Source organism: Salmo trutta, chromosome 18 (assembly GCF_901001165.1).
Source record: "Salmo trutta chromosome 18, fSalTru1.1, whole genome shotgun sequence".
NCBI classification, from domain to species: domain Eukaryota; kingdom Metazoa; phylum Chordata; class Actinopteri; order Salmoniformes; family Salmonidae; genus Salmo; species Salmo trutta.
This window is the reverse complement of record NC_042974.1, coordinates 56,340,183-56,412,271: the sequence shown is the minus strand read 5'-3', so window position 1 is coordinate 56,412,271 and position 72,089 is coordinate 56,340,183.

Genomic DNA, 72,089 nt, shown 5'->3' with positions numbered 1-72,089 from the left:
TGGTTGACCAAACTGCTGGGTTGTTTGGTTGACCAAAATGCTGGGTTGTTTGGTTGACCAAACTGCTGGGTTGTTTGGTTGACCAAAATGCTGGGTTGTTTGGTTGACCAAACTGCTGGGTTGTTTGGTTGACTAAACTGCTGGGTTGTTTGGTTGACTAAACTGCTGGGTTGTTTGGTTGACTAAACTGCTGAGTTGTTTGGTTGACCAAACTGCTGGGTTGTTTGGTTGACCAAACTGCTGGGTTGTTTGGTTGACTAAACTGCTGGGTTGTTTGGTTGACCAAACTGCTGCGTTGTTTGGTTGACCAAACTGCTGGGTTGTTTGGTTGACCAAAATGCTGGGTTGTTTGGTTGACCAAACTGCTGGGTTGTTTGGTTGACCAAAATGCTGGGTTGTTTGGTTGACCAAACTGCTGAGTTGTTTGGTTGACTAAACTGCTGGGTTGTTTGGTTGACTAAACTGCTGGGTTGTTTGGTTGACTAAACTGCTGGGTTGTTTGGTTGACCAAACTGCTGGGTTGTTTGGTTGACCAAACTGCTGGGTTGTTTGGTTGACCAAACTGCTGGGTTGTTTGGTTGACCAAACTGCTGGGTTGTTTGGTTGACCAAACTGCTGGGTTGTTTGGTTGACTAAACTGCTGGGTTGTTTGGTTGACTAAACTGCTGGGTTGTTTGGTTGACTAAACTGCTGGGTTGTTTGGTTGACCAAACTGCTGGGTTGTTTGGTTGACCAAACTGCTGGGTTGTTTGGTTGACCAAACTGCTGGTTGTTTGGTTGACTAAACTGCTGGGTTGTTTGGTTGACTAAACTGCTGGGTTGTTTGGTTGACTAAACTGCTGGGTTGTTTGGTTGACTAAACTGCTGGGTTGTTTGGTTGACTAAACTGCTGGGTTGTTTGGTTGACTAAACTGCTGGGTTGTTTGGTTGACTAAACTGCTGGGTTGTTTGGTTGACCAAACTGCTGGGTTGTTTGGTTGACCAAACTGCTGAGTTGTTTGGTTGACCAAACTGCTGGGTTGTTTGGTTGACTAAACTGCTGGGTTGTTTGGTTGACCAAACTGCTGGGTTGTTTGGTTGACCAAAATGCTGGGTTGTTTGGTTGACCAAAATGCTGGGTTGTTTGGTTGACCAAACTGCTGGGTTGTTTGGTTGACCAAAATGCTGGGTTGTTTGGTTGACTAAACTGCTGGGTTGTTTGGTTGACCAAAATGCTGGGTTGTTTGGTTGACTAAACTGCTGGGTTGTTTGGTTGACCAAAATGCTGGGTTGTTTGGTTGACCAAACTGCTGGGTTGTTTGGTTGACCAAAATGCTGGGTTGTTTGGTTGACCAAACTGCTGGGTTGTTTGGTTGACCAAACTGCTGGGTTGTTTGGTTGACCAAAATGCTGGGTTGTTTGGTTGACCAAACTGCTGGGTTGTTTGGTTGACCAAAATGCTGGGTTGTTTGGTTGACCAAACTGCTGGGTTGTTTGGTTGACCAAAATGCTGGGTTGTTTGGTTGACCAAAATGCTGGGTTGTTTGGTTGACCAAAATGCTGGGTTGTTTGGTTGACTAAACTGCTGGGTTGCAGGCTGTTGGGTTTTTTTCTTTAAAAAGAGCAAGATTGGGTTGTTGATGCTGGGTTGTTGAGATATGAACAAGTGGGTCATCTTCGACTCTTCACGACATCCTGTTCATGGCCCTTGTAATGTTTCCTGTCAGGAATAATAATTAAAACGGGATATTGGTGACATAAATAAGTTACAGTAGGTAGAACAGCATATTTCCATTTCAATATCCCTTTGCCTATTTCATAACCAGATTCCAAGGAGCGTGTTAAGCTTGTAGAGGTCCTCTATTCTTTGAGAGTGAGCAGGCCTGCGTCCCAAATGGCACCCTATTCATTATGTAGTGCTCTACTTTTGACCAGTGCCCATAGTGTGTGTTTGTGTGTGCGTTTGCGTGAGCGTGTGTGTGTGGGTCTCGGTCTACCCATTATTCAGGGACAAGGTGGGGAAGTGAGGTAGGATAAGACACAATATACTGGGGGGCCAACCCTCCTCCTCCCCTGACCTTACTCTAAAATGGCTTTTCCACTACTCTCATAACATGCATCCCAAATGGCACCCTATTCCCTTTATAGTGCACTACTTTTGACCAGAGCCCTATGGGCCACAGTCAAAATAGGGAATAGAGTGGCATTTGGGACTATAAAAGCCATTGTGCTGCATTTTAAAAGAATAATAGAATGGCTATTGCCTCCTTGTTCTCCCTCCAAGAAACCATTTCATCTTTGTAATTCCATCCGTGGCGACTGGGGCCACTTTGAAGGTGACTGCTGTGACTTCAATTCACAGCAACTTTTCTTTTCACATTGCCTCTCCAATACACCTATAGGATGAATAAAATGCTGCGTTAAACAATTGTGTCTGGTTGCGGGCTGTGAGGAGAGTGAACTGTGACGTACAGTCTCAAATGGCCTATATGGTGCAGGGTTCTGGTCAAAGGTAGTTCACTACATAGGGAATAGGGTGCCATTTAGCCACATAGTCCCTTTACCCCTGCCTACATGTACATATTACCTCAATTACCTCGACTAACCCGTACCCCTGCACATTGAATCGGTACCAGTACCCCTTGTATATAGCCTCTTAGTTGTTATTTTATTGTGTTACTATATTTTCTTTCGTTTATTTAGCACATTTTTCTTACTTACTTTAAAAAAAACGCTGCATTAATGGCTCGTAAGTAAGAATTTCACGGTAAGATCTACCTACACCTGTTGTATTCGGCACATGTGACATATAAAATGATAGTGTATTTTTGGCCCATGAAGGTCTCAGCAGGGACGCTTAGAGGATCTGTCTCCTATCGCTGTTCTTCAGTCTTTCTCTATAACTCTCTCTCTCTCCCTTTCTCTCTTTCTCTCTTTCTTTGGATTTCTCTGTACACACTGTGTAATCTCTGCTATGTAGATTTATTTTCTTCCTGCCCACGGCATGGCGAAGACCTAGGGATTACAAACCAAAAGCAAATTGTCCTTGATTGGCTCCCATTAGATTATGTGTTAAAAACAAACACTCACATTGGGGCTTTGGCCCAGAGGCAGAGCAATAGCGATAAGGACAATGCCAGTCTGTAGAGAGAGAAACACATTTTAGTCAGTAATTACTGAAACACAGAGAGAGACGTCACATCACAGGGCTTTGTTCAGTTTACCCAAGCTCTTAGAGTGGAATGATCTGAGACAAAGCTGGATTCACTACTGGAATGAAAGTAGTGGCTTTGGGACTTATCCACGCCATGGTTCGGCTCACTGACAACGCCTGCCTGGTTGACAGTTCTATCAGATACAGGAGGGGGTTTCATAGAAATAGAATTACTAGATTAGACATTTTACTGGGTGAAAGCACAGCTGTTATGGGACTTTGCCACACCTCACTGAGTATATAAGGCCCATCTGGGAGACAGTATCTCCAGGTACAGGTGAGGGATTCATAGAAATAGAATTAATAGGCCAGCCCACAACAGGACTCATTAGCTATGCATAGTCACTTTACCCCTACCTATATGTACAAATTACCTTGACTAACCTGTACCCCCGCACTCTGACTTGGTACCGGTACCCCCTGTATATAGCCTCGGTATTGTAACTTTTATTTTATTTTTTACTTTAGTTTATTTAGTAAATATTTTCTTAACTATATTTCTTGAACTGCATTTGTATTTTGTATTTGTATTTATTAATGATCCCCATTAGTTCTTTCAAAGGCAGCACCTACTCTTCCTGGGGGTCCAGCAAAATTAAGGCTGTTTATACAATTTAAAAACATTACAATCCATTCAGACTGTGTGCCCTCAGGCCGCTACTCCACCACTACCACATATATACAGTACAAAATCCATGTGTATGTGTGTGTATAGTGCATTGTTGGTTAAGGGAACCTTTTTGGGATAGGGGGCAGTATTTTCATGTTCGGATGAAAAGCGTGCCCAAAGTAAACTGCCTGCTACTCAGGCCCAGAAGCTAGGATATGCATATAATTGGTAGATGTGGATAGAAAACACTCTAAAGTTTCTAAAACTGTTAAAATAATGTCTGTGAGTATAACATAATTTATTTGGCAGGCGAAACCCCGAGGACAAACCATCCAGGAAAATTATTTTTTGAGTTCACTGTGTTTTCAATTAGATTTCTATGGCAACCTAGATTTCTGTGGCACTTGGTTGCAGTTCCTATTGCTTCCACTAGATGTCAACAGTCTTTAGAAATTGGTTGATGTTTTTCTTTAGAGAAATGAAGAAGTACAGCTATTCAGAACGAGGGTCCAGCCTAGTGTACTCTTTTGTTTGGGGCACGTGACCTGAAGCTCGCTCCACTTTCATTTTAGCCAGAATTGAACACAGTGTATTCCGTCTTAAGTTTTATCGATTATTTACATTTTAAAATATCTAAAGTTGGATTAGGAAAGTTGTTTGAAATGTTTGAACAAAGTTTACAGGTAACTTATTAGATATTTTGTAGTCATGTTGGGCGAGCTGGAACCGGTGTTTTTCTGGATCAAACGCGCCAAATAAATTGACATTTTGGAGATATAACGATGGAATTAATCGAACAAAAGGACCATTTGTGATGTTTATGGGACATATTGGAGTGCCAACAGAAGAAGCTCTTCAAAGGTAAGGCATGAATTATATCGTTATTTCTGAGTTTTGTGTCGCGCCTGGCGGGTTGAAATATGATTGTCATGTGTTTTTTTGATGGGGTGCTGTCCTCAGATAATCGTATGGTTTGCTTTCGCTGTAAAGCCTTTTTGAATTATGACACGGTGGCTAGATTAACAAGAAGTTAAGCTTTAATTTGGTGTATTGCACTTGTGAATGTATGAAAGTTAAATATTTCAATTTATTTTTATTTTTTTTCGCGCTCTGCAATTTCATCGGATGTTGTGGAAACCCTAGCCGTAACAGGTTTAAGGGCTTGTAAGTAAACATTTCACCGTAAGGTGAAAGAAAAATCAAACTAAAACATATTCAAAGATGACAAAAAATGTAATGTGATACAATTTTGTATCACTTATTTTCAATTTAAATCCATACCTGTTGTATGCGGCGCATGTGACAAATACAATTTGATTTGATTTGATTCTGATAAGGCTGGGTGGGATCTGTTGACACATTGGTCAAGAATTGCTGTATACATCTATCAAGCACTCGAATTGTATAAGTGAAAAAACACGGCCAATTTGTGGCTACATGTTCTGCACAGTCCCTCAGGCCTCAGGACTGTCCCTCAGGCCTCAGGACTGTCCCTCAGGCCTCAGGACTGTCCCAAAGGACTCAGGATAGTCCCAAAGGACTCAATACAGTCCCTTAGAACTCAGGACAGTCCCAATGGACTCAGGACAGTCCCAAAGGACTCCAGACTCAGGACAGTCCCTCAGGACTCAAGACTCTGGACAGTCCCTCAGGACTCAGGACAGTCCCTCAGGATACAGGACAGTCCCTCTGTACTCAGGACTCAGGACAGTCCTTCTGGACTCAGGACTGTCCCTCTGCACTCAGGACAGTCCCACAGGACAGTCCCTCAGGACACAGGACAGTCCCACAGGACAGTCCCTTAGGACACAGGACAGTCCCTCTGGACCCAGGACTCAGGACAGTCCCTCTGGACTCAGGACAGTCCCACAGGACACAGGACAGTCCCACAGGACAGTCCCTCAGGACACAGGACAGTCCCTCTGGACCCAGGACTCAGGACAGTCCCTCTGGACTCAGGACAGTCCCACAGGACACAGGACAGTCCCTCAGGACTCAGAAGAGTACCACAGGACAGTCTCCTCAGGAGTAAGTAGCACAACAGTAGCACTGTTTATATACCCCTAGCTTTGGAAGAGAAAACACAAATACAAACACGCGCACACACTATTGCACACAGAGATGATAATGAGCACTGAATAATAACCATGGGTGAAGCATAAGGCCTCGTGTGTGTGTGTGTGTGTGTGTGTGTGTGTGTGTGTGTGTGTGTGTGTGTGTGTGTGTGTGTGTGTGGCCTACTCGACTCACTGAGGTGGAGAAAAATGTAATAAAAATATTGTTCCCTCTCTCCTTAGAAATTGTTTGAGTTTTGAGGATTTTAATGTTTTAATGCAGACTGCTCTCCCTCCCTCTTTCACTCTCTCAGCAACTACCTCACCACATGTGACCAAATGTCCCTCTGCTACTGTATCTGAAACATTAAACAATGTGTCTTGTCTTTTTAAAAGGTTTTCACAACAAGACCGGTACATACACACACACCCTGACCGTAAACAGCCCCCCCATCCATTCCATCCCATCCCACCTAACCCCTAAGCTTGTCCCCACGAGGGACAATTCTCCTTGTTTTACTACCCTTGTGGGGACTTTGGGGAATTTTAGGTCCCCACAAGGGTTGAAGAAACAACCCACACCACACACACACACAAGGTGTGATTGATGAGCTTATGATAAGAATTTTGAATGAGACACTTTCATTACTGGCTGTCGAAGTACATCCTGCTAGTGGCACGAAAGTGCCATGGGTTTTGTGTGTGTGTGTATATGTGTGTGCGCGTGTGAGTGCTTCCGTGCCTGCGTGCATGTGTGTGTGTGTGTGTGTGTGTGTGTCCTTGGGGGCCTGCGTGCTTACTTGTGTGTCTGTGCGTGCATGTGTGTGTGTGTGTGTGTGTGTGTGTGTGTGTGTGTGTGGAGAGAGAGTTTCCCTGTTGTATGTCTAATGAGTCTTTTAATTACAGCTCTCATTAGAACACCACACACACACACACAGTTAGGGCCCTGGAGGCCTGATTCACAGAACTGACTGTTGAGAGCCTGGGGACCTGGAGACCTGATTCACAGAACTGACTGTTCAGAGCCTGGGGCCCTGGAGGCCTGATTCACAGGACTGACTGTTCAGAGCCTGGGGACCTGATTCACAGAACTGACTGTTCAGAGCCTGGGGCCCTGGAGGCCTGATTCACAGAACTGACTGTTCAGAGCCTGGGGCCCTGGAGGCCTGATTCACAGAACTGACTGTTCAGAGCCTGGGGCCCTGGAGGCCTGATTCACAGAACTGACTGTTCAGAGCCTGGGGACCTGGAGACCTGATTCACAGAACTGACTGTTCAGAGCCTGGGGCCCTGGAGGCCTGATTCACAGGACTGACTGTTCAGAGCCTGGAGACCTGATTCACAGGACTGACTGTTCAGAGCCTGGAGACCTGATTCACTGTTCAAATCAAAATCACTGCTTTCAAATAAAAGTCCTGATCACCATTGCTGCATCTGAAATGGCACTGTATTAGACCAGACCCCTATGTGCCTTGGTGAACAGTAGTGCACTATATAGGGAATAGGGTGCCATTTCAGACACACCCCATAGCTAAACTCTCTAGGCCCCCCTACTAACTGCCTGATGTTCTGTCCTATACAGACACGAGTATCCAAGAACCCAGTCAGAAATAATCTCCCCTTCACTCACACTGAATGAAACCATTTGTCTGAATATGCTACATGTCAGAGTATGGATGAAGATGGTGAATAGAAGATGTGTGGTGAATAGACTACTATCACCTCATAGAACCAGGAAACAGCCAGGTGTTCAGATGGGTTTAGCTGTGAAAAGGCTTTCAGGGAAAGGACAGCTTTAAAAAAAGAAATGGAGTAAATTATACATCTCTTTAAACACCCACACCAGTAGAAATCCAATTTTTCGAGCTGAAAGACGATGACCAGAGCTTACCCATGATGTTGCACAACGATGTACGTCAAACAGTCATAGTTTTAGTCAAAGTTCAATATATTTGGGCTTGAAGTGCCAAATCCGAATGTGTGACTTCGGAACATTCCGTGAGTCTTACGTGTCTTTTCCTATGTGATGACGTGCAAATTATTTTCAGCCTACGTTTCAGGGCTGGGTTTTATTTAAATGTTACCACCCACCAGCATGGCAATGTTTAATAGTCAGAAACACCTGCTGCAAAGTTCTTCCTATTCGCGAGTCGTCTAAAAGCCAAACAGCTTTTCTCTGTAGCCTACACTTGGGTTTCCACTAGGTAAAACAGCCACAAAGTCAAAATTGGCTATATCGTACAAATTCATGAAAATAAAAATGAGCTTTTTGGTTTTAATTTAAGGTTAGGGTCAGGTTTAGGCTAAGATTAGTAGTGTGATTAGGGTTATGGTGACAGGTAGGTTTAAAATCAGATTTTAACAACAGGAAATGTAGAAATAGTTGGGGTTTATGACTTTGTAGCTGTGTTAACTAGTGACAAGCCTACACTTGGCCACCTTGCCATACAGCAAATTAAAATAGTGGGTGCAAACTAATGTTTTTGAACTTCCACTTTTTTTACCAGCAAATGATCAAAATCTGTTGTATTTCACATCTTATTTAGCTAGTCTGCATAAAAATAAATCTATAACTATTTTATAATAATGGTATAATTGCGTGATATGATTGCATTTTAGAACCCTACTTCCTCCATCGCCCCAAGGTGAATGGTTTTGGCCACTAACCTTTTAGGGAAATTAGTTTTGCATGGCCCGGGTATGTAAGGTTTGTTCATTTTCGACCATTCCATTGATCCTAAAGAGCAATCTCCATCCACCCGGGGCACCGGGCCATGCAAAACGAACTCGTCCAACGCTTCAATACACGCTCCAAACCATTCAAAAGTTCAGAAGGCTATTCATGTTACTGGAGCTTTTATGATTTCAGATTTCACAGTTTAGGTAATGCATTGATATATAGCTAGCTAGCTAGCTTGCTGAAATGATAACAGAGAGAACAAAGAATATAGCTATTTGATAATGTCCATGTGCATGTCCAAATATTAATGACGTCTGGAATCCGACACGGTTTTACTGGAAGGATCAAACAGGCAAGAGTCAGACAAACGTCAACCATCAACATGACAACAGCTAGTCAGGGTTCAGCTGAGACTCATCTCTTGACAGGTAGGCTGGTAGTTATTTTTCTGAAATAATAATTATTTTCACCTGACATAAAGTATGCCCGTCTAAACTGAAATGGTGCTCACATAACTTCCATCAGCTGGAAAAGGTTAGCATGCAAGCTAGTTACGCTGACAGCTGTCAGTCAGTGCGTTATTTGTTGTTATTACTCTGCTACACCACAACGTTCCCACCCCCAATTCCTGAATATGTATTAGCAGCCTGCGCCAGTCTTCGAGATGGAACCTCAAATCAAATCACATTTTATTGGTCACGTACACATGGTTAGCAGATGTTATTGCGAGTGTAGCGAAATGCTTGTGCTTCTTGTTCCGACAGTGCAGTAATATCTAACATGTAATCTAACAATTCCACAGCAACTACCTAATACACATACATCTAAGTAAAGGAATGGAATAAGAATATATACATAAATATATGGATTAGAAATGACAGAGCGGCATAGGTAAGATGCAATAGATGGTATAAAATACAGTATGAGATGAGTAATGAAAGATTACTAAAGTGACTAGTTATCCATTTATTAAAGTGGCCAATGATTTCAAGTCTGTATGTAGACAGCAGTTTCTCTGTGTTAGTGATGGCTGTTTAACAGTCTGATGGCCTTGAGATAGAAGCTGTTTTTCAGTCTCTCGGTCCCAGCTTTGATGCACCTGTACTGACCTCGCCTTCTGGATGGTAGCGGGGTGAACAGGCAGTGGCTCGGGTGGTTGTTGTCCTTGATGATCTTTTTGGCCTTCCTGTGACATCGGGTGCTGTAGGTGTCCTGGAGGGCAGGTAGTTTGACATAGTTTGATTATAGTCCCAAGCTCTCGGCTAGGCTATGCTAGTGGTTAGAAGAGAGAGAGCGACAGACAGATATTTCTAAATTAGCCTTTCTATCCTCCAGGAAAACACAGGCAAGGGAGAAGACTAAACCAATATGGCAGCTGACAGAGAAGCCTGCAGTCACGTTACCCACACACAGGCACACACACATATACACACAGTCACGTTACCCACACACAAGCACACACATATACACACAGTCACGTTACCCACACACAGGCACACACACATATACACACAGTCACGTTACCCACACACAAGCACACACACATATACACACAGTCACGTTACCCACACACAGGCACACACACATATACACACAGTCACGTTACCCACACACAAGCACACACATATACACACAGTCACGTTACCCACACACAGGCACACACACATATACACACAGTCACGTTACCCACACACAAGCACACACACATATACACACAGTCACGTTACCCACACACAAGCACACACACACATACACACAGTCACGTTACCCACACACAAGCACACACACATATACACATAGTCACGTTACCCACACACAAGCACACACACACATACACACAGTCACGTTACCCACACACAAGCACACACACATATACACACAGTCACGTTACCCACACACAAGCACACACACACATACACACAGTCACGTTACCCACACACAAGCACACACACACATTTACACAGTCACGTTACCCACACACAAGCACACACACATATACACACAGTCACGTTACCCACACACAAGCACACACACACATACACACAGTCACGTTACCCACACACAAGCACACACACATATACACACAGTCACGTTACCCACACACAAGCACACACACACATACACACAGTCACGTTACCCACACACAAGCACACACACATATACACACAGTCACGTTACCCACACACAAGCACACACACATTTACACACAGTCACGTTACCCACACACAAGCACACACACATATACACACAGTCACGTTACCCACACACAAGCACACACACATTTACACACAGTCACGTTACCCACACACAAGCACACACACATATACACACAGTCACATTTACACACAGTTGTAGAAAAAAGAGAGAAAAAGTCACCGATTCAATGCCACAAAAAAAGGAAGAAAAAAAGGACATTTTATGCACCATGGCTCAAAGGGTTCTACTGTAGCATTCTTCTAAACAGGAATCATCTCTTGCATGGACCCTATCTTGCACTGACTATGCACACTCACAAGACTAAATATACACACTATATGTGACCGACCAGCTCAAATCGCTATTATGTAACAACATTTGAAATTGTGTTTTTTACATTGAATAAAAGTAGAGACTCAGAGCTACAAAGTGGTATATCATACACTGCATTTTTGAGGAACAATGGGAAAGTAATTCTGCTTTGAAAGTTGATAAACTTGTAAACTCACTTTTGAGAAAATGGCCTTTTGAATGTTTTGGTACCCAGTGAAGAGCTCTTTGTCTGCACCCATTCAGCATCGTTCAGCATCGTTCACACCCTCTTAAGCTTTAAGCCCCACCCATCTCCTTTCGCTTACGGATGCTCTGGCCGATGACGCTCTGGCCGATAATTTGATGATTTGTTTACATTTGGATAACATGAAAACAACCTAACCAGCTCTGCTGGCAACAATTTCATTCATCTTTTTTTGCTGACTTTTACTGACACCGGCCATATTCAATGGGTGTTGTGCATTCGTAAATTCATCAGTTAGTATGCGCTCTGGCACACTCAGACTGAATTTACGAATGCATCTGAAATGGTTACTTGCATAGTGGAGTCTTTTGTTAAGACATGTAGCTAGCTAGATAAACAATGTGTAAGATCATACAGGTCACGTAACGTTAGCTAGCGAGCCAGCCAGCTAACGTTAACTAGTTAAACAACAATGAATATAGTGCCAAATCATGTCGTTACTACCCTGCATGAATCTGCTGGGAGCTAACCAACCAGGTTCAACGTTAGCTAGCTAACATTAAGCTCTAACTAGTAACGCACACGGCTCTGAGATACAAATAATATAATCATAATATAATCATACATATAACGTTAGCTAAAGAGCCAGCCAGCTAGCTAACATTAGTCTCTAACTAGCAATGCACACGGCTCTGAGATACAAATAATATCATCATACATATAACGTTAGCTAGCGAGCCAGCCAGCTAATGTCAGCTAGCTAGCTAACAGTACACTTTAGCTTGAAATGAAACCACTTTCTGTCAAAATTAGAAATGTGGGATATCTGAAAATGTAGCTAGCTAGACTATCTTACCCGTATACATTATCATGCATGATGGACGCGTCTCCCTGTCACGGTTGCTAGGCCATTGTTGCCCTTAGTTTTAAGATGTAATCCAGAGACATGTGTTTTCTCCATCTCTTTTGCTATCATACTCTAATTCCACTGATTTAAAAACTTCATCCTCCAGAAATTGGAGGTCAACACTTATGCAGCTCCACTGCACAGTCCATTTTTTTTAAATGTGTTCAAAAGGATTACCAACACAGAGTGACCAGCTCAAAAAGACAGAAGCCCTCTATATGGCAGACCAATCTGAACTCCTCTCTCGGCATGTCCAGCCCACTCATTATCTCAGCCAATCATGGCTAGTGGGAAGGTTGCTGTATTTTTCTGTGGCTTAACCAACTAGGCACAAACATTTTACAATTGTATTTGTATTTAATGATGGCATACAATTTTGTTATTAAGGCACATGAAAGTATACATGTTCCAGAAGGCATTTCTGCCCCCCAAAAAAATGCATTTTGATAAAATAAAATAAAGTTTATGTTGAAATGGCTCCCCTGTGAAGTAGTGACCCGGGACATACGCCTAGTTTCCTGAAAGGAGTCACATATACTCACTCACACACACTGCACAGACACTAACACGAAACCGACACACATTCACATACACTAAATACATACACGCACACACATAATAATGGGGGCGGCAGGTAGCCTAGTGGTTACAGTGTTGGCCAGTAACCAAAAGGTTTCTGGATCGAATCCCCGATCTGACAAGGTAAACATCTGTCGTTCTGCCCCTGAGCAAGGCAGTTAACTCACTGTTCCTCGGGCGCCAAATACGTGGATGTCGATTATGGCAGCCCCCCACACCTCTCTGATTCAGAGGGGTTAGGTTAAATGCAGAAGACACATTTCAGTTGAAGGCACTCAGTTGTACAACTGACTAGGTATCCTCCTTTCCCTTAACACATACACTCATACCGACACCACACAAACTTTAACACTCATCATATGCTACTCTGTTCTTTATTTTACTCTTATTATTGTCTATCCTGTTGCCTAGTCACTTTACCCAGATTAGAAGGCCAGCATCCCGGATTCGCCTCTTCACTGTTGACGTTGAGACTGGTGTTTTGCGGGTACTATTTAATGAAGCTGCCAGTTGAGGACTTGTGAGGCATCTGTTTCTCAAACTAGACACTCTAATGTACTTGTCCTCTTGCTCAGTTGTGCACCGGGGCCTCCCACTCCTCTTTCTATTCTGGTTAGAGCCAGTTTGAGCTGTTCTGTGAAGGGAGTAGTACACAGCGTTGTACGAGATCTTCAGTTTCTTGGCAATTTCTCGCATGGAATAGCCTTAATTTCTCAGAACAAGAATAGATTGACGAGTTTCAGAAGAAAGTTCTTTGTTTCTGGCCATTTTGAGCCTGTAATCGAACCCACAAATGCTGATGCTCCAGATACTCAACTAGTCTAAAGAAGGCCAGTTTTATTGCTTCTTTAATTAGCCCAACAGTTTTCAGCTGTGCTAACATAATTGCAAAAGGGTTTTCTAATGATCAATTAGCCTTTTAAAATGATCAACTTGGATTAGCTAACACAACGTGCCATTGGAACACAGGAGTGATGGTTGCTGATAATGGGCCTCTGTACGTCTATGTAGATATTCCATAAAAAATCTGCCGTTTCCAGCTACAATAGTCATTTACAACATTAACAATGTCTACACTGTATTTCTGATCAATTTGATGTTATTTTAATGGACAAAAAAATGTGCTTTTCTTTCACAAACAAGGACATTTCTAAGTGACCCCAAACTTTTGAATGGTAGTGTATATTATATTATATAAACTGTGGCTGGAAACAGAGTAATGAGCAAATGATCATGACAGCTAATAGTGCTTATTGTTACCCACCCAATTATTACCAATCTACTGTTTGGATTTTGCCCTCTACGTCAATCCCTCACAAAACACAGACCCTGTTTGTTTCTAAAAAAGTAATTTGGGGATCAAGATACCCTCTCTCTTTTCCTTAGTGTCTCCATGGTAACATCTTATGAGGATGAATCATAGCTGATACCAGTGTATATTGTGTCTGTCTGTGGTAATATTGGTGTGCTAAATCCAGCCTCCTTTCTCTAAAATGTAACAATTGTGTTTTCAGGCGAAACCACAGAGAGGAATTAGTTGATATCGTTAATTGAGCCATCTGCAATATGCGTTGATATCCCGTTTCTTGTTTCTGTTGAGAAAACAGTCTACTGCTGATAAATATTTTCCTAATCACCTCAGCTCCAGGCTGTGCAGCTCTCATTTCCGTGTGAAGGTGACCCGGAACAAAACACACAATAATGGGACATGACACGCACGCCACACACGCACGCCACACACGCACGCAAGCACGCACACAGACAATAATGGGATATGAAATAGAGGATGGATACTGCCAGAAGGGCTAAACTAAACCAACCAGCCAGATAGCCTGTCAAACCACAGTTTCTCAATACAAGGAAATTATCAAGTGCTACGCTGCAAATAAATCTGGCACAACATCAATAAATAAACAAATCTATACTTTCCTCTTTCCTTGGATTTGTGATTTATAGCTAACTAGCAACCGGCCGGCAACCGCCCACTGATTGGTTGAGCTGACAGGCACATACTGTACTGTAATCACGTTCTGGTGATTATGAGGAGAAAGGCATAGAATAAACGTATCTTGACAACATAATGGATCACAGCAGGAGGCATAATAAATGCTGCATACAAACAGAGAAAAGTGTGGCTTTTGCATTATGGAAGACTTCATTTAATTACAAAACATAATCAAATTAGCATATGAAAAAGCCACCCGTCTTTTTCAAACACGTCTCTCAGGTCTTTCTTATGGCGTCGCATATCAGGCTAATAAAGATATGTTCTTTAAATGTCCCTCTGGATCAAAGGGAGCCGGTCATTGAATCTTCAGTCAAACAGGCAGAACGAGTGTAAGCCATTCACAAACAGACATACTGGTAATATGCATAAGTGGATAAAAGGTTTGCTGAGGAGATATCACTATTGTCAGCTTTGGAGATCCTTTTCATTAACAAAATGGCTTTCCACAATACTGAGTTGAACCAAGCCGAGCCAAACCAAGCTGTACTGTCCTGGGTAATCATTCACCATCCTATAAGGGCAGTGTGAAATGGAAATACCTGAGCCAGCACAGTGGGGCATGATAGTGTGAAAAGTATTTTCTTCCAGAACACAACAAGCCTGCTTTTTGATGGAAAGTGTTTTAGTAAGCATGCTCTGTGGATCCCTCTAAATGCAGTGTGATCAGTACTGTCATGGAAAGTGTTTTAGTAAGCATGCTCTGTGGATCCCTCTAAATGCAGTGTGATCAGTACTGTCATGGAAAGTGTTTTAGTAAGCATGCTCTGTGGATCCCTCTAAATGCAGTGTGATCAGTACTGTCATGGAAAGTGTTTTAGTAAGCATGCTCTGTGGATCCCTCTAAATGCAGTGTGATCAGTACTGTCATGGAAAGTGTTTTAGTAAGCATGCTCTGTGGATGCAGTGTGATCATCCTGTGAGGGTCAGGACCAGAGGTTAACGGTCAGAGGTTAACTAGCTCCTGTCCTGTCCTGACCGACCGGCTCCGTGCTGACATCAGTGGCTCAGAGTGCTTAGTATTCACTGCATGGTCAGAGGACACTGCTGGTCTCAGAGCCAAAATGGAGGCTCTGCCAAAATACAGGCCGTGCTCTCCAACTGCGGCAGGGTCAACAAAAATCACCTTGGTTAGAAGATGAATATTGAGAGCTTACTTTACAAAATACATCTAAGATGACGAGGCAGTTCTGTCTGTCAAAACCCTGCCTTGATAGCTTTGTTATATTCAGTTATACTTGATAGACTTTGTGGAAAAGCCAAGTGCTCTGAAAGTAAGAAGTAGGTGTTAGCTCTTGATACTTTTGTTATATAGTTATACTTCATAGACTTTGTTGAAATTACGAATGTTATTAAGTACTCTGACTGAAAGTAAAAACTAAGCAGTTGTTCAGCCAAATTGAAGTAAAAGCGTTTGTTGAGCCATATAAGTCTGTGTTGAGTTGTCAAGCGGTTTGGAAAGTTTTAAGCTTGTCTAGTGTGTTTAGCAGCCCAAGCGCGCTTTTCTTGGATGGATTTGTGTGACTCCTGCTTTTTCAAGGAATGGCACACTTAACTACACACACAAAAATGAGGGTTCCAAAAATGACTTTTTGGGAAGGGGGATGGTTCTATGTGGAACCATACTGACCAAAGAGCCCTTCAGTTGTTCTTTGTAGTTCAGAAAATGGTTCTTTCCATACAGGGTTTTTTATTCTGGTCAGCCACATTATATTGGTCAAATTCCATAGGTGTTATTAGGTGATCTTTATAGAACCTGTATGGAAAGGTTCTAAAGGAAAGGGTTCTTTATAGCGCCATACAGGTTCCATTTAGAACCTTATGAGCATGGTTCTGTGTAGAACCTTCAAAAAAAGGTTATATATAGCACCAAAAAGGGTTCCGCTATGGTTACAAGCTACCGCACGGCAAGCGGTACCGGAGCGCCAAGTCTAGGTCCAAGAGGCATCTAAACAGCATCTACCCCCAAGCCATAAGACTCCTGAACATCTAATCAAATGGCTAACCAGACTATTTGCATTGCCCCCCCCTCTTTTACATCGCTGCTACACTCTGTTGTTATCATCTATGCATAGTCACTAATAACTCTACCTACATGTACATATTACCAGTGCCCCCACACATTGACCCTGTACCATTACCCCCAATTTGTAAGTCGCTCTGGATAAGAGCGTCTGCTAAATGACTTAAATGTAAATGTATATAGTCTCACTATTGTTATTTTACTGCTGCTCTTTATTACTAGTTATTTTTATTTATTATTCTTATCCATATTTTTTTTAAACTGCATTGTTGGTTAAGGGCTTGTCAGTAAGCATTTCACTGGAAGGTCTACATATGTTGTATTCGGCGCATGTGACTAATAAAGTTTGATTTGTTTGAAATAACCCTTATTTGGCACTATATAGAACCATTTGTTTTTAGTGTGCAGTTACTCTGTAACTTTGTAAGAGGAACAGGATGAATAAAGTTGTCACACTTTCTGTGAACTGCCAAGAACAGGCTTGTAGTGCACGATTATGATGTAGTACACGTTTATGATGTCACATAACGAGGAGAACAACACTTCCACCCCTCCTGAATGTTTCATGGGATTCTAATTATTCTCATCTACAGGGGGTCGGAGGAGGCATGCTGTGCTATCTCCTTTCCTCTCCCTATCTTTGTCTCTTTCCTCCTCTCTCTCTCTCTCGCTTTTCTTTTTTTCTTTCCCTCACTCTCACTCTCTCTCTCTCTCTCTCTCTCTCTCTCTGTCTCTCTCTCTCTCTTCAGTGGGTGAGGTTGAGGGATGGATGCCCCTATCCATCATGGCCTGGCCCAGCTGAGAGGCTTACTGGCCGACAGACGCGTGGTGGTTGGGGAGAAATGGTTTATCTGGATGTGTGTGTGTGTGTGAAGGAGGGAGGGAGGGCTGGTCTCCTGACTCCTCTAGACCTATCATTTAGACAGCAACAGATGATCAGCCTGGGGAAACACACACCACTCCTCCTACACCCTTCAGACCTGCTGGTCTTTGTCTGTCAGGCCCCTTGGTGGAAGGCAGCTTCCCTCCCTCCTCTGACTCTGACGTGGCAGAAAGACAAGAGACAGACAGGCAGGAAAACATAGTGGTGTTCTCAGATTCCATGTGGTTCCCTATAGTTCTCTGTGGTCAGACGCTGAGGTCACTTCCAGTTTACCAGCAGGCCAGAGAATAGAGCTGGGGTTTGAGCAGGGGCTGGGGTTTGAGCAGGAACTGGGGTTAGAGCAGGGACTGGGGTTTGAGCAGGGGCGACTGGGGTTTGAGCAGGGACTGGGGTTTGAGCAGGGACTGGGGTTTGAGCAGGGACTGGGGTTTGAGCAGGGGCGACTGGGGTTTGAGCAGGGACTGGGGTTTGAGCAGGGGCTGGGGTTTGAGCAGGGACTGGGGTTTGAGCAGGGACTGGGGTTTGAGCAGGGGCTGGGGTTTGAGCAGGGACTGGGGTTTGAGCAGGGACTGGGGTTGGAGCAGGGCCTGGAGCACGGGCCATGGTTGGAGCAGGGTCTGGGGAAGGGGTTAGAGCAGGGGCTGGGGCCTGGGTTGGAGCATGGGCTGGGGTTGGGGAAAGGGTTGTGGCCGGGGTTGTGGCCGGGGTTGGAGCAGGGTCCGGGTTGGAGGAGGGGCCGGGGTTGGGGAAAGGGTTGTGGCCGGGGTTGGAGCAGGGTCCGGGTTGGAGGAGGGGCCGGGGTTGGGGAAAGGGTTGTGGCCGGGGTTGGAGCATGGGCCGAGTTGGAGGAGGGGCCGGGGTTGGGGAAAGGGTTGTGGCCGGGGTTGGAGCAGGGCCGGGTTGGAGGAGGGGCCGGGGTTGGGGAAAGGGTTGTGGCCGGGGTTGGAGCAGGGCCGGGTTGGAGGAGGGGCCGGGGTTGGGGAAAGGGTTGGAGCAGGGGGATAGAGAATGGGTTGGTGCTGCAGAGGATGGCGATTTTTCTCTTTCTTTGTCTTCCTCTTTTTTCTCAGCAGTCAGTCGTCCATCTTTTCTGCTTTCTAGAGAGAGATAGAACAAGGGAGAAAGGGAGAGAGAGAAAGCACAAGAGAGCTCTTCAAAACTGTTTTTCCCCAAGGAAATCCTATATTTTTCTCCTGATTTTGACTCAATTGTAGATTGTGGAGGGCATCATGAATATTACAATAACCCCTAAAACACAGACTGCCCCCCGTAGAGACTGAAATGATTCTGTCTGGATTCATTTTTAACATCTGCTAATCAAGATAAAGGGCAGATTTTAACACTTCAATTAAGGTTTTATTCATGTTCCATAGTCCCATTTTTTTTCTTTTTCATAAAAGCATTGGCAGAAATTTAACTAGGCATGTCAGTTAAGAAAAAAATATTATTTACAATGACGGCCTACAGTGGGTTAACTGCCTTGTTCAGGGGAAGAATTACATATTTTTACATTGTCAGCTCGGGGATTCGATCCTGGCCCAATGCTCTAACCACTAGGCTAACTGCCGCCCCCCTGATATAATGATATAATGATTTCTAGTTTTATTTAACATTGATGGAGTTATTGTGAATTGAGTCCTTTGTTTGTGTGTGTCTGCGTGTGTGTGTTTTTTTGCCACAAAGAAACACACACACACAAAGAGGATGGTCTTTGTATTTGTCGTAGCTTTCTACATACCACCACAGACCGATGCTGGCACTAAAACCACACTCAATGAGCTGTAAACCACCATAAGCAAACAGGAAACGCTATACAGAGGCGGCACTCCTAGTGGCCGGGGACTTTAATGCGGGGAAACATAAATCTGTTTTACATAATTTCTATCAACATCTTAAATGTGCACTAGAGGGGAAAAATTCTAGACACACACAGAGACGTGTACAAAGCTCTCCCCCGCCCTCCATTTGGCAAATCTGACCATAATTCTATCCTCCTGATTCCTGCTTACAAGCAAAAATGTAAGCAGGAAGCACCAGTGACTCGATCAATAAAAAAGTGGTCAGATGAAGCAGATGCTAAACTACAGGACTGTTTTGCTATCACAGACTGGAAGACCAGTTAAGGTGGAAGTTAAGGAACTACTACACTTTTACAGCTTTGGGCAGAACATGGAATATATTTTAATGCACATGATAAATGATTGAATAGCCTTGTTCCTGTGGTGTGTGGCCAGTGAGTTGAGGACCCTATGTAATGCACTACTTTTGACCAGGACCCATAGTGAATATGTTCCATTTGAAATGCATACTTACTCTGGGCTAAAAGACACACACACGCATTGCAAGCATGCATGTGTGCACACACACATCCACACACACATCCACACACACATCCACACACACACTAGACTCTGTAGTAAATCTTCAACAGAGAAGATTCACATCAGCAGTTACACACTGCCACTGGGCTGGTGCAAAGCTGAGGTGTAATGTAGAGCAGGTGTAATGCTCATCTCCCCTATCCACAAAAATGGAGACAAATCAGCCCCAATAATTACAGGGGAATTTGCCTAAACAGCAAAGAACTGACTTATTTTCTCAATGTTGAGGTGTGAGACAAGGCTGCAGTTTGAGTCCAAAACATTCAACATTTATATCAATGAATTAGCAGACATGTTGGACCATTCTGCAGCTCCAGGACTCAGACGATTTGACACAGAGGTAGAATACCTGCTATATGCTGAAGATTTGGTACTTCTATCACCAACCAAAGAAGGCCTTCAACAGAACCTTAACATTCTAGAGCAATATTGCCATAAATGGGCTCTGGAAGTTAAAAAATAAATAAAATAAAATCCAGATTTTTCTGAAACAAGAGATGTAAATAAATTCACATTTAACAACATCATAATTGAACTATAAATGACTCATACCTTGGTCTGAGCATATCTGCATCGGGAAACTTTAATATATATAACAATGGAATTATTCAAAATCAGAGCCCTCTCAGTCAGCTGGTGTTGGACCTCACCAACCAAGCTGACACCAGCACTGCTTCAAAATAAAGAATCCAAATGAACAAAATCATAAACCAATCAAAGGACTCATATAAATACAACATTGGAAAAACGAAACAAAATCCCAAAGCCGACTAAATTGCTATCTGACCCTAAACAGAGAATATGAATTGGCTGATTGCTTCATATCTCTGACAGAGTAGTGATAGAGACAGATCCTTACCAAGTACAGGCCTGTGACCACCGATTGGCAATAGAAACCGGCAGACATAAAAAGACATGGCTACCCAAAGAGGAGCGTGTATGTGGTCAGAAACAGGGGTGAGGTACTTATGTAGTGGTGAGGATGAAAATTAGTTAGTTATAAGCTAGCCTTTTAGATGTATTTTATTTCTACTATTGACAGTAACCATTTTATTTTTGTACTTTTTTTATTTTATTATATTTATTTGCATTATTCATTATTTTATTACAATGTATATTGTATACATTGTTGCTTTGGCAATATTGATGCAATGTTTTTCATGCCAATAAAGCAGCTTGAGAGAGAGAGAGAGAGAGAGAGAGCCAATGGATGAAATAAAGTATAAATGAGACTCAGAACAACACGGTTTTCCTTAGAAACGTAGAAAGTAATGAGTTGGCCTGCAGTCCTCTGGTCTCCTCCCTCTGGGCTAACCAACCAGTCGCTTCCTAATGAACAGTGTCTGCATCATACTGAACGGTGCCATACTGAACGGTGCCTTAATGAGCAGTGTTACATGCTGACCAGACCGCTCACACAAGTGCGTCCCTGTGCGTCCGCATGCGCCATCGCACACATGTTGATTTTGTCCACCCACACCAAATGTGATCAGGATATGCAGGTTGAAATATCAAAACCAACTATATTCATTTGAGGACAGGTAGAAAAGCATTAAACATTTTTGGCAATTTAGTCAGCTAGCTTGCTGTTGCTAGCTAATTTGTCCTTGGTTATAAACATTGGGTTGTTATTTTACCTGAAATGCACAAGGTCCTCTACTCCGACAATTAATCCACACATAAAACGGTAAATTGAGTTTGTTTCTAGTAATCTCTCCCCCTACAGGCTTCTTCTTCTTCTTTGGACTTTATAAGGCGGTTGGCAACCAACCATCTTCAAGGTTTTTTACCATCACCAACTGGACTGGAGTGTGGACCTCAGTTTATCTTTCAATTACCCAAATGGGTATATGCTCCTAAAAACCAATGAGGAGATGGCACGTGGGTATATGCTGCTAAAAACCAATGAGGAGATGGCACGTCGGTGTATGCTCCTAAAAACCAATGAGGAGATGGCACGTGGGTATATGCTCCTAAAAACCAATGAGGAGATGGCACGTGGGTATATGCTCCTAAAAACCAATGAGGAGATGACACGTGGGTATATGCTCCTAAAAACCGATGAGGAGATGGCACGTGGGTATATGCTCCTAAAACCAATGAGGAGATGACACGTGGGTATATGCTCCTAAAAACCAATGAGGAGATGGCACGTGGGTATATGCTGCTAAAAACCAATGAGGAGATGGCACGTGGGTATATGCTCCTAAAAACCAATGAGGAGATGGCACGTGGGTATATGCTCCTAAAAACCAATGAGGAGATGGCACGTGGGTATATGCTCCTAAAAACCAATGAGGAGATGGCACATGGGTATATGCTCCTAAAAACCAATGAGGAGATGGCACGTGGGTATATGCTGCTAAAAACCAATGAGGAGATGGCACATGGGTATATGCTGCTAAAAACCAATGAGGAGATGGCACGTGGGTATATGCTGCTAAAAACCAATGAGGAGACGGCACGTGGGTATATGCTGCTAAAAACCAATGAGGAGATGGCACGTCGGTGTATGCTCCTAAAAACCAATGAGGAGATGGCACGTGGGTATATGCTGCTAAAAACCAATGAGGAGATGGCACGTGGGTATATGCTGCTAAAAACCAATGAGGAGATGGCACGTGGGTATATGCTGCTAAAAGCCAATGAGGAGATGACACGTGGGTATATGCTCCTAAAAACCAATGAGGAGATGGCACGTGGGTATATGCTCCTAAAAACCAATGAGGAGATGGCACGTCGGTGTATGCTCCTAAAAACCAATGAGGAGATGACACATGGGTATATGCTCCTAAAAACCAATGAGGAGATGACACGTGGGTATGTGCTGCTAAAAACCAATGAGGAGATGGCACGTCGGTGTATGCTCCTAAAAACCAATGAGGAGATGACACGTGGGTATATGCTCCTAAAAACCAATGAGGAGATGGCACGTGGGTATATGCTCCTAAAAACCAATGAGGAGATGGCACGTGGGTATATGCTCCTAAAAACCAATGAGGAGATGGCACGTGGGTATATGCTCCTAAAAACCAATGAGGAGATGGCACGTGGGTATATGCTGCTAAAAACCAATGAGGAGATGGCACGTGGGTATATGCTGCTAAAAACCAATGAGGAGATGGCACGTGGGTATATGCTCCTAAAAACCAATGAGGAGATGGCACGTGGGTATATGCTCCTAAAACCAATGAGATGGCACGTGGGTATATGCTGCTAAAAACCAATGAGGAGATGGCACGTGGGTATATGCTCCTAAAAACCAATGAGGAGATGACACGTGGGTATATGCTCCTAAAACCAATGAGATGGCACGTCGGTGTATGCTCCTAAAAACCAATGAGATGGCACGTCGGTGTATGCTCCTAAAACCAATGAGGAGATGGCACGTCGGTGTATGCTCCTAAAACCAATGAGGAGATGGCACGTGGGTGTATGCTCCTGTAACGGATGTGAAATGGCTAGTTAGTTAGAGGTGGTGCGCGCTAATAGCGTTTCAATCAGTGACGTCACTCGCTCTGAGACTTGAAGTAGGGTTTCCCGGCTTTTCGTTACCCATCGCGGCTTTTGTGGCGCGATGGGTAACGAGGCTTCGTGGGGTGTCAGTTGTTGATGTGTGCAAGTGTCCCTGGTTCGAGCCCGGGTTGGGGCGAAGAGAGGGACGGAACCTAGACTGTTACACTCCTAAAACCAATGAGAAGATGGGAGAGGCAGGACTTTGAGCCCGTCAACGTCACAAATAGAACCAAGTTCTATTTTAGCACCTGGCCACGCAGACACTTGCTGAGGGGCGCGAGCAGTGTGGGTGCAATGATTGAATAACATGTATGTGTACATTTATTTAGCAACGCTCACGACACGCGACACGAGCGGTGTGGTCAGCATGTTATACTGAACAGTGTCATACTGAACATACTGAATCATAGCTGAATTAATAAACACACCAGGCAGAATGGCTGGCAGGTTCAAGACACCTGTATAGATAACATAAAATTGTCACAGTACAGTATGTACGAGGAAGATGTAGAATGTATTGATGTGTGTGTGTTTAAAAGTTTAAATAAATGTATGTTGCAACAGAGAAAATGGAGAGAAGTTAACACCTGATACTCCCTCTCTCTCTTGTCCTCTCTGTCTCTCTCTCTCTCGCTTACCTCTTCCTCCATCCCTCTCTCCCTTTGGCCCTAAAGGCCTCCATCTGCCAGTACCAACAGTGTCAAATCTCTCCCTCCACACTGCTATCTGACCCTAAAACTCTCCCTCCACACTGCTATCTAACCCTGTTAACGTCTCCCTTCATAGCATGTGGCCCTCTGTTCCCTACATAATGCACATTTTTTGACCAAATTCCACAGTGCTCTGGTCAAAAGTAGTGAACTATGTAGGGAATAGGGGTCCATTTGATATGTAGTCATAATGTTATCTGACCCTGCAAACCCTGTGTGAATAATTCATAGGCTTGGCACCAAATCTCACACAATTTACTCTGTACTGTTTGTCTGGAAACTGTTCACTTCCTTAAGACAAACACAGAGAGTTGTTTCAACACCCTGTGTGTGTGTGTGTGTGTGTGTGTGTGTGTGTGTGTGTGTGTGTGTGTGTGTGTGTGTGTGTGTGTGTGTGTGTGTGTGTGTGCGTGTGCGTGTGCATTTCCTCCAATGTGTGTGTGTGTGTGCAAGAGTTTTAACTCACTGTGTGTGTGAGAGTAGTGTTTTGACTGTCCCTATCCACATCTGCTCAGTTGGTAGAGCATGGTGTTTGCAATGCCAGGGTTGTGGGTTCGATTCCCACGGGGGGCCAGTACGGGGGGAAAAAATAAATAATTATGAAATGAATTGAAATGTATGCATTCACTACTGTAAGTCGCTCTGGATAAGAGCGTCTGCTAAATGACTAAAATGTAAATGTAATCTGTCCGCCACTCTCTACCTCTCTGTGCTACTCTGTGTTCTACTGATGACTAAGAAGGGAAATTGGCTGTAAAATGATCATCATTAATGCTTCTGGCCTGCTGATAGAACAGGGCCTATTCCTTTCCTTCTGTTCTCAACAACATTCACTCAAACCAACTAGCAACATTCACTCAAACCTACTAGCAACTTTCAGTCAAACCTACTAGGAACATTCACTCAAACCTACTAGCAACATTCACTCAAACCTACTAGCAACATTCAGTCAAACCTACTAGCAACATTCAGTCAAACCTACTAGGAACATTCACTCAAACCTACTAGCAACATTCACTCAAACCTACTAGCAACATTCAGTCAAACCTACTAGCAACATTCAGTCAAACCTACTAGCAACATTCAGTCAAACCTACTAGCAACATTCACTCAAACCTACTAGCAACATTCACTCAAACCTACCAGGAACATTCACTCAAACCTACTAGGAACATTCAGTCAAACCTACTAGGAACATTCAGTCAAACCTACCAGGAACATTCAGTCAAACCTACTAGCAACATTCACTCAAACCTACCAGGAACATTAACTCAAACCTACTAGGAACATTCAGTCAAACCTACTAGGAACATTCAGTCAAACCTACCAGAAACATTCAGTCAAACCTACCAGGAACATTCAGTCAAACCTACCAGGAACATTCAGTCAAACTTACTAGCAACATTCAGTCAAACCTACCAGGAACATTCAGTCAAACCTACCAGGAACATTCAGTCAAACCTACTAGAAACATTCAGTCAAACCTACTAGCAACATTCAGTCAAACCTACCAGGAACATTCAGTCAAACCTACTAGGAACATTCAGTCAAACCTACTAGGAACATTCAGTCAAACCTACTAGGAACATTCAGTCAAACCTACTAGGAACATTCAGTCAAACCTACCAGAAACATTCAGTCAAACCTACCAGAAACATTCAGTCAAACCTACCAGGAACATTCAGTCAAACCTACCAGAAACATTCAGTCAAACCTACCAGTAACATTCAGTCAAACCTACTCGGAACATTCAGTCAAACCTACTAGGAACATTCAGTCAAACCTACTAGGAACATTCAGTCAAACCTACTAGGAACATTCAGTCAAACCTACTAGGAACATTCAGTCAAACCTACCAGGAACATTCAGTCAAACCTACTAGGAACATTCAGTCAAACCTACTAGGAACATTCAGTCAAACCTACCAGGAACATTCAGTCAAACCTACCAGAAACATTCAGTCAAACCTACCAGGAACATTCAGTCAAACCTACTAGGAACATTCAGTCAAACCTACTAGGAACATTCAGTCAAACCTACTAGGAACATTCAGTCAAACCTACCAGGAACATTCAGTCAAATCTACCAGAAACATTCAGTCAAACCTACTAGGAACATTCAGTCAAACCTACTAGGAACATTCAGTCAAACCTACTAGGAACATTCAGTCAAACCTACCAGGAACATTCAGTCAAACCTACCAGGAACATTCAGTCAAACCTACTAGGAACATTCAGTCAAACCTACTAGGAACATTCAGTCAAACCTACTAGGAACATTCAGTCAAACCTACCAGGAACATTCAGTCAAACCTACCAGGAACATTCAGTCAAACCTACCAGGAACATTCAGTCAAACCTACTAGGAACATTCAGTCAAACCTACCAGAAACATTCAGTCAAACCTACTAGGAACATTCAGTCAAACCTACCAGGAACATTCAATCAAACCTACCGGGAACATTCAGTCAAACCTACTAGGAACATTCAGTCAAATCTACTAGGAACATTCAGTCAAACCTACTAGGATCATTCAGTCAAACCTACCAGGAACATTCAGTCAAACCTACCAGGAACATTCAGTCAAACCTACCAGAAACATTCAGTCAAACCTACCAGGAACATTCAGTCAAACCTACTAGGAACTTAATTAAGTTGATGTACAATAACGTATCATGACTCATCATCAGATATTATTTGTCAGGCTGTTTTACAAGGAAATATTCAGAGACTATACTTAGACAGTGCATAGTGCTGCATCACAGACAGACGGACGGACGGACGAACGGACGGACGGACGGACGGACGGACAGACGGACGGACAGAATATGTATATGACATTAATATTGATGACTGCTCATTCTGTTTTGCCCTCCAACTCCTTGTGAGTCATAGCATATCCTCTCCATCATCTTACAACACACACACACACACCCTCTACATTATCTTCCATCGATGGAGTGGAGGCTGCATCCTAAATTACACCCTATTCCCTATGTCGTGCACTTCTTTTGACCAGGGCCCATAGGGCTATATAGGGAATAGGGTGTGATTTGGGACGCAGACGGGCATTATGGAACCATAGTTTACTTTTCAATTATGCTGCCGCTGTTTGTTGCCGGAATTTAAAATGATAATGAAGTGGTTATTGTCTGGCGGGGCCCCGCGCGGGGAGGGTCGATGTTGGGAATGTGGTGTGTGTGCCATGCGCTACCATCGTAAATCTCCTGATTGTCACCCGCGGTGCTGAGATGGATTCTCCTCTCTTCTGCTTGTCTCCTAACCTGTAGAGCAGAACCTATGGAGGAAGCACACACACACACACACAGAGAGACACACACGTACGTATGCACGCACGCACACACACAGGAGGCAGCAGTAGAACAATTAATGGAAGGAAGGAAAGTCTTGAGAGTGGTAAACAATAACAGATTAATGGATCCTCTGCATCATTCATTTACAAACTCTAATGGAAGGTAGAAATGATTCTATCTACCAAGAATATTGATATGTTCTGCTATATTCAGCAATTTATTTATATATTCTAGGTCTTTCCATTTAAGTGGAACACCTTTCAAATGATAATGCAGGTATCCTAGTGGTTAAGAGAGTTGGGTCAGTAACGGAAAGGTTGCTGGTTTGAATCCCTGAGCCGACTAGGTGAAACATCTGTTGATCTGCCCAAGAGCAAGGCACGTAACTCTGTTCATCTGGCCTGTTTTGTGTGCAATCCCATGAGACACACGTAAGTGCTCTGTATAATTTATATTGGCTAGATTCATGAAAAACCCAATGGTATGACGCTCTAGCCACCCACTCAATTCAATTTATTTGACATTTCTGCCTGCTAAACTGAATCCAACTCATTTAGAGGAGAGGCAATCTCACCAAATAGCCAATTGATTGTACAGTTCATTTATCCAGCAGGTCATTCAGCAAAGGCAGTCTGTTTCCAAAGTTCAGCCATCTGAATTAGCTAGGGATGTGATGACTCCAGAAAGAAAGCTTGATCATGTTCATGCATTTAAACATTCAACTTTAATAAAGTAGCCTAGTACATGTATTTGATCTCTATATGATTGCTATAGAACTTAGTATCTACAGATCTACTGTCTTAATGGGATCATTCTTGTTGTCGCAGAGAATCTTCCTGCGCAGCAGGACATGCAAATTATAGTGTATTTGAGGTTTAAAAAGCCCCTAAGGAGAAATGTATCAACTCCTACAAAAATGTCAATGAATTATAATTCACATAATTATTCACATTTCCTGTTGCTGCAGGATTATTTTTCTGCTGTGGGAAACAGGGTTCAATTAAGATAACGCATCTGTACTAACTCAACAACATTATTGATATTATGTAGATTGGAGATGGAGATGAATTGTGGAATTAAAGACGTCCTCCAGCGATTTTCTTTCCAAACTTTTCCTGTTGAAGTGTAAAAATACAGTAAAGTACACTCACTGAGCAAAATAGTGTTTTTTATACACAACTGCAAACTTCAAGGAGTAGGGCATTCAATCAGTTGATTTGTTGTGATGTCATCGGCCTCCCCTTTGCTTGAGGAACAATAGAGAAGCCATAGAGCACAAAAGAGGTAAGGCCCATCCCCCCCCTCTTGTGCTGTGACACAACTTGCCTGGACCACCTATTGAGACGAGTCTTTTGTTAAGTAAATCAGGTGTTAAATGAGGTGAAGAGGAGACTGGAGTGCCACTGTGATCTCACTCCCCTGATTAGTGTTGCTGTAGGTCAATCAAACCATGGAGTCTGGAGAGAATTGAAACAAAAAGCCTCTGGCCCGTTTGATATGTTTGCTATTTAAAGTCTGAAGGTTGTAGTTGTATTAAACTAGTGTTGTCAGCTTACTTCTTACCAGTAGGCCTATGCAGTGTATATTGCTTGGGAACTGACTCTGTACTGTAGTGACCCCTGTCCGCTTTTCTTCATCCTGGTACTCAAATCAAATGTTATTGGTCACATACACGTGTTCAGCAGATGTCATTGCGAGTGTAGCGAAATGCTTGTGCTTCTAGCTCCGACAGTGCAGTAATATCTAACAGTCGATATCTACTGTACGTAGGGGTGAGTGATGGATGGCTAACACTTCAGCTACACTACACGTGTCACCGTCAATGTGACGTTCTACCTGCTACACAAAAAACAACCAAAATCCCCCAAAGAATCCTAGTTATTTCCATTCACAAGATAGAATCAAGAATTGAACCTTGACGATTGTTGAGCTTGGACGCTGCCATTGGACGTGGTTTCAAAGGAAGCGTTCACTCAATGGCTGATGGCAATGACAGGTGCCCGATCGCTGAAGTGTAGCAGGGATGTAAGAATTTAGTTTTTTCTTTTCCTTTTTTCAGCAGATCTGGGGTTCAGGCATCAGTTGACTTTCTGACTCTCTAACTCTCTGCCCCTCTGACTCTATGCCTCTCTGACTCTATGCCTCTCTGACTCTATGCCTCTCTGACTCTCTAACTCTCTGCCCCTCTGACTCTATGCCTCTCTGACTCTATGCCTCTCTGACTCTCTAACTCTCTGCCCCTCTGACTCTATGCCTCTCTGACTCTATGCCTCTCTGACTCTCTAACTCTCTGACTCTATGCCTCTCTGACTCTATGCCTCTCCGACTCTATGCCTCTCTGACTCTATGCCTCTCTGACTCTCTAACTCTCTGCTCCTCTGACTCTATGCCTCTCTGACTCTATGCCTCTCTGACTCTCTAACTCTCTGCTCCTCTGACTCTATGCCTCTCTGACTCTATGCCTCTCTGACTCTATGCCTCTCTGACTCTCTAACTCTCTGGTCCTCTGACTCTATGCCTCTCTGACTCTATGCCTCTCTGACTCTCTAACTCTCTCCTCTGACTCTATGCCTCTCTGACTCTATGCCTCTCTGCCTCTCTAACTCTGCTCCTCTGACTCTATGGGTCTCTGACTCTGCCTCTCTGATTCTCTAACTCCCTGCCCCTCTGACTCCCTGCCCCTCTGACTCTATGCCTTTCTGACTGTATGCCCCTCTGACTCCCTGCCCCTCTGACTCCCTGCCCCTCTGACTCTCTAACTCCCTGCCCCTCTAACTCTCTGCCCCTCTGACTCTATGCCTCTCTGCCCCTCTGACTCTATGCCTCTCTGCCTCTATGCCTCTTTGACTCTCTGCCTCTGACTCTATGCCTCTCTGACTATACCTATCTGACTCTATGTCTCTGCCTCTCTGACTCTCTGACTTTTGCCTCTCTGACTCTCTGCCTCTCCGACTTTCCGAGTCTCTGATTCTAATGAGACTCCGTGTGGAAACGGGTGCAGAGGGTGGAAACGTGTGTGTGTGTGTGTGTGTGTGTGTCAGTGATGTATCACTCCGCTGTGACAGCTGGTCAGCTGTTTGACCCGGCTGAGACCTCTCTCCAAGCTACCTTAAAATGTTTGTCTTCATCTCTGATTGGAATAGAGAGAAGGGAGTCTAAAGGGATACTTTTTCATAGCTATCCTTCCATAGGCATTGACACTAGGGGAAAGATGGCTCATACTCGTGTCTACTGAGCTGCTGTCTATCTGTCAAGTTCTGAGTTGTGAGGAGGAGTTAACAGCAAGGGGTTTTAATGCTCAGCAGCCATTTTGAGGAAGAGTTAGGAATGTATCTAGCTAGTGGATCAAGAGAGGAACATGGGGGAAACTGTGGTGAATGTGGAGGGAGGGAAGGTGAGAGGTACAGCGATGAGAGAAAGGTCTGTGTGACAGATTTACACTTTCAGTAAAAACACAATTAATACCATTCCAAACCAGCTTCATGGCCTGAGAATAAAATGTTGAATTTGTCTCTCTCTCTCTTTAAACTCATTAGACTTTATTGACATGGCAAGTTAAATAACTTACATAGTCAAAGCAACAATGGTTGGACTAACATTAATAATAATAGTAGGCCTAGTGGTAATGATGTTAACGTTAACAGCAAGTACAACAACAATAGTAATGTGAATAATAATAAATCAAAGTAAATGTAGTAGACTAGTGTTAACATGGCTGAAAAGACACATGGCATGGTATGAAAGCCAAAACAAAATGGCAAATACTATTGTTACATTGTACTTTTCACTGGCTGTCTTTCAGGTTGTGACAGGACACCACATATTTGGCTGACAAAACGGCACATTTTGGGTTTTCACCAAATAAATATTATGTTTTTTCCTCATCTTTTACAGCTTTAAATTCTTTGGAATGAATGATACTTCTCTCTCTGCCTCACTCCCTCGTCTCTCTTTCTCTCTCTATCTCTCTCTCTCTGCCTCACTCCCTCGTCTCTCTTTCTTTCTCTCTCTCTCTCTCTCTCTCTCTGCCTCACTCCCTCGTCTCTCTTTCTCTCTCTATCTCTCTCTCTCTGCCTCACTCCCTCGTCTCTCTTTCTCTCTCTCTCTCTCTCTCTCTCTCTCTCTCTCTCTCTCTCTGCCTCACTCCCTCTTCTCTCTCTCTCTCTCTCTCTCTCTCTGCCTCACTCCCTCGTCTCTCTTTCTCTCTCTCTCTCTCTCTCTCTCTCTCTCTCTCTCTCTCTCTGCCTCACTTCTCTCTCTCTCTTTCTTTCTCTCTCTCTCTCTCTCTCTTTCTCTCTCTCTCTCTTTCTCTCTCTTTCTCTCTCTGCCTTTCTCTCTCTCTCTCTCAATACAATTCAAGGGGCTTTATTGGCATGGGAAACGTGTTAACATTGCCAAAGCAAGTGAAGTAGATAACATACAGAAGTGAAATAACAATAAAAATGAACAGTAAACATTACACTCACAGAAGTGTAATGGGAGTTTCTCAAAATCGGGTTTGTTTTCGAATTCTTTGTGGATCTGTGTAATCTGAGGGAAATATGTGTCTCTAATATGGTCATACATTTGGCAGGAGGTTAGGAAGTGCAGCTCAGTTTCCACCTCATTTTGTGTGCAGTGTGCACATAGCCTGTCTTCTCTTGAGAGCCAGGTCTGCCTACGGCAGCCTTTCTCAATAACAAGGCTATGCTCACTGAGTCTGTACATAGTCAAAGCTCTCCTTGAGTTTGGATCAGTCACAGTGGTCAGGTTTTCTGCCACTGTGTACTCTCTGTTTAGGGCCAAGTATCATTCTAGTTTGCTCTGTTTTTTTTGTTAATTCTTTGTAATGTGTCAAGTAATTATCTTTTTGTTCTCTCATGATTTGGTTGGGTCTAATTGTGTTGCTGTCCTGGGGCTCTGTGGGGTCTGTTTGTGAACAGAGCCCAAGGACCAGCTTGCTTAGGGGACTCATCTCAACAGCTTGCTTAGGGGACTCATCTCCAGGATCATCTCTCTGTAGGTGTTGGGATTGTTATGGAAGGTTTGGGAATCGCTTCCTTTTAGGTGGTTGTAGAATTTAACGGCTCTTTTCTGGATTTGGAGAATTAGCGGGTATCGGCCTAATTCTGCTCTGCATGCATTATTTGGTGTTTTACGTTGTACACGGAGGATATTTTTGCAGAATTCTGCATGCAGAGTCTCAATTTGGTGTTTGTCCCATTTTGTGAATTCTTGGTTGGTGAGCGGACCCCTCTCTCTCTTTCTCTCTCACTCTCTCTCTTTCTCTCTCTTTCTCTCTGCCTTTCTCTCTCTCTTTCGCTCTCTCTGGCTTTCTCTCCCTCTCTCTCTCCACAAACACACATGCACGCATGCACACACACCTGTCCCACGAGACCTAATAACTGTGAAGAGTTTACAGAAAAATATGCAGCAACTCTATTATGGCCAATTAATGCACAGGAACATATGCATAATCGTTAGCACGTCCTCAACTCTAGGGCCATTCACTTGTTTTCCCCAGCTCTGAGTCATCCACATTCGGATACAGGTTTTTTTCTACCTTTTATCTTTTCATCCATCCCTCTAAAACTACTCTGTCACTGTCTGGTTCGGCACTCTTCATTCTTTGGTTAACAATGCATCAGCTCACTGGTCCTCTTGTACTATTAGTATCTCTCTGTACCATCAGCCCACTGGCCCTCTTCAATCATTTGGGTTTGTAATGTACCAACCCACTTCTCTGTACCATCATCCCTGGTACTATTCATCTGTTAGGTTCTCTCTGTACCATCATCCCTGGTACTATTCATCTGTTAGGTTCTCTCTGTACCATCATCCCTGGTACTATTCATCTGTTAGGTTCTCTCTGTACCATCATCCCTGGTACTATTCATCTGTTAGGTTCTCTCTGTACCATCATCCCTGGTACTATTCATCTGTTAGGTTCTCTCTGTACCATCATCCCTGGTACTATTCATCTGTTAGGTTCTCTCTGTACCATCATCCCTGGTACTATTCATCTGTTAGGTTCTCTCTGTACCATCATCCCTGGTACTATTCATCTGTTAGGTTCTCTCTGTACCATCATCCCTGGTACTATTCATCTGTTAGGTTCTCTCTGTACCATCATCCCTGGTACTATTCATCTGTTAGGTTCTCTCTGTACCATCATCCCTGGTACTATTCATCTGTTAGGTTCTCTCTGTACCATCATCCCTGGTACTATTCATCTGTTAGGTTCTCTCTGTACCATCATCCCTGGTACTATTCATCTGTAGGTTCTCTCTGTACCATCATCCCTGGTACTATTCATCTGTTAGGTTCTCTCTGTACCATCATCCCTGGTACTATTCATCTGTTAGGTTCTCTCTGTACCATCATCCCTGGTACTATTCATCTGTTAGGTTCTCTCTGTACCATCATCCCTGGTACTATTCATCTGTTAGGTTCTCTCTGTACCATCATCCCTGGTACTATTCATCTGTTAGGTTCTCTCTGTACCATCATCCCTGGTACTATTCATCTGTTAGGTTCTCTCTGTACCATCATCCCTGGTACTATTCATCTGTTAGGTTCTCTCTGTACCATCATCCCTGGTACTATTCATCTGTTAGGTTCTCTCTGTACCATCATCCCTGGTACTATTCATCTGTTAGGTTCTCTCTGTACCATCATCCCTGGTACTATTCATCTGTTAGGTTCTCTCTGTACCATCATCCCTGGTACTATTCATCTGTTAGGTTCTCTCTGTACCATCATCCCTGGTACTATTCATCTGTTAGGTTCTCTCTGTACCATCATCCCTGGTACTATTCATCTGTTAGGTTCTCTCTGTACCATCATCCCTGGTACTATTCATCTGTTAGGTTCTCTCTGTACCATCATCCCTGGTACTATTCATCTGTTAGGTTCTCTCTGTACCATCATCCCTGGTACTATTCATCTGTTAGGTTCTCTCTGTACCATCATCCCTGGTACTATTCATCTGTTAGGTTCTCTCTGTACCATCATCCCTGGTACTATTCATCTGTTAGGTTCTCTCTGTACCATCATCCCTGGTACTATTCATCTGTTAGGTTCTCTCTGTACCATCATCCCTGGTACTATTCATCTGTTAGGTTCTCTCTGTACCATCATCCCTGGTACTATTCATCTGTTAGGTTCTCTCTGTACCATCATCCCTGGTACTATTCATCTGTTAGGTTCTCTCTGTACCATCATCCCTGGTACTATTCATCTGTTAGGTTCTCTCTGTACCATCATCCCTAATACTATCCATCTGTTTGAGTCTCAAAGCCTTAGCCACTTCTACTTTCCACCATTTAGCTCTCACAGTATGACCAGCCCACTTTCTCAATTTGCCACCCCAATTAAACTGTTTAGTTTGGTTCTTAATCTACCAGTCTATTTTATCTCTTACCCTGTTTGGTTCTTAATCTACCAGTCTATTTTATCTCTTACCCTGTTTGGTTCTTAATGTACCAGTCTATTTTATCTCTTACCCTGTTTGGTTCTTAATGTACCAGTCTATTTTATCTCTTACCCTGTTTGGTTCTTAATCTACCAGTCTATTTTATATCTTACCCTGTTTGGTTCTTAATCTACCAGTCTATTTTATATCTTACCCTGTTTGGTTCTTAATCTACCAGTCTATTTTATATTTTACCCTGTTTGGTTCTTAATCTACCAGTCTATTTTATCTCTTACCCTGTTTGGTTCTTAATCTACCAGTCTATTTTATCTCTTACCCTGTTTGGTTCTTAATCTACCAGTCTATTTTATCTCTTACCCTGTTTGGTTCTTAATCTACCAGTCTATTTTATCTCTTACCCTGTTTGGTTCTTAATCTACCAGTCTATTTTATCTCTTACCCTGTTTGGTTCTTAATCTACCAGTCTATTTATATCTTACCCTGTTTGGTTCTTAATCTACCAGTCTATTTTATCTCTTACCCTGTTTGGTTCTTAATCTACCAGTCTATTTTATCTCTTACCCTGTTTGGTTCTTAATGTACCAGTCTATTTTATATTTTACCCTGTTTGGTTCTTAATCTACCAGTCTATTTTATCTCTTACCCTGTTTGGTTCTTAATCTACCAGTCTATTTTATATCTTACCCTGTTTGGTTCTTAATCTACCAGTCTATTTTATATTTTACCCTGTTTGGTTCTTAATCTACCAGTCTATTTTATATTTTACCCTGTTTGGTTCTTAATCTACCAGTCTATTTTATCTCTTACCCTGTTTGGTTCTTAATCTACCAGTCTATTTTATCTCTTACCCTGTTTGGTTCTTAATCTACCAGTCTATTTTATATTTTACCCTGTTTGGTTCTTAATCTACCAGTCTATTTTATATCTTACCCTGTTTGGTTCTTAATCTACCAGTCTATTTTATCTCTTACCCTGTTTGGTTCTTAATCTACCAGTCTATTTTATATCTTACCCTGTTTGGTTCTTAATCTACCAGTCTATTTTATCTCTTACCCTGTTTGGTTCTTAATGTACCAGTCTATTTTATCTCTTACCCTGTTTGGTTCTTAATGTACCAGTCTATTTTATCTCTTACCCTGTTGGTTCTTAATCTACCAGTCTATTTTATCTCTTACCCTGTTTGGTTCTTAATCTACCAGTCTATTTTATCTCTTACCCTGTTTGGTTCTTAATCTACCAGTCTATTTTATCTCTTACCCTGTTTGGTTCTTAATCTACCAGTCTATTTTATCTCTTACCCTGTTTGGTTCTTAATCTACCAGTCTATTTTATATCTTACCCTGTTTGGTTCTTAATCTACCAGTCTATTTTATCTCTTACCCTGTTTGGTTCTTAATCTACCAGTCTATTTTATATTTTACCCTGTTTGGTTCTTAATCTACCAGTCTATTTTATATTTTACCCTGTTTGGTTCTTAATCTACCAGTCTATTTTATATCTTACCCTGTTTGGTTCTTAATCTACCAGTCTATTTTATATCTTACCCTGTTTGGTTCTTAATCTACCAGTCTATTTTATATTTTACCCTGTTTGGTTCTTAATCTACCAGTCTATTTTATATTTTACCCTGTTTGGTTCTTAATCTACCAGTCTATTTTATATTTTACCCTGTTTGGTTCTTAATCTACCAGTCTATTTTATCTCTTACCCTGTTTGGTTCTTAATCTACCAGTCTATTTTATCTCTTACCCTGTTTGGTTCTTAATCTACCAGTCTATTTTATCTCTTACCCTGTTTGGTTCTTAATGTACCAGTCTATTTTATCTCTTACCCTGTTTGGTTCTTAATCTACCAGTCTATTTTATATTTTACCCTGTTTGGTTCTTAATCTACCAATCTATTTTATATCTTACCCTGTTTGGTTCTTAATGTACCAGTCTATTTTATATCTTACCCTGTTTGGTTCTTAATCTACCAGTCTATTTTATCTCTTACCCTGTTTGGTTCTTAATGTACCAGTCTATTTTATCTCTTACCCTGTTTGGTTCTTAATCTACCAGTCTATTTTATCTCTTACCCTGTTTGGTTCTTAATCTACAAGTCTATTTTATCTCTTACCCTGTTTGGTTCTTAATCTACCAGTCTATTTTATATCTTACCCTGTTTGGTTCTTAATGTACCAGTCTATTTTATCTCTTACCCTGTTTGGTTCTTAATCTACCAGTCTATTTTATATTTTACCCTGTTTGGTTCTTAATCTACCAGTCTATTTTATCTCTTACCCTGTTTGGTTCTTAATCTACCAGTCTATTTATATTTTACCCTGTTTGGTTCTTAATCTACCAGTCTATTTTATCTCTTACCCTGTTTGGTTCTTAATCTACCAGTCTATTTTATCTCTTACCCTGTTTGGTTCTTAATCTACCAGTCTATTTTATATCTTACCCTGTTTGGTTCTTAATCTACCAGTCTATTTTATCTCTTACCCTGTTTGGTTCTTAATCTACCAGTCTATTTTATATCTTACCCTGTTTGGTTCTTAATCTACCAGTCTATTTTATCTCTTACCCTGTTTGGTTCTTAATCTACCAGTCTATTTTATATTTTACCCTGTTTGGTTCTTAATCTACCAGTCTATTTTATATTTTACCCTGTTTGGTTCTTAATCTACCAGTCTATTTTATATCTTACCCTGTTTGGTTCTTAATCTACCAGTCTGTTTTATCTCTTACCCTGTTTGGTTCTTAATGTACCAGTCTATTTTATCTCTTACCCTGTTTGGTTCTTAATCTACCAGTCTATTTTATCTCTTACCCTGTTTGGTTCTTAATCTACCAGTCTATTTTATCTCTTACCCTGTTTGGTCAATGTACCAGTCTATTTTATCTCTTACCCTGTTTGGTTCTTAATCTACCAGTCTATTTTATCTCTTACCCTGTTTGGTTCTTAATCTACCAGTCTATTTTATCTCTTACCCTGTTTGGTTCTTAATCTACCAGTCTATTTTATATCTTACCCTGTTTGGTTCTTAATCTACCAGTCTATTTTATCTCTTACCCTGTTTGGTTCTTAATCTACCAGTCTATTTTATCTCTTACCCTGTTTGGTTCTTAATCTACCAGTCTATTTTATCTCTTACCCTGTTTGGTTCTTAATGTACCAGTCTATTTATCTCTTACCCTGTTTGGTTCTTAATCTACCAGTCTATTTTATATCTTACCCTGTTTGGTTCTTAATCTACCAGTCTATTTTATATTTTACCCTGTTTGGTTCTTAATCTACCAGTCTATTTTATATCTTACCCTGTTTGGTTCTTAATCTACCAGTCTATTTTATCTCTTACCCTGTTTGGTTCTTAATCTACCAGTCTATTTATCTCTTACCCTGTTTGGTTCTTAATCTACCAGTCTATTTTATCTCTTACCCTGTTTGGTTCTTAATCTACCAGTCTATTTTATATCTTGCCCTGTTTGGTTCTTAATCTACCAGTCTATTTTATCTCTTACCCTGTTTGGTTCTTAATCTACCAGTCTATTTTATCTCTTACCCTGTTTGGTTCTTAATCTACCAGTCTATTTTATCTCTTACCCTGTTTGGTTCTTAATCTACCAGTCTATTTTATATTTTACCCTGTTTGGTTCTTAATGTACCAGTCTATTTTATCTCTTACCCTGTTTGGTTCTTAATCTACCAGTCTATTTTATATTTTACCCTGTTTGGTTCTTAATCTACCAGTCTATTTTATATCTTACCCTGTTTGGTTCTTAATCTACCAGTCTATTTTATATTTTACCCTGTTTGGTTCTTAATGTACCAGTCTATTTTATATCTTACCCTGTTTGGTTCTTAATCTACCAGTCTATTTTATCTCTTACCCTGTTTGGTTCTTAATCTACCAGTCTATTTTATATTTTACCCTGTTTGGTTCTTAATCTACCAGTCTATTTTATATCTTACCCTGTTTGGTTCTTAATCTACCAGTCTATTTTATATTTTACCCTGTTTGGTTCTTAATGTACCAGTCTATTTTATATCTTACCCTGTTTGGTTCTTAATCTACCAGTCTATTTTATATTTTACCCTGTTTGGTTCTTAATCTACCAGTCTATTTTATCTCTTACCCTGTTTGGTTCTTAATCTACCAGTCTATTTTATCTCTTACCCTGTTTGGTTCTTAATCTACCAGTCTATTTTATATCTTACCCTGTTTGGTTCTTAATCTACCAGTCTATTTTATCTCTTACCCTGTTTGGTTCTTAATGTACCAGTCTATTTTATCTCTTACCCTGTTTGGTTCTTAATGTACCAGTCTATTTTATCTCTTACCCTGTTTGGTTCTTAATCTACCAGTCTATTTTATCTCTTACCCTGTTTGGTTCTTAATCTACCAGTCTATTTTATCTCTTACCCTGTTTGGTTCTTAATCTACCAGTCTATTTTATATCTTACCCTGTTTGGTTCTTAATCTACCAGTCTATTTTATCTCTTACCCTGTTTGGTTCTTAATGTACCAGTCTATTTTATCTCTTACCCTGTTTGGTTCTTAATGTACCAGTCTATTTTATCTCTTACCCTGTTTGGTTCTTAATCTACCAGTCTATTTTATCTCTTACCCTGTTTGGTTCTTAATCTACCAGTCTATTTTATCTCTTACCCTGTTTGGTTCTTAATCTACCAGTCTATTTTATCTCTTACCCTGTTTGGTTCTTAATGTACCAGTCTATTTTATATTTTACCCTGTTTGGTTCTTAATCTACCAGTCTATTTTATATCTTACCCTGTTTGGTTCTTAATCTACCAGTCTATTTTATATTTTACCCTGTTTGGTTCTTAATCTACCAGTCTATTTTATCTCTTACCCTGTTTGGTTCTTAATCTACCAGTCTATTTTATATCTTACCCTGTTTGGTTCTTAATGTACCAGTCTATTTTATCTCTTACCCTGTTTGGTTCTTAATCTACCAGTCTATTTTATCTCTTACCCTGTTTGGTTCTTAATCTACCAGTCTATTTTATCTCTTACCCTGTTTGGTTCTTAATGTACCAGTCTATTTTATATCTTACCCTGTTTGGTTCTTAATCTACCAGTCTATTTTATCTCTTACCCTGTTTGGTTCTTAATGTACCAGTCTATTTTATCTCTTACCCTGTTTGGTTCTTAATCTACCAGTCTATTTTATCTCTTACCCTGTTTGGTTCTTAATCTACCAGTCTATTTTATCTCTTACCCTGTTTGGTCAATGTACCAGTCTATTTTATCTCTTACCCTGTTTGGTTCTTAATCTACCAGTCTATTTTATCTCTTACCCTGTTTGGTCAATGTACCAGTCTATTTTATCTCTTACCCTGTTTGGTTCTTAATCTACCAGTCTATTTTATATCTTACCCTGTTTGGTTCTTAATCTACCAGTCTATTTTATCTCTTACCCTGTTTGGTTCTTAATCTACCAGTCTATTTTATATCTTACCCTGTTTGGTTCTTAATCTACCAGTCTATTTTATCTCTTACCCTGTTTGGTTCTTAATCTACCAGTCTATTTTATCTCTTACCCTGTTTGGTTCTTAATCTACCAGTCTATTTTATCTCTTACCCTGTTTGGTCAATGTACCAGTCTATTTTATCTCTTACCCTGTTTGGTTCTTAATCTACCAGTCTATTTTATATCTTACCCTGTTTGGTTCTTAATCTACCAGTCTATTTTATCTCTTACCCTGTTTGGTTCTTAATCTACCAGTCTATTTTATCTCTTACCCTGTTTGGTTCTTAATGTACCAGTCTATTTTATCTCTTACCCTGTTTGGTTCTTAATCTACCAGTCTATTTTATATTTTACCCTGTTTGGTTCTTAATCTACCAGTCTATTTTATATCTTACCCTGTTTGGTTCTTAATCTACCAGTCTATTTTATCTCTTACCCTGTTTGGTTCTTAATCTACCAGTCTATTTTATCTCTTACCCTGTTTGGTTCTTAATCTACCAGTCTATTTTATCTCTTACCCTGTTTGGTTCTTAATCTACCAGTCTATTTTATCTCTTACCCTGTTTGGTTCTTAATCTACCAGTCTATTTTATATCTTACCCTGTTTGGTTCTTAATCTACCAGTCTATTTTATCTCTTACCCTGTTTGGTTCTTAATCTACCAGTCTATTTTATATCTTACCCTGTTTGGTTCTTAATCTACCAGTCTATTTTATCTCTTACCCTGTTTGGTTCTTAATCTACCAGTCTATTTTATCTCTTACCCTGTTTGGTTCTTAATCTACCAGTCTATTTTATCTCTTACCCTGTTTGGTCAATGTACCAGTCTGTTTTATCTCTTACCCTGTTTGGTTCTTAATCTACCAGTCTATTTTATCTCTTACCCTGTTTGGTTCTTAATCTACCAGTCTATTTTATATTTTACCCTGTTTGGTTCTTAATGTACCAGTCTATTTTATCTCTTACCCTGTTTGGTTCTTAATCTACCAGTCTATTTTATCTCTTACCCTGTTTGGTTCTTAATCTACCAGTCTATTTTATATTTTACCCTGTTTGGTTCTTAATCTACCAGTCTATTTTATCTCTTACCCTGTTTGGTTCTTAATCTACCAGTCTATTTTATCTCTTACCCTGTTTGGTTCTTAATCTACCAGTCTATTTTATCTCTTACCCTGTTTGGTCAATGTACCAGTCTGTTTTATCTCTTACCCTGTTTGGTCAATGTACCAGTCTATTTTATCTCTTACCCTGTTTGGTTCTCCATGCGTCTCCACACTTGATTGTTGTCTTCCACCATTTGCCTGTGTTCCTACTCCCATCTATTCATCCATCCTTCCATCAACAGTAATGAAGAGAGTGAGGAACGCTTACTGACTGATGTAAATCCACCTTAACACTGACATGGGTCAACAGATACTACACTCATCCTTTCAACTATCCCTCCTTTTTTATCCATCTTCCTTCCTCCTCCCATCCATTCAACTCAAAGCTTCTAAACTAGATGGTAAATGGCATGTCATTGTGCTGTTACTGTGAAATGATTCATTTCCATGAAAAGGAGCATCATGAAATGGTCTTCAGCTTTTCTCATGTACTGATGTATCTAACTGACTCTGACGTTGGGGATAACTAGACATTACAATTACACCCTCAACCCTCCTTTTCTACTTATTTAGCTGTGTCTCTGTGTGTATGTGTCTCTGTGTGTGTATGTGTCTCTCTGTGTGTGTGTGTGTGTGTGTGTGTGTCTCTGTGCGTGTGTCTCTGTGTGTGTGTGTGTGTGTGTGTGTGTGTGTGTGTGTGTGTGTGTGTGTGTGTGTGTGTGTGTGTGTGTGTGTGTGTGTGTGTGTGTGCGTGCGCGCGTGCGCGCGTGCGTGTGTGTGTGATCACAGATGCACACTGCACAGTTAGATATGTATTCATAGCAATTATGTTGTCTATGGGTGCTTCTGAAATCGGCACTTTTTCCCTGCTGTAAATAGATGTGAACCCAATATGCATGCAACACAGTTATAATACATTATGTTACAGTCACAAGTTATGTATGTTTTGTTACAGATGCATTTCCATTGCTTTTAAGTTGTATATGTCTCCTGTGATTTCCACTCCTTTGTTGACAAAAGCTATACAGGTAATGAGGTATAGGTAATCCATTAGTGATGCCTGGTATTTATAGGTAATCCATTAGTGATGCCTGTTATTTATAGGTAATCCATTGATGATGCCTGGTATTTATAGGTAATCCACGAGTGATGTCTGGTATTTATAGGTAACCCATGAGTGATGCCTGGTTTTTATTGGTAATCCATTAGTGATGCCTGGTATTTATAGGTAATCCATGAGTGATGCCTGGTATTTATAGGTAATCCATTAATGGTGCCTGGTATTTATAGGTAATCCATGAGTGATGCCTGGTATTTATAGGTAATCCATGAGTGATGCCTGGTATTTATAGGTAATCCATGAGTGATGCCTGGTATTTATAGGTAATCCATGAGTGATGCCTGGGTCTGAGTACATGATGTCTTTGTGTTTGAGTTTGTATTGAAGTCTTAACTGTCTGTTGTATATTCCTCCTATCACCACTCTCCTCTTTACGTGCCGCTTCCAGACATTATTAGGACCCGGTCTGGTCAATAAAAAATTGTATCGGTGGTCACTCAGGAACTAAATAATACCGGAATAATTCCTGGCTGAATGTTGATGTAAAACCTATTCTCCTATAGACGATAGGCAGTACGTGTTGTGAGGTTTAAGGGTTTTTATGTTTGTAACTCGTAAATAGTTGTCTTCTCAGATTGCATCAGGGGGCAACACACACGCACACACACGCACACACACACACACACACACACTTTTGATCCTTTAAAATGACTTGACCCTGATGAGAGATACAGTAAGTCACTACAGGAGATGAAATGATACAATGGTTTGTATGGTCTTGTTTTGAAAGTCTCAACATCATGCTGTCATAAGAAAATGCACTTCTTAGTATTTCCCTTTGCCTTTCAGATCTGGCTCGTCATTTATCTGTGTGTTTCTACTCTCCATAATAAGCAGATGAAACGATGTCTCTCAGATGCTACTTCTGTGTCAAAAGGCTGCCCGCTAGACCGCTACGGACTGCTGAACACCCCTGTCCCGTAATTGAAACATTATTTGGTTATCCATCAGAAAGCCAGAATCAATGTCTGGAGGATCAATGGCCATGAATTCATGAACCATGAATCAAAATGTGTGTGTGTGTGTGCCTTGTTTCACGTTCTCAGCCATGAGTCAATGGACATTCATTATCGTCATGTGTTCCTATTGACGTGGAGTAAATGATAGTGGTTGATGAAAACGATCATTATGAGGTCTGAGAGTCACACGGAGGATGGATTTTCTTACTCATCTATGTGCTTGTACATTACCAAACACATCCTCATCAATGTCTCAAGAGCATTGGTTGTTCTCCTCACTGCAACAGCCTGGTCCCTATGTATCTGATGATGACCATGGGATTTGGCAAGACAGCACAGACAGATCTGTGTCCAGGCTATCACTGCAGGGTCTGACTCCAGAGTGTGTTACCAGGCTATCACTGCAGGGTCTGACTCCAGAGTGTGTTACCAGGCTATCACTGCAGGGTCTGACTCCAGAGTGTGTTACCAGGCTATCACTGCAGGGTCTGACTCCAGAGTGTGTTACCAGGCTATCACTGCAGGGTCTGACTCCAGAGTGTGTTACCAGGCTATCACTGCAGGGTCTGACTCCAGAGTGTGTGACCAGGCTATCACTGCAGGGTCTGACTCCAGAGTGTGTGACCAGGCTATCACTGCAGGGTCTGACTCCAGAGTGTGTTACCAGGCTATCACTGCAGGGTCTGACTCCAGAGTGTGTTACCAGGCTATCACTGCAGGGTCTGAGGGACTCCAGAGTGTGTTACCAGGCTATCACTGCAGGGTCTGACTCCAGAGTGTGTTACCAGGCTATCACTGCAGGGTCTGACTCCAGAGGGTTGTTATGTTACCATCTAGCTCCTCACTACAGGGTCTGACTGACTCCAGAGGGTTGTTATGTTACTATCTAGCTCCTCACTGCAGGGTCTGACTCCAGAGGGTTGTTATGTTACTATCTAGCTCCTCACTACAGGGTCTGACTGACTCCAGAGGGTTGTTATGTTACTATCTAGCTCCTCACTGCAGGGTCTGACTCCAGAGGGTTGTTATGTTACCATCTAGCTCCTCACTACAGGGTCTGAGTGACTCCAGAGGGTTGTTATGTTACTATCTAGCTCCTCACTACAGGGTCTGACTCCAGAGGGTTGTTATGTTACTATCTAGCTCCTCACTACAGGGTCTGACTGACTCCAGAGGGTTGTTATGTTACCATCTAGCTCCTCACTGCAGGGTCTGACTGACTCCAGAGGGTTGTTATGTTACTATCTAGCTCCTCACTACAGGGTCTGAGTGACTCCAGAGGGTTGTTATGTTACCATCTAGCTCCTCACTACAGGGTCTGACTCCAGAGGGTTGTTATGTTACTATCTAGCTCCTCACTACAGGGTCTGAGTGACTCCAGAGGGTTGTTATGTTACCATCTAGCTCCTCACTGCAGGGTCTGAGTGACTCCAGAGGGTTGTTATGTTACTATCTAGCTCCTCACTACAGGGTCTGACTGACTCCAGAGGGTTGTTATGTTACTATCTAGCTCCTCACTACAGGGTCTGACTGACTCCAGAGGGTTGTTATGTTACTATCTAGCTCCTCGCTACAGGGTCTGAGTGACTCCAGAGGGTTGTTATGTTACTATCTAGCTCCTCACTACAGGGTCTGACTGACTCCAGAGGGTTGTTATGTTACTATCTAGCTCCTCACTACAGGGTCTGACTCCAGAGGGTTGTTATGTTACTATCTAGCTCCTCACTACAGGGTCTGACTCCAGAGGGTTGTTATGTTACTATCTAGCTCCTCACTACAGGGTCTGACTCCAGAGGGTTGTTATGTTACTATCTAGCTCCTCACTACAGGGTCTGACTGACTCCAGAGGGTTGTTATGTTACTATCTAGCTCCTCACTACAGGGTCTGAGTGACTCCAGAGGGTTGTTATGTTACTATCTAGCTCCTCACTACAGGGTCTGACTGACTCCAGAGGGTTGTTATGTTACTATCTAGCTCCTCACTACAGGGTCTGACTGACTCCAGAGGGTTGTTATGTTACTATCTAGCTCCTCACTACAGGGTCTGAGTGACTCCAGAGGGTTGTTATGTTACTATCTAGCTCCTCACTACAGGGTCTGAGTGACTCCAGAGGGTTGTTATGTTACTATCTAGCTCCTCACTACAGGGTCTGAGTGACTCCAGAGGGTTGTTATGTTACTATCTAGCTCCTCACTACAGGGTCTGACTCCAGAGGGTTGTTATGTTACTATCTAGCTCCTCACTACAGGGCCTGAGTGACTCCAGAGGGTTGTTATGTTACTATCTAGCTCCTCACTACAGGGTCTGACTCCAGAGGGTTGTTATGTTACTATCTAGCTCCTCACTACAGGGTCTGACTGACTCCAGAGGGTTGTTATGTTACTATCTAGCTCCTCACTACAGGGTCTGACTGACTCCAGAGGGTTGTTATGTTACTATCTAGCTCCTCACTACAGGGTCTGAGTGACTCCAGAGGGTTGTTATGTTACTATCTAGCTCCTCACTACAGGGTCTGACTCCAGAGGGTTGTTATGTTACTATCTAGCTCCTCACTACAGGGTCTGACTGACTCCAGAGGGTTGTTATGTTACTATCTAGCTCCTCACTACAGGGTCTGTGTGACTCCAGAGGGTTGTTATGTTACTATCTAGCTCCTCACTACAGGGTCTGACTGACTCCAGAGGGTTGTTATGTTACTATCTAGCTCCTCACTACAGGGTCTGACTGACTCCAGAGGGTTGTTATGTTACTATCTAGCTCCTCACTACAGGGTCTGAGTGACTCCAGAGGGTTGTTATGTTACTATCTAGCTCCTCACTACAGTGTCTGACTGACTCCAGAGGGTTGTTATGTTACTATCTAGCTCCTCACTACAGGGTCTGAGTGACTCCAGAGGGTTGTTATGTTACTATCTAGCTCCTCACTACAGGGTCTGAGTGACTCCAGAGGGTTGTTATGTTACTATCTAGCTCCTCACTACAGGGTCTGAGTGACTCCAGAGGGTTGTTATGTTACTATCTAGCTCCTCACTACAGGGTCTGAGTGACTCCAGAGGGTTGTTATGTTACTATCTAGCTCCTCACTACAGGGTCTGTGTGACTCCAGAGGGTTGTTATGTTACTATCTAGCTCCTCACTACAGGGTCTGACTGACTCCAGAGGGTTGTTATGTTACTATCTAGCTCCTCACTACAGGGTCTGACTGACTCCAGAGGGTTGTTATGTTACTATCTAGCTCCTCACTACAGGGTCTGAGTGACTCCAGAGGGTTGTTATGTTACTATCTAGCTCCTCACTACAGGGTCTGAGTGACTCCAGAGGGTTGTTATGTTACTATCTAGCTCCTCACTACAGGGTCTGAGTGACTCCAGAGGGTTGTTATGTTACTATCTAGCTCCTCACTACAGGGTCTGAGTGACTCCAGAGGGTTGTTATGTTACTATCTAGCTCCTCACTACAGGGTCTGACTGACTCCAGAGTGTTGTTATGTTACTATCTAGCTCCTCACTACAGGGTCTGACTCCAGAGGGTTGTTATGTTACTATCTAGCTCCTCACTACAGGGTCTGAGTGACTCCAGAGGGTTGTTATGTTACTATCTAGCTCCTCACTACAGGGTCTGACTCCAGAGGGTTGTTATGTTACTATCTAGCTCCTCACTACAGGGTCTGACTGACTCCAGAGGGTTGTTATGTTACTATCTAGCTCCTCACTACAGGGTCTGACTGACTCCAGAGGGTTGTTATGTTACTATCTAGCTCCTCACTACAGGGTCTGAGTGACTCCAGAGGGTTGTTATGTTACTATCTAGCTCCTCACTACAGGGTCTGTGTGACTCCAGAGGGTTGTTATGTTACTATCTAGCTCCTCACTACAGGGTCTGTGTGACTCCAGAGGGTTGTTATGTTACTATCTAGCTCCTCACTACAGGGTCTGTGTGACTCCAGAGGGTTGTTATGTTACTATCTAGCTCCTCACTACAGGGTCTGTGTGACTCCAGAGGGTTGTTATGTTACTATCTAGCTCCTCACTACAGGGTCTGACTGACTCCAGAGGGTTGTTATGTTACTATCTAGCTCCTCACTACAGGGTCTGACTGACTCCAGAGGGTTGTTATGTTACTATCTAGCTCCTCACTACAGGGTCTGACTGACTCCAGAGGGTTGTTATGTTACTATCTAGCTCCTCACTGTAGGGTCTTTAATATAGTTCAGACATATTCAACACGTTAGCCAGTAGTGAGACACCAAGGTCTCAACACAAAGAGTGAGTGACATTATCTTCTGGCTGTGGCGATAGGCTTTTCTATCTGAGCACCACAGCCCTGACAGAACAATGAGCTTAGAGTGCACACACAAGGCCAACCAGTCCTCTTCTTTTCATTAGGCAGTCTGTGTGGGTCCTGCGTTGGATTTTTTCCATTCATTCCATCCTGAATTTGTATTACTTCTGCCCACGTCTCTTCTCATGCTTTGTGTGCCCATTGTGACTCAGACCATGTTCACCTGTGGTTTCCTTTTCTTTCCTTTCAGTGCCACTAGCTTCTAGATATCAGCTTTTATTTTGAAACACACAGACCCTCTCCTGGACTTAAGTGTCTCTGTTCCATGTATCTTTCTGGCTGTGTTCTGTCTCCTGTGCCACCATTGTGTTGTACACAAGGGAAGGTTAGTGGCTGTATCCCTCCCTCCTTCGCTCCCTGCCTCCTTGGGCGGTGGAGACACCTGGCTCAGGATTTTGTCTTTATCCAGGCGGTGCCCATGGTGTCGTGTCACAGAGTGTCTCTGAGACATCTTGCTGCTGTTGTCCTCTTAAAGCAGGATCTAAGTGGGACATCTATCTACTAATGCTCCATCTGGCGAGAGGAGAGGAGGAGAGAGGAGAGGAGCGGAGCGGAGAGGAGGAGAGGTGAATAAAGGAGAGGAGACGAGGAAAGAGGAGACAAGCAGGGAGGAGAAAATGAAAGAGGAGAAGAGAGAGAATAGAGGAGAGGAGGAGATAATAGAGGAGAGGAGGAGAGAGAGGAGAGGAGAAGAGAGAGGAGAGGAGAAGAGAGGAGGAGAGAGGAGAGGAGCGGAGAGGAGGAGAGGTGAATAAAGGAGAGGAGACGAGGAAAGAGGAGACAAGCAGGGAGGAGAAAATGAAAGAGGAGAAGAGAGAGAATAGAGGAGAGGAGGATAATAGAGGAGAGGAGGAGAGAATAAAGGAGAGGAGAAGAGAGAGGAGAGGAGAAGAGAGAATGGAGAGAGGAGGAGAGAGGAGAGGACAGCGGAGAGGAAAAGGGAGGGAAGGGGAGAGTAGAGGAAAGGGGAGGAGGAGAGGTTAAGAGAGAAGATGAGAGAGGAGTAATTCAGAATATCACATACATTTGAAGTAAGTATTCACTGTGTGAGGGTGTACGTGTGTGTGTGTGTGTGTGTGTGTGTGTGTGTGTGTGTGTGTGTGTGTGTGTGTGTGTGTGCGTGTGTGCATGTGTGTGCGTATGTGCATGTGTGTCTATGCGAGTACGTGTGTGTGTGTGTTTATACGAATGAGAGTATTTTTGACTAGTTTTGTTATTTGCAACTGAGGGGTGTTCTAGTGCATACAAAGTTATTCCAGTAGTCATGTCCTGAGGGAATGTTTTGTGTATGGATGCCAAAGTGCTTGTTGTTCTCATGTAATGTGAGTGTTTGTGTAAGGATGGTACACTCTTAGAAGAAAAGGGGCTGAGTAGAGCTATGTAGGGTTCTTCGGTTTGACCCCATAAGGCAGGGGTGTGATGTTTCACAGAAATTCTCAACCTGTCTAATCGCATAGTATCTACAGTTTGTAAGTTAAAGATACGTATTTTTATTTAAAGTATTATTATATTGTTGATTGACTGACTATGGCTTTCCATATCGCCCAACACTGCTATTCGTAAGGTTCATTTTTAAGTGTATGTTGTGATTTTTAACCATTGCTGAACCTGTGACCAGAAACAAGCTACATAGGGCCAATACCAGAACAAATGATCTAATGATTCTGTCTATTCGCAGCAAAATCTGCAGAGCTGAGATAGTTGTATGCCCCTTACTGTATAATTAACATTATGTTTGTGGCAAGAATTCTGTACAGTAATTTAAAAACTAAAAGTTTTGAAATAGGCTTTGTTTTGCGTATAAGTTCATAAACCATGTGCCATGGAATCGGCACATCGAAAATCTCTTCTCAACTATATTTTTTTATTTATGACAATATATTTTTCTCCCAGTTTTGATCTTTAATAATAAGCAGACAAACAAGTTACCAGCCTTCTCCCCCTTCCACTTGCCTCCTCCATTTTTGCGGTAATTCTGCAATCAGTTGGTTGTAATTTTGGATAGAGCAAACATTTTCATATATTTTTGTTAACTGCACACGTTGGGGCAGCAGGTAGCCTAGTGGTTAGAGTGTTGGGCCAGTAACAGAAAGGTTGCTGGATTGAATCCCCGAACTGACAAGGTAAAAATATGTCGTTCTGCCCCTAAACAAGCCAGTTAACACACTGTTCCCCGGTAGGCCGTCATTGTAGATAAAAATGTGTTCTTAACTGACTTGCCTAGTTATATTTAAAACATAACTCCACCTTTCCTATTCATAATATCATTAACAAAGATAATTCCTCTTTTATTTATTTTTATTTTTATAAAGAATGTTTTTTTATCAGTTAATATATTTGAATTTAACCAAATAATTGTTGTAATATTTGTTCTGTCTTTTCTGGAGGATGGAACTTGAATTGCAACCAGCTTTTTATGGCTTGTTTTAGAAAGGGCAATATTTTGAAAATTGTTCCATTTTCGATTGACTGAAAGTGAGAGGTTGTAATCTGGATAAAGGGAAACTGGCCTTTTTTTAACAAGGGGTGAGACATTCTTACTAATCTCCTGAATAACCAGTTTGGGTTTAAGTAGTATAACTTTTGTATAACTGATGCTTTTAGTGAGAGGTTTATGCATGAATATTTCATTATTTTAGCCCCCAGAACTCATATTCATAATATAAATAAGGACATTTTATTTTGTCTGGCTTGCCATTCCAAATAAAGTGAAATGTTTTTTTGCTCAAATAATTTAAAATAAAAATAATTCTGCATAGGCAAGGCCATAAGTAAATACGTAGGTAAACTGGGATATGACTAAGGAATTAATCAGGTGGATCAAATGGTTATTGGTAGAACCCTATCTTTTAGAAAAGAACCCTTTTTGCTAAGAGTGTAGTCATGTTCTCAGTGTTTTGTTTATGGATGCTGAAGTACTTGGTGTAGTCGTGAAGTTTATTTTGTAGTAGTACAGTGTCTAAAGCATGGGTTTTCAAACATCTCCTCGGGGACCCGAACCGTTCCATGCATTTGAACAATTCCAGAGCAACCACCTGATTCAACTAATTATCAAGCCCTTGACCACCTGAATCAGGTGAGTTAATTCAGGGTTACAACATGTAACTGTGAAAGGTCTGGGTGTCCTCGAGGAGAGGGTTGAAAACCACTGGTCTACGGTAACAATCCGGTCTTGTTATGTTACATGTTTGTGGCACCTCAGAGAAGGACCTCTCAGTTCACTGAGTTAGGACCGAATCCCTCCACCAATCACATAATGAGATATTCAGCCTGCTCACACACACACACACACACACACACACGCTATTTCTTATTTTTATTTATAGTGTGTTTTTATTCTACCTTGTTATTTTTAGTATTACGTTGTTATTGATTACTGCATTGCTGGGTTTACAGTTTGCAAGAAAGGCATTTCACTGTACTTGTGCATGTGACATTGAAACTTGAAACACACACACACACTTTGATATGTTCAGCCTGATAGCATCGACTACTCTGACATGGGAAAAGCTATCAGCAGAATTCCACAGTTTCCCATGGAGTTGTGTGTTTGTTGAAAGGTCATAATCCTCACTCCATACTGTGTTACCAAACTTGATTCTACCTGCCTGTTTGCTTTATCTGTGACCTGTGAAATTATGGAAATGGTATGTAGTGTAGTTTGGTTTTCCCAAGGCCTGATGGCGGCTCAGATATCTATCACTCTCTCTTCAATACCATTCTGGGTTTTTCCCCGTATTATTCGAGTCTCTGGTGGGGAGTCACGCATATGTGTCAAGAGGCGCGAGTGTTACTATTCTGCACATGTGGATGTTAGTTTGACTGTCTCCAATATTCATGGCTTGTATTCCAACCAGGCAACTTTTGACCTCAACAATTCCTCCTCTCCTCGTTGGTTCATTATTAATGGCGTAGGTACTGTCTTGTTCCAGTACTTATTTGGGGCTTCAGCACACGGTGCCGGAGATGGAGCCGGTCACGGCTCCGGAGATGGAGCCGGTCACGGCTCCGGAGATGGAGCCGGTCACGGCACCCGAGATGGAGCCGGTCACGGCGCCGGAGATGGAGCCGGTCACGGCCGGTCACGGTGCCGGAGATGGAGCCGGTCACGGTGCCGGATATGGAGTTGGTCACAGATCTGTCCGGCGTGGCTGGCTCAATTTAGGGCTGTTTTCTGTGTGAGCATCGGGTCAGTGTCGGCTGGTGTTATGCCAGAGCCGGGAGGCTTAACTGCTACCGTGTGCATAGCTATGGCATCCTTGTGTTACGGCTGTCGTAGAGAGGGGACCAAAGCGCAGCGTGTTAAGTGTTCATTATATTTATTAAACAATGAAAACACTAGAACAAAGAAACAAACCGAAAAGCCAAAGAGTTCCGTCAGGTAACGAAATACAAAACAGAAAATAACTACCCACAAAACACAGGTGGAAAAAGGCTACCTAATTATGGTTCCCAATCAGAGACAACGATAGACAGCTGCCTCTGATTGGAAACCATACCTGGCCAAAACATAGAAATAAAATACATAGAATGCCCACCCCACACCCTGACCTAACTAAACAGAGAAAAACTGCTCTCTCAGGTCAGGGCGTGACACCTTGGCACAACACACAGCTCAGAGTTACACACACACACTCTCTCTCAGCATAACTGCCTGTCTGAGTGTCCGAGCTACGAAGTAAAACATTGTTTGTGTTAAAGGTGAAATATCCTTGACAAGTTGAGCGGGTGGCTCAGATGTACATAAGCCACTCTCGACTGGTGCAAGAATTGTAACTTATGAGAGTAGGTCTGCAACTTTTACTGTTGAAGTAACTAAGTAACTGTGGCAGCTGAGGTTCTCTACTGCTCAGTTGGTAACCTAATGTAGCAGGCGTAAAACTAACGCCTGAAACTAGATCCCCTACATATTGGTCTGAAACTAGAACCCCTACATACTGGCCTGTAACTAGATCTCCTACATACTGGTCTGAAACTAGATCCCCTACATACTGGCCTGTAACTAGATCTCCTACATACTGGTCTGAAACTAGATCCCCTACATACTGGTCTGAAACTAGATCCCCTACATACTGGTCTGAAACTAGATCCCCTACATACTGGTCTGAAACTAGATCCCCTACATACTGGTCTGAAACTAGATCCCCTACATACTGGCCTGTAACTAGATCCCCTACATACTGGTCTGAAACTAGATCCCCTACATACTGGTCTGAAACTAGATCCCCCTACATACTGGTCTGAAACTAGATCCCCTACATACTGGTCTGAAACTAGATCCCCTACATACTGGCCTGAAACTAGATCCCCTACATACTGGCCTGAAACTAGATATCCTACATACTGGCCTGTAACTAGATCTCCTACATACTGGTCTGAAACTAGATCCCCTACATACTGGTCTGAAACTAGATCCCCTACATACTGGTCTGAAACTAGATCCCCTACATACTGGTCTGAAACTAGATCCCCTACATACTGGTCTTGACAAAAATAAAATGGTTGGGGGAGGTTCTCACCTGCATTGTTCAACCAATCCAGTAAATGTGGAGGAGCAGTTAAGATGGAGTGTCAACTTGTTAACATCCAAAAGCGGAAGTCACGGTTTTCAGGCTCTCTTTCCATTTCCCTGAAAAGCGGAACATCCGGCTGTTCAGGACTCGACAGAGGCTACTCAGTTGGTAGAGCATGGGGCTTGCATTACCAAGGTTTTTGGGGTTTCCACTGGGGCCATCCATACAAAAATCAACCTCAGCAACTTCATTCCCATGGTAGATAGACTTGCTTAGCTTATACCACCAAGCCTTGTCATCTGATAAATCATATCAAACTAATCACTCATCTTCAGCTAAACTTGCTGATTCAAAGGAAGCATTTATATTGTTTATGGATTAGTATTCTTTTTTCCGTGTATAAATATTAATTAAATATGAATTGTAAGAAATGGAATATTCATTTTGAATAATATTTTCCACTGTCATGTCTGTATAGGTTTGCATATTGCACACAAGTGCGTGTGTGTGTGTGTGTGTGTGTGTGTGTGTGTGTGTGTGTGTGTGTGTGTGTGTGTGTGTGTGTGTGTGCGTGTGCTACTCAGTCCACCTACATATTTAATATAACAGCCATATAGACCTGGGTACATGACCTTCCCTTTGATCCGACAGTGGAGTAGAGAGTACAGTAGCACACGTATGTATTTGTGTGTGTGGTGTGTGTGTGAAGAGTAGAGTAGCGTTCAGATATAAAAAGCTGAATTAATCTCCTTTGTTGTTACGGTACGTAATCTCCTTGCAGAGTAGGACTATAGAGCTCTTTGATCCAGACTTTCAAAGTCCTTACTTCCCTTCTTCTTGCCTTTCTTTTCTCATTTTCTTCTTTACTTTCCTTCTCCTTTGCCTTTTCTTGCTTTCTTGTTTTTCCTTCTTTGTGCCTCATATGGATAATAAACGAAATGTCAATTTTTTGGGGTCGCAAAAGCTAGGAGTTTTACCCAGGGGTCCTTAGCTCTGGTTGGTATTCAGGTGGCAGCAAGGTTTTAGGAAGAAACAAAAAACACTTTTACAGTGTTAACCTTTAGACTTACATCAAACAACTGTACTTTATACACTCATACCCTGTATCTCTTAGGACTGGGTGGTCCGGGTTGTTATCTCGCTTTCTTTCCTAAAATAGCTGTTAACATATCTCTTATATCTCTTATATCTTCCTTTTCTTTACCATCACCCACACTGAGACCACTTAGACCACATTTTCTTTACCATCACCCACACTGAGACCACTTAGACCACCTTTTCTTTACTATCACCCACACTGAGACCACTTAGACCACCTTTTCTTTACTATCACCCACACTGAGACCACTTAGACCACATTTTCTTTACCATCACCCACACTGAGACCACTTAGACCACCTTTTCTTTACTATCACCCACACTGAGACCACTTAGACCACATTTTCTTTACCATCACCCACACTGAGACCACTTAGACCACCTTTTCTTTACTATCACCCACACTGAGACCACTTAGACCACCTTTTCTTTACCATCACCCACACTGAGAGAGACCACTTAGACCACCTTTTCTTTACCATCACCCACACTGAGACCACTTAGACCACCTTTTCTTTACCATCACCCACACTGAGAGAGACCACTTAGACCACATTTTCTTTACCATCACCCACACTGAGAGACCACTTAGACCACCTTTTCTTTACCATCACCCACACTGAGAGAGACCACTTAGACCACCTTTTCTTTACCATCACCCACACTGAGACCACTTAGACCACCTTTTCTTTACCATCACCCACACTGAGACCACTTAGACCACCTTTTCTTTACCGTCACCCACACTGAGACCACTTGGACCACCTTTTCTTTACCATCACCCACACTGAGACCACTTAGACCACCTTTTCTTTACCATCACCCACACTGAGAGACCACTTAGACCACCTTTTCTTTACCATCACCCACACTGAGAGAGACCACTTAGACCACCTTTTCTTTACCATCACCCACACTGAGACCACTTAGACCACCTTTTCTTTACCATCACCCACACTGAGAGACCACTTAGACCACCTTTTCTTTACCATCACCCACACTGAGAGACCACTTAGACCACCTTTTCTTTACCATCACCCACACTGAGACCACTTAGACCACATTTTCTTTACCATCACCCACACTGAGACCACTTAGACCACATTTTCTTTACCATCACCCACACTGAGACCACTTAGACCACATTTTCTTTACTATCACCCACACTGAGAGACCACTTAGACCACCTTTTCTTCACCATCGCCCACACAGAGAGACCACTTAGACCACTTTTTCTTCACCATAACCCACACAGAGAGACCACTTAGCCACGGTGTCGTGGAGTCCAACAAGGAAATACTTTTGTGGGAAAACGTCTGATTTCATGTTCCTTGTCATCCAGCTGTCGTTTTGCATCTCAAAGCTTCCTGGGTCCTCTCTGGATGAGAACATGGTCTGCGTACCAAATGGCACCCTATTCCCTATATAGTGCAAAACATCAACTTGAGCCCTATGAGGTTAGGTGCCCTATAAAAGGAATAGGGTGTCATTTGGGATGGAGCCTATGTTGTGCATTATTCAGTTGGGCAATCAGTCAGAAATCCCACTGTGTATAAGTCCAGGAAGGAGAATATAGTCCAAAAATACCATCATAACAGCTTGCTTGGCAACTCTTTGTGCATCTCAGGTCTATATCAATGAATTCTCCTGGTATTTATTTATGAGTTACTCCTCTGAAGCACACACACACGTACGCACACACAGATCGTGCACACACACAAACACCACATGTACTTTGTTCGGAGTGGGGCAGGTAAATAGTGTCGTTTGTGTATATGTGTGTGTGTGTGTGTGTGTGTGTGTGTGTGTGTGTGTGTGTGTGTGTGTGTGTGTGTGTGTGTGTGTGTGTGTGTGTGTGATGGCCGTGGACAGAAGCAGAAGATGCATGGTTTTCTCATGTTTAATGAGTGTCCTAGATTCCCTCTCCTCTATGTTATAATAATTTATGTGATGGACAGAAAGTCTATTTTCTCTGACTGTTGTCAAGAAGATGAGAGACGTACTTTGTCTTCATAACATTAGTTGATCATTATACAGTTTAGACACATAGACCACCTTTATATTGCCACATTATTTTACCAAACATTTATTTACATTAGCACACAGATGACAAGGAATGAATATCACAAATACTGTTTAGCTGCCAGGATTTTATACTAATTTTGTCTTTTGATCTAGTAGAAATAACTTCTTTACAGTATTGTACTGTTAAACAACATTTATTGGAATTTACGGTAACATACTGTACTTTTTTTTTTTACAGTAACTTACAGGTAACTGTCTGCCAGTAAGTTACCATAAAACAAGTTATGTTTTTTAAAGTGTAGGCGATATGGGTACCAGTGCCATCAGACTTTTAGTTCTAACTTTGAAACGCTATGGGCTATCAACTCAGTTCCAATTCCATCTGAAAGATGAGACTCTCAATCTCAGAGCAAGCTAAACAGCCCCCTCTGTCTCTGTATGTGTAGACCATGTATGGTGTCTGGACAAAAATAGTATGGCATGTCATACTGGTTTTGGCCAGACAGCATCAGATACATTTTTATTTTTTATTTTACCTTTTATTGAACTAGGCAAGTCAGTTAAGAACAAATTCTTATTTTCAATGACGGCCTAGGAACAGTGGGTTAACTGCCTTGTTCAGGGCCAGAACGACAGATGTTTACCTTGTCAGCTGGTACATGGGCTACAGAAAGTAAGACAAAGATGTGCTGTTTCGCTTACCCGGATGCTTTTCAGCAGAGAAGAAGAGGCGAAGTGAGAGGGCTCACTCTCACCAAAATCTGTCCAGAATTAGACAAATGCGTTTCTATGGCCTTAATATGGCTGCCTTCCCGCCTTTGGGACAACGATTCCCATTGTTAGGGTGGAGACATGATCATCTCGTCATTATATACAGATCTCTGGTTTCAGCCTCTTGCAAATTGGAAAGGAAAGTTTGTGCACTGTTCAGCTGGCTTCCCCTAAAGGAAATTGTTGTTTTGCCAACATTTTATAATTACCCCTGTCTAAGTAAAATGATTCAAAATACTTCACCAGAAAGCATGACTTAGCCACTAAGGATCATTAGCTTATTTTTTATTTTTTATGTTGGATTGTTTAAAATTACAATTGTGTAGGCTTATGCCTATTTGGGAAGCCTGCAATTTGGGTAGTGCTCGTGGCAATAGGTCTAGCTGATTATTGACTTTTGGCTGTCAGTGAAAAGCATAAAAAACATGTGTGAAGATAATATGTCTTGAGTATAATATAAGATGTTGAGACAAGAAGAAGGGGAGGGGGGTGTGGCGAAGTTATGGGCCGTCACTCTCCAGAATGCATGCACTCAGCTCTCCAAAATTCACTCAGTTGTCTCCTGACAATTCTTGTGCATTCATTGTTTCATTGTGTGAACTGTTTTCCCTTTGATTGTTCATTCTGATCACTTCCCCATTACGTACAGATGTCACCAGTAGGCCTAGTAAGTGTACCGTTAATCATTTGGTTACATTCATTTCTGTTAATGCATGTATTAATTATCCACTAAACATTTGACGTCAGGTGACGTCCATGGACGTTGATTTTTGTTCCGGACCGGACCCAAGCGGAACCAATCATAGACGTTTACAGACATCCAGGCCGGCCTATATTTGGCCCAAACATAGATTTGGTCTGGTCCGGACCAGCCTTGATTTAGCCCAAACATAGACGTCTATAATTGGTTCAGATTTGGTCTGGTCCGGACCAGCCTTGATTTAGCCCAAACATAGACGTCTATAATTGGTTCATATTTGGTCTAGTCCTGACCAGCCTTGATTTAGCCCAAACATAGACATCTATAATTGGTTCAGATTTGTCTGGTCCTGACCAGCCTTGATTTAGCCCAAACATAGACGTCTATAATTGGTTCAGATTTGGTCTAGTCCTGACCAGCCTTGATTTAGCCCAAACATAGACATCTGTAATTGGTTCAAGTTTGGACAGCACTGTACAACACAGCAGAGTACAGTAGAGCACAGCAGAGTACAGTACATTACAGTACACAGTACAGTACAGAAAAGTAGAGTATAGTACAGTAGAGCACACAAGTAAAGTGTACTGTATTGTACTCTACAGCATTAAACTGAACTAAACTGTACTGTACTCTACTGAATTAAACTATACTGTACTCTACTGTACTGTACTCTACTCTACTAAATTTAACTGTACTGTACTGTACTGTAATGTAATGTACTGTAGTCTACTGAATAAAACTCAACTGTCCTGTATCGTACCGTATTGTAATTTCAACCAGTTGTACTTGCTTTGGTGTTACTTTTCTTGGTGTTCATTTCTTGGCTTGCCATATTAGATGTCTGTGGGTCTCCGCATTAGTATTTCAAAGAAAAAAATATGTACATTCCTTGTATTTTGCTCACTGCATGTTATTTACATACAGATGCAGGATCTTAATTTGACCAGTTTCTAACATTAGGAAAATATTTCTGCAGCCACAAGAAATGTGAATTATACTGTGGATTATAATTAAAACCAGTTAAATGTAACTATATGTAATTGAAAATGTAATCTACGTAATCCCCAAAAGTAATTATTTATCATGAGAGTGCCATAAACAATAACTAGTAATGTTGCATACTCCAAGAAAGGTTAACATCTCAACTTTGTGTTAAAAATAGTTATAAATTACTGATGTGTAGTCACTTTTGAGGACACAAGCTCAAGTACACAGTACAAATATGATCAAAAATATGAAATATTGTATATAATGTATTTCCTATTCAACAAAACTGAAATGACTTATATGCTTTCTAAATATAGTATAATTAAATTATAAAATGACTAACTATAAGATTTCACCTTCCTTATAACTGTAAAATACATATTTGTATGTTTAGCTTGGCTTCCTGAACTCATTAGGAACTTGCCTTTCATCTCATATTAATCTTGTCCATCTATGACAAACAGAAAGTGTGTTTTTGTTTAAAATCTATCAATTATTTTAGATGAATGGCTATAAATCGATCTCTGAATGTGCTATAGTGATGAAACCACTCTCTCCTGCTGCGCTACGATGTAACGATTGCACACGTGATTTGTCAGTGCTCTGTGACGTAGGGTTCTATGTGATGTAGGGTTCTCTGTGACGTAGGGTTCTCTGTGACGTAGGGTTCTCTGTGACGTGGGGTTCTATGTGACGTAGGGTTCTCTGTGACGTAGGGTTCTCTGTGACGTAGGGTTCTCTGTGACGTAGGGTTCTCTGTGAAGTGGGGTTCTCTGTGACGTAGGGTTCTCTGTGACGTAGGGTTCTCTGTGACGTGGGGTTCTCTGTGACGTGGGGTTCTATGTGACGTAGGGTTCTCTGTGACGTAGGGTTCTCTGTGACGTAGGGTTCTATGTGACGTATGGTTCTCTGTGACGTAGGGTTCTCTGTGACGTAGGGTTCTCTGTGACGTGGGGTTCTATGTGACGTAGGGTTCTCTGTGACGTGGGGTTCTATGTGACGTAGGGTTCTCTGTGACGTAGGGTTCTCTGTGACGTAGGGTTCTCTGTGACGTGGGGTTCTCTGTGACGTGGGGTTCTCTGTGACGTAGGGTTCTCTGTGACGTAGGGTTCTCTGTGACGTAGGGTTCTATGTGACGTATGGTTCTCTGTGACGTAGGGTTCTCTGTGACGTAGGGTTCTCTGTGACGTGGGGTTCTATGTGACGTAGGGTTCTCTGTGACGTGGGGTTCTATGTGACGTAGGGTTCTCTGTGACGTAGGGTTCTCTGTGACTGATACATTTTTAGTGAGTGCATTTCAGGAAATTTCTCGCAACAACAGGGTGAATAAATTAAGATTCTACACCTGTAATCCTACACCTGCTCTATTTCACTATATTTAGGTCATGGAAAGCAAGTACTCTTTATAAGAAAATGTGGCATGCTCTTTTGAATGTTCTCTTCAATGGCTGCCTTGAAGCCTCACTGAAGCGAAGTGTGTTTCTTTTCAACACCAACCATCCTTTAATTGATTTCTGCTGGTTTAATTTCAGTGAGATGACTGCTTCCTTTTATGAGCAAATAAAGAGAGAGGAGAAATGAAAAAAAGCACACAGTACTGTCAAGAAGGTGTTGTGTGGAGTGTCTTGCTCCAAGACTGTGTTAGTGATTATATTGTATGTACTGCAGTCTCTCCTCTCCAGACTGGTCCTCTACGGTGGCTCTTCTCAGGGCTAACAAGCCTCATGGCTGAGCATGGCCATGAGGTCTCTATCTCCACATAACCATGATTCTTTCAAACACCAGCCCAGCTCTCCTCCTCACTGAGCCCCACTCCAGCCTCATCTGTCAGGGCATGTTTCAGACGAATGTGCCCTCTAGCTCTCACTGCTGTCGGAGCAACTGGAGCTCCCAGGCCTGCTAGCCAGATGGACCCAGAGTTTCTGTCTTATCTTCTCCATCAAAATATACAAATTGGAGGAGACATGGAGAGAGAGAGAGGCACACACTCTGAACTTAATTCTCACTGAGTGTTTGTGTGTATATACAGTGCCTTCAGAAAGTATTCACACCCCTTATTCCACATGTTGTTGTGTTACAGCCTGAAACATTATTTATTTATTTTTATCACAAATTTACATAAGTATTCACATCCCTGAGTCAATACATGTTAGCATCATCTTTGGCAGCAACAGATGTGAGTCATTCTGGGTAAGTCTCTAAGAGATTTCCACACCGGGATTATACAATATTTGCACATTATTATTATTAAAACAATTCTTCAAGCTCTGTCAAGTTGGTTGTTGATCATTCCTAGACAGCCTTTTTAAAGTATTGCCATGTATTGTCAAACTGATTTAAGCCAAAACTGTAACTAGGCCACTTATGGAACATTCAATGTTGTCTTAGTAAGCAACTCCAGTGTATATTTGGCCTTGTGTTTTAGGTTATTGTCCTGTTAAAATATGAATTCATCTCCCAGTGTGCCGGGGTTTCCTCTAGGATATTGCCTACGCTTAGCTCCATTCCGTTTCTTTTTTATCCTGAAAAACGACCAAGTCCTTGCCAATGACAAGCATACACATAACATGATGCAGCCACCACTATGGTTGAAAATATGGAGAGTGGTACTCAGTAATGTGTTGTATTGGATTTGCCCCAAACTTAACGCTTTTTATGCAGGCCAAAAAGTAAATTGCTTTGCCACATTTTTTTCAGTATTGCTTTAGTGCCTTGTTGCGAACATAATGCATGTTTTGGAATATTTGTTTTCTGTACAGTCTTCCTTCTTTTCGCTTTGTGAATTAGGTTAGTATTGTGGACTAACTACAATCTTGTTGATCCATCCTCACATTTCTCCTATCACAGTTATTAAACTCTGTAACTGTTTTAAAGTCACCATTGGCCTCATGGTGAAATCCCAGAGAAGTTTCCAGGACACCTGTATCTTTGTAGTGACTGGGTGTATTGATACGACTGGGTGTATTTAACGATGTTAAAAACTATTATTGCACAGAGTGAGTCCATGCAACTTATTATGTTTTACTTCTGAACTTATTAGGCTTGCCATAACAAAAGGGTTGAATACTTATTGACTCAAGACATTTCAGCTTTTCATTTTTAATTCATTTGTAAAAAAAATAATAATTGAAAAACACTAATTCCGTTTTGACATTATGGGTTATTGTGTGTAGATCAGTGAAACGAAATCTCAATTTAATCAATTTTAAATTCAGGCTGTAACACAACAAAATGTGTAAAAAGTCAAGGGGTGTGAACTTTCTGAAGGCATATATATCCTACATCAATTCCCCTTAACGCACTGACTTGTCAAACCTAATAGCATGCTCTTCTTTAATCCTTTGAGAAGGTCATAATGTAATAACATTGTTTTTTGCATCCTCCTTGAAAATACGAGCATGACAATTCTAAAGCAGTACAGTGATTTGCTGCCTTGTAATAATCAGTGGGCCATGCTCAGCAATCTATATCTCATTTGCTGTGATGTGCCTTTTGTCTTTCTGTGGGGTTGAAAGGTCAGGGAGCAAGAACAGAGAAAAACATCAGCAGGAGATGATCCATATGATCAATGCGATGACATCGACTTGATTTCTCATCTTTATAATGTTGGGAGACTGCTGGTATATGCTATAGCTGTAAATGGTGCACCATCCAATAATAGTATTGATGTTCCTATAGGTGCAGTGCAGTCAGTCTTCTCCTCCTTGATTGGAATGAACATTGAGTTCTGAATTCCACGTGTCTGTGTGTGTGTGTGTGTGTGTGTGTGTGTGTGTGTGTGTGTGTGTGTGTGTGTGTGTGTGTGTGTGTTGGTAGTTGGTTCCAAAGCTCCATTTCTAACCCCAGTGTCCCTGTGGTGACGTCTACAGCTTGGCAGGAATCTTAATCCTCTCTTCAATTAAGAGGTATTACTTTGCATAATAATAATAATAAGGTTAAATCACTAAACTATGATATGTGTCATAATGGATTCACTATAGCAATATGTTTTAATTGTATTTATATGGAAACAAACAAGCACTGGTCATTGCTAGCTTGCTAGCCAACTAGCAAAATTAGTTTTCACTTCAAGCTAAATTATGCAATTAATTGCACTTTTAAGTTAGTTTGCTGGCTAGTTGAGTTTAACGTAGTTTTACATTTAACGATGATTCATTTAAAACCAGGTTTAAAGTTAGGTGCAACACGATTTATAAATAAACCTTGATTTAACCCAGTTTATGAGTTAATCTATGTTGGTGCAACCCACCCTAAGCCTAGCTGTGTGTGTGTTGTGTGTGTGTGTTTGATAGAGGCTAACCGTACTATACACTACTGTAGCTCTCTGAGCCGTGATGTGTGACTGCATGAGGTACTCAGGGAGGCGGTATCAAAGCCAAACAGAAGACACCAGCATGTCTCAGCTAAAACCCTCACTGTCTCTCCTTCTCTCTTTCTCTCCTTCTCTCTTTCTCTTTCCGCACGGCCAGACCAAAGCCCTCTACAGTCACAAACTCTTATCGACACACAAAAGCAGCACTGGTGCTGCGCTACAGCACAGAACTAGGCCGTCGTAAAGGGGATTGCTTGGTGATTTTCAAAAGCGAGAGAGAGAGCGAGAGAGAGAGCGAGCGAGAGAGCGAGAGAGAGAGCGAGAGCAAGAGAGCAAGAGAGCGAGAGAGCGAGAGAGAGAGAGAGAGAGCGAGAGAGAGAGAGAGAGAGAGAGGCAAGACATTTGGAATACAAACATGTGTTTGTTGGAGATATCAGCAGGCAGCATTGTTAAAGGCTTGCTTACCCTTATAGAAAAACCACATGCTTTGCACCGCCTGTCCAGCATCACTTCTCTGGACGGTTCTGACTTAGAATTTGTGGACAACTACAAATACCTAGGTGTCTGGTTAGACTGTAAACTCTCCTTCCAGACTCACATCAAACATCTCCAATCCAAAGTTAAATCTAGAATTGGCTTCCTATTTCGCAACAAAGCATCCTTCACTCATGCTGCCAAACATACCCTCGTAAAACTGACCATCCTACCAATCCTCGACTTTGGCGATGTCATTTACAAAATAGCCTCCAATACCCTACTCAACAAGCTGGATGCAGTCTATCACAGTGCCATCCGTTTTGTCACCAAAGCCCTATATACTACCCACCACTGCGACCTGTACGCTCTCGTTGGCTGGCCTTCGCTTCATAATTGTCGCCAAACACATTGGCTCCAGGTCATCTACAAGACCCTGCTAGGTAAAGTCCCCCCTTATCTCCGCTCACTGGTCACCATAGCAGCACCCACCTGTAGCACGCGCTCCAGCAGGTATATCTCTCTGGTCACCCCTAAAGCCAACTCCTCCTTTGGTCGTCTCTCCTTCCAGTTCTCTGCTGCCAATGACTGGAACGAACTACAAAAATCTCTGAAACTGGAAACACTTATCTCCCTCACTAGCTTTAAGCACCAGCTGTCAGAGCAGCTCACAGATCACTGCACCTGTACATAGCCCATCTATAATTTAGCCCAAACAATTACCTCTTCCCCTACTGTATTTATTTATTTGATTTATTATTTTGCTCCTTTGCACCATATTATTTATATTTTAACTTTGAACTTTCTTCAAACTACAAATCTACCATTCCAGTGTTTTTCTTGCTATACTTTATTTACTTTGCCACCATGGCCTTTTTTGCCTTTACCTCCCTTATCTCACATCATTTGCTCACATTGTATATAGTCTTATTTTTTTCTACTGTATCATTGATTGTATGTTGTTTTACTCCATGTGTAACTCTGTGTTTTTGTATGTTGTCGAACTGCTTTGCTTTATCTTGGCCAGGTCGCAATTGTAAATGAGAACTTGTTCTCAACTTGCCTACCTGGTTAAATAAAGGTGAAATAAATAAATAAATGTGAAACCATGTGTTTTCAGAAACTTTCACACGTGAATAAACATTTTCACATGGGATTTCACGATGCCCTGCAAACGAAAACTAGTGGTTATGATACAAACACAGGTTTTAAACTGACATATTTGATAAAAGCACTACATTGTGTATGTTTAGTTCTACAGTAGTTATTATTCAACATGTCCTCACTTGGGATTTGATCTCACAGGTCTTGGTTCACAAAATTCTGATCTTCCTGATACGCCACAATGTCTGTGCCAATAACTGATTTCACATGTACTCCTACACTTTGGGCTTCAAAGCAAATCTCAGCTTTGTTAAAAATACACTGAAGAAAAATTATTATATTTATCATAGTGATTCATTAAAACAGAATAATATGCCCCACTAACATTAGACAACTATACAGAAAACACTCAAATTGCTGAAATAAGTAAATTAAATGAATATTGAGAGAATAGTCAGATTAACTGATAAGTAAAATAGCAGTCAGATGGCATGCTGTTGCTAAGTGCAGAGATGAATTATAGGAATGCTACATACTTTGTGGCGCAGCAGAAAGGTCATGTTAAATGTCAACATGTTAAATGTGCAACCAGAGGAAAAAATATTCTAGATCACCTTTACTCCACACACAGAGACACGTACAAAGCTCTCCCTCGACCTCCATTTGGTAAATCCGACCACAACTCTATCCTCCTGATTCCTGCATACAAGCAAAAATTAAAGCAGGAAGCACCAGTGACTCAGTCAATAAAAAAGTGGTCAGATGAAGCAGATGCTAAACCACAGGACTGTTTTGCTATCACAGACTGGAACATGTTCCGGTATTCTTCCGATGGCATTGAGGAGTACACCACATCAGTCACTGGCTTTATCAATAAGAGCATTGTGGACGTCGTCCCCACAGTGACTGTACGTACATACCCCAACCAGAAGCCATGGATTACAGGCAATATTCGCACTGAGCTAAAGGGTAGAGCTGCCGCTTTCAAGGTGCGGGACTCTAACCTGGAAGCTTATAAGAAATCCCGCTATGCCCTCCGACGAACCATCAAACAGGCAAAGTGTCAATACAGGGCTAAGAATAAATCATACTACACCGGCTCCGACGCTCGTCTTATGTGGCAGGGCTTGCAAACTATTACAGACCAGAAAGGGAAGCACAGCCGCGAGCTGCCCAGTGACACGAGCCTACCAGACGAGCTAAATCACTTCTATGCTCACTTCGAGGCAAGAAACACTGAGGCATGCATGAGAGCATCAGCTGTTCCAGATGACTGTGTGATCACGCTCTCCGTAGCTGACGTGAGTAAGACCTTTAAACAGGTCAACATCACAAGGCTGCGGGGCCAGACGGATTACCAGTACGTGTGCTCCGGGCATGTGCTGACCAACTGGCAGGTGTCTTCACTGACATTTTCAACATGTCCCTGATTGAGTCTGTAATACCAACATGTTTCAAGCAGACCACCATAGTCCCTGTGCCCAAGAACACAAAGGCAACCTGCCTAAATGACTACAGATCTGTAGCACTCACGTCTGTAGCCATGAAGTGCTTTGAAAGGCTGGTAATGGTTCACATTAACACCATTATCACAGAAACCCTAGACTCACTCCAACTTGCATACCGCCCAAACAGATCCACAGATGACGCAATCTCTATTGCACTCCACACTGCCCTTTCCCACCTGGACAAAAGGAACACCTATGTGAGAATGCTATTCATTGACAACAGCTCAGCTCAACACCATAGTACCCTCAAAGCTCATCACTAAGCTAAGGATCCTGGGACTAAACACCTCCCTCTGCAACTGGATCCTGGACTTCCTGACGGGCCGCCCCCAGGTGGTGAGGGTAGGTAGCAACACATCTGCCACGCTGATCCTCAACACTGGAGCCCCCCAGGGGTGCGTGCTCAGTCCCCTCCTGTACTCCCTGTTCACCCACGACTGCATGGCCAGGCACGACTCCAACACCATCATTAAGTTTGCAGATGACACAACAGTGGTATGCCAGACAAAATGGCTTCTCAACAGTTTTCACCCCCAAGCCATAAGACTCCTGAACAGGTAACCAAATGGTTACCCGGACTATTTGCATTGTATGCCCACCCAACCCCATTTTTACGCTGCTGCTACTCTCTGTTTATCATATATGCATAGTCACTTTAACTATACATTCATGTACATACTACCTCAATTGGCCTGACCAACCAGTGCTCCCGCACATTGGCTAACCAGGCTATCTGCATTGTGTCCCGCCACCCACCACCCGCCAACCCCTCTTTTACGCTACTGCTACTCTCTGTTTATCATATATGCATAGTCACTTTAACCATATCTACATGTACATACTACCTCAGTCATTCTGACTAAACGGTGTCTGTATGTAGCCTCACTATTTTTATAGCCTCGCTACTGTGTATAGCCTGTCTTTTTACTGTTGTTTTATTTCTTTACTTACCTATTCTTCACCTAATAACTTTTTTGCACTATTGGTTAGAGCCTGTAAGTAAGCATTTCACTGTAAGGTTGTATTCGGCGCACGTGACAAATAAACTTTGATTTGAATTAAATGAATAATGAGAGAATAGTCAGATTAAGTGATAAGTAAAATAGCAGGCATGCTGTTGCTAAGTGCAGAGATGTATTATAGGAATGCTACAGACTTTGTGGCGCAGCAGAAAGGTCAGTGCACTTCCAATCCAGAGATTGTGAGTGGCGATACTTTAGCTGAACAGCGATAACATATGAAATTGCACATGTGAAATAATAAATAACATATTTTCAAAAAGCACGTTTTCATATGTTCCATAAACACGTTTTTTTTACATCATTTCACATGTGTAATGTCATTTGTGAAGTGTTCCTAAATTAACATCAATGGATAACAGTGTAATTTCATGTTGTCACATGATTTCACATACGAAATTGCACATTTCATGTGATTTTCCACATTTGAAATCATGTGGGTCAATATGTGTTTACATGAAACTACATCATTTTGCGGTACGGTTTAGTCACTTTATGGTACATTTCTATAGTAATAAGATACTGCATTTGTGTTTTACAATGCACTTGGGTTCATTTTGGCCTATCCTGCAAATTAACTTGGCATGCCTCACTTGCAATTGCATTTAACCTTATAGGATACTTTTTTAGATGCGCTTATGTAACCGGTGTGAAATGGCTAGCTAGTTAGCGGTGCACGCTAATAGCGTTTAAATCGGTGACGTCACTCCCTCTGAGATGTTGAAGTAGTCGTGTCCCTTGCTCTGCAAGGGCTGCGGCTTTTGTGGAGCGATAGGTAACGATGCTTCGTGGGAGGCAGTTGTTGATGTGTTCAGAGGGTCCCTGGTTCGAGCCCAGGTTGGGGCGAGGAGCGGGACGGAAGCAACACTGTTACACTTATAAAAAATAAAACGAATATGATTTACTTTCTGAATTGACTGGAACTTAAATGGATTTGAACTCACAACCTTCAGATGACAGAATCTGAATTTTCTGCTTCACTAACAGCTCTGGACACAGATTTACATTTCTGCACTTTGCTAAAAGTTGCCCGGAATCAAATCATTAATCCTGCAATTATCTGACAAAACCAACAAAAAAGTAGCAGTGTTCAGGAACACTTGACATGAAGACCTAGATCAAGCGTAAACAGGTGATTGCGACACCTTCATAGCTGGTGTTATGGTGCTGTCAGAGCTGTAACTCATTAGACCTGTCAAATCGGTGAGCGGCTGCTCATGTGGTCATTGTCACAAAGCCACACCCATCCTAATCACGTTAGAATTTCAGAATGAGAAAGTGTAGGCTATATAGAAGTAATGAAACTCAAATAATGTTTTAAAATTCTATCAGCCTAATTGAGCTGTAGATTACATAGCACAGTCCGGTGTTCCAAATTGTGAACAAGGCTGCATGGAATTTCTCTTAATGCAGCTCTGTGCAGCCAATTGTAATGTCTGCTTTAGGTATAAGGCCGGGAACTGCTTGGGGATTTGACAGCTCTAATGCAGTTCCACCTCTGACACTGCCAAAACAACCACTATGCAGGTGTCCATTAGTGCAGATCTTATAGAATCTAGCCCTGTGTGCATAAATGCTCTCGGCACTTGAACTTGCAACCTTTTGGTCTGGAGTGCATTAATGTCTCTGGAGGGCCACCAGATGGTTATTTGTTAACCTGAACATATCTCCACACACTATCAAATATAAGTGTACGGTTATGGTACAGTGTTGTTCCCTGGTGTACAAAAAGATCAAAGGTACACATAAGATACCTTTAGAGGTACACATAGCAACTCACATGGTACTGGTCGGCACATTTTAGGGTACATGTGCGGATAATCATAATAATGGTACATTTTTCTATAGATCTTTAATTCATGTTTTAAAAGCATGTTGACATTTGTGCTTTAGTTTAGTCAACATATGTGTCATGTCAAAATGTACTTTTTCACCCACGACAGAATCATGGGACAACCCAGGCTCCCGCAGTTGAAAGTCGTTTTCTTGAAAGCATTTTCCTATGCCGTGTTAGCTGTGTACTGCAGTGGATGTGAGGAGCTTGTTGCTAGTGCTAATGTTTACGTTACTGTACAACTTGTTGGGAAAGTGTGAACACAGATGCACCGTGTTGGGATGCTGTAGTGGCGCAGTTGGGGGAGCGTGGCGCCTGCATCCGCAGGGTTGTAGGGTGACTCCCGTGTTGGGATGCTGTAGTGGCGCAGTTGGGAGAGCGTGGCGCCTGCATCCGCAGGGTTGTAGGGTGACTCCCGTGTTGGGATGCTGTAGTGGCGCAGTTGGGAGAGTGTGGCGCCTGCATCCGCAGGGTTGTAGGGTGACTCCCATGGGGGACTGTATGCACTTATTATAAGTCGCTCTGAATAAGAGTGGATGTGAAATTCTACTGTAGAAATAATGTTTTTTGTTGCTGCTATGAATCCTTTGGAGTCGGAGAGATTGGAGAGATTTCTAGTTGTTAACTATCCATGTCTATCTATTGCTGCATCGGAGTCTCTTCTCATCCTCTCCCTTCCTACTTTAGTCAGATAGGACAGGAGAACAGAGCGCCTTCACAGCAGAAAGACTATTTCTCTAGGTTGTGCCTTTTGTAAGCCATTCGGTATGTAGGCTACAGTATATGACCTAATGAACACAGTCCATTGCTTGTAAGGTTGTTTCTACAGCATGAGAAACTGGGTCCAAACAGTAGGTTTTGAGAGAATTCTAGACAGCTCACACTCATGGAAATGTGGATGTGTTCTTGGAAGAGCCTTTATCTGTGGACTTCATTTGTTTTTACAATTCAAAACGAGCTTTAGCCGTACATCCTTGACATTATATTGTGGCTACAGTACAGAGGGTCAACAAGGAGAAAGCTACATTCACTGAGCTAACGTGGTATAAGGCTTCTCAAGGTCAATTTACTTATCCTCCACATCATACATATTCCCTACATCAGAACACCTTGACATTTCAAAGACCTGGAACTTGAATTAAGTCTTTGTCGAGAGAGATCGGGGCCTTGTGTATTTCCTGCTTCCTGTCTTAACTCTCTCTGAGTGGAGAATAGAACTAACAGGAAGCGTTGAGAACGATACTAATGCCTGAAGGCCAAAAAACACCCCAGCAACAGCTAGTCACCAGACGAGAGACTAAAGCTAAATTAAAACTTTATCACTTATTCATTTAATTATTCTTTGATAAAAAATTCTCGTCCCGGAACTTCAAACGATGACACATGAAATATATAACAGCAAAATGGCTGCGACAAGGCAGGATGGCTGTGCAAGGCAGATACAAAAAATATGTCAATGCTGCTACTAGAGTATGCTGTTCAACTTGTATAGTGTTGGGTAATATTAATACTCAGATGTCTATTTGACAATTCATGATTTGAGCTATTGTATTACATGACCTGTTGATATATTACCCTACTCTGACGCTTAACATAAAGTAACCATTTTTCATGAAAGTCAAAATGCATTTGGAAGAATTCAAATAGATAGGCCCGATTCTGTTGTCTTCACTTAGCTTCAAGTGCAATCCACTCTGACATTAGGTTGAACCAGCCAAGGTAGATGAATGTTGCAAGGCAGACTCACAGATGGCTCCTGAAAAAGACTTCTCGGCTTCTCTTTTTCTCTCAAACATTGAACTTTCTCTCTTTTTACATTCTTCCATGTTATCAGAAAGTGGTTAAGAATAACAGCAGATTAAATATCAGTTACAGATGTAGGATTACAAGGAGAGAGAGAGAGAGAGAGAGAGAGAGAGAGAGAGAGAGAGAGAGAGAGAGAGAGAGAGAGAGAGAGAGAGAGAGAGAGAGAGAGAGAGAGAGAGAGAGAGAGAGAGAGAGAGAGAGAGAGAGAGAGAGAGAGAGAGAGAGAGGAGAGAGAGAGAGAGAGAGAGAGAGAGAGAGAGATACTCCAGATATAACAGACTGACCCTAGCCCCCCGACACATAAACTATTGCAGCATAAATATTTGAGTTTTAAAAAGGCTTCTGAAGTTTGTAATTTCCACTTTGACATTTCTGACTTGAAAAATGACCATATAAAAGCCAAATAATAATCCACATTTCCTCAGTTATCTGGTGAGACGTCTAAATGTTCCACTTATTTTCTTCAGAGGATATAATCGTCCTGGTTTACTAGACCACTCAGAGGATACAATACATACTGTAGCTGTGGGCTGTTACCTGCCTTTTAATGGTGGGGCGGTATCACTAGAATCACATTACTGGCTCTCATGAGGACCGCCACAGGAAAGGAAGACCCAGAGTTACCTCTGCTGCAGAGGATAAGTTCATTAGAGTTACCAGCCTCAGAAATGAAAGCCCAAATAAAAGCTTTTGACTAGTACTGTATGTAAATGAGATATTTCTGTATTTCATTTTCAATAGATTTGCAAAAATGTCTAAAAACATGTTTGCACTTTATCATTATGGGGTATTGTGTGTAAATGGGTGAGAAAAAAACCTATTTAATCCATTTTGAATTTCAGGCTGTAACAACAAAATGTGGAATAACTCAAGGGGTATGAACACAATTATAATTTTAAGTGAGAACTGAACTATAGGAGTTGTCATCTTCTGTGCTTGTAAAGACAAAATGGT